Below are 60,837 nucleotides of genomic sequence, written 5' to 3' on the forward strand. Positions count from 1 at the left end.
TTAGGACTTAGTTCCCAGTCCATAAATACTCTCTCACCTTATTATCGTGCCTCAAAGATACCGATTAGATAGTTCTCACAGCCATACCATAGCTTTATCTGTGACGTAAAATACTACAGTATACAGGATATCATGCACTAAATGTCGTAAAATTCCCTCATGCTGCTGTCGGTAAGACCTGAATACCGTATGGTAAATAGCTAAACAATTTCTTTGTTCAATGATGAATGTATTATTACACTCAAGAGAAAACAGGATTTGTAATTAAACAGTGGGAAAACATTTTATTGTTTCCTGCCAACGCCGTCTATGCAGCACTACCTTTCCGAAACAAAACAGAGTGAGTGCTGTGTTACAGGTGCTGCACTTTTTTTTGTGTTCACTTCACACAAAAAAACAAGCTGTGCCTTCAGGACATCTCACCCAGCAGGCATATATATGACTGCCGCAGCAGCCGTACTGTAATCAGAACCCGTTGGGTTTGGAGCAGTTGCCCTCCAATAACCAAGCACAATCCCTCCCCTCTTCACGAGCGTACACACACACACAAACACACACTCTCTCTTTTTTTGGTCTCTCTCTCTCTAAGCAGACCCTTCCTTTAGGAGAGCGGGGGGGAATGGGGCCTCTGGCTGGAAGTGTCTGCCGGACTATTCCTCTCCAAGTTCCAAGCATACGGCACAAGTCAGGGGTCATCGGTGTGTAACGACCTTAAGACAGCAAGGATCTGTGTGTTCTACATGTCTCCCTATAGTTTCCAGGACCAGGAGTGGGACCACGACTATAATGTTACACCCATTCACTTCTCACACTGACTGACCAATCCCTGTTACACATGCCAAGCTTGGCCCTATGACCGACCAGGAAGTCAAGGAGATTAGCTACAGATGTTAGCTACATGCTTGTGATGAACAGAGGGAAGGGACTTGGGTGTGGTGACCATAATAAGCAAAATAGAGGCTCACTCAAATGGTATCACATGACAATTGTCAGCTAATATAACTTACTATCTGATAGTGCCATAAATGTGTTTCAAAATACAAAAAAGGTTGCAATTATCATGTTATCATTTAATGTAAGGCATCGCTATTACAATATATGTCATGTATAACTGCTCTATAAAGGGTTAGCCTGCTGAACATGCCATTTCTCCAGATCACATCTCACAGCAGCCAGTACAGTACTTGTGTTAGGGTATCTATACTTTGATCCAAGTTAAGACATCCCCATGAGTGTGTGTTGTTGTATGTTTACATCCAAGAGGAGCTTTGTCTTACTGGTAATGCGAGAAACTGCAACAGAATCTCAAATAACGCATTACCTACGGAACTGACAGAGAAAGATGGTTAGTTCATGCAATAACCAGCAATTACAGGCTATTGCTGGAAATGCTTGGCTAAATCCTAACCTCTGAACTTTGTCATTTGGCATATAGAGGACCTGATTTTGTGTTATTGATAACCCAGTCAACTATAACACATGCGGAAAGAAAAAACCTGATTAGGATATATTACAGCAACCAGCTAATTAATCAGGTATGCTAGATTAGGGTTGGAACCAGGTGTAGGTGAAATGTTTTAATAAAACACAAAACCCAGAACACGACACTAACATAAGGCTGAAGACAGATACACAAGAATAGTACCAACTTGTGAGTGAACCTGGGAGAGTGACATACAGTGGGGCAAAACAGTATTTAGTCAGCCACCAATTGTGCAAGTTCTCCCACTTAAAAAGATGAGAGAGGCCTGGAATTGTCATAATAGGTACACTTCAACTATGACCGACAAAATGAGAAAAAAAATCCAGAAAATCACATTGTAGGATTTTTAATGAATTTATTTGCAAATTATGGTGGAAAATAAGTATTTGGTCACCTACAAACAAGCAAGATTTCTGGCTCTCACAGACCTGTAACTTCTTTACGAGGCTCCTCTGTCCTCCACTCGTTACCTGTATTAACGGCACCTGTTTGAACTTGTTATCAGTATAAAAGACACCTGTCCACAACCTCAAATAGTCACACTCCAAACTCCACTATGGCCAAGACCAAGGAGCTGTCAAAGGACACCAGAAACAAAATTGTAGACCTACACCAGGCTGGAAAGACTGAATCTGCAATAGGTAAGCAGCTTGGTTTGAAGAAATCAACTGTGGGAGCAATTATTAGGAAATGGAAGACATACAAGACCACTGATAATCTCCCTCAATCTGGGGCTCCATGCAAGATATGGAGCTCCACTCAAAATGATCACAAGAACGGTGAGCAAAAATCCCAGAACCACTCGGGTTCTAGTGAATGACCTGCAGAAAGCTGGGACCAAAGTAACAAAGCCTACCATCAGTAACAAAATACGCCGCCAGGGACTCAAATCCTGTTGTGCCAGACGTGTCCCCCTGCTTAAGCCAGTACATGTCCAGGCCCGTCTGAAGTTTGCTAGAGAGCATTTGGATGATCCAGAAGAGGATTGGGAGAATGTCATATGGTCAGATGAAACCAAAATAGAACCTTTGGTAAAAACTCAACTCGTCATGTTTGGAGGACAATGAATGCTGAGTTGCATCCAAAGAACACCATACCTACTGTGAAGCATGGGGGTGGAAACATCATGCTTTGGGGCTGTTTTTCTGCAAAGGGACCAGGACGACTGATCCGTGTAAAGGAAAGTATGAATGGGGCCATGTATCGTGAGATGTTGAGTGAAAACCTCCTTCCATCAGCAAGGGCATTGAAGATCAAACGTGGCTGGGTCTTTCAGCATGACAATGATCCCAAACACACCACCCGGGCAACAAAGGAGTGGCTTCGTAAGAAGCATTTCAAGGTCCTGGAGTGGCCTAGCCAGTCTCCAGATCTCAACCCCATAGAAAATCTTTGGAGGGAGTTGAAAGTCCGTGTTGCCCAGCAACAGCCCCAAAACATCACTGCTCTAGAGGAGATCTGCATGGAGGAATGGGCCAAAATACCAGCAACAGTGTGTGAAAACCTTGTGAAGACGTACAGAAAACGTTTGACCTCTGTCATTGCCAACAAAGGATGTATAACAAAGTATTGAGATAAACTTTTGTTATTGACCAAATACTTATTTTCCAACATAATTTGCAAATAAATTCATAAAAAATCCTACAATATGATTTTCAGGATTTTTTTCCTCATTTTTTCTGTCATAGTTGAAGTGTACCTATGGTGAAAATTACAGGCCTCTCTCATCTTTTTAAGTGGGAGAACTTGCACAATTGGTGGCTGACTAAATACTTTTTTGCCCCACTGTATGTGTCTTTCCGTCTTTCATTTTGCTGAAATGTTTTTCCATAACGGGGTCAAATTTAGCCAGTAATTCAACCTCTTTTAAGAAGTTTCCATTATCTGGTTGGAAGAGTTTGTCTGATCAACCCCTGAATGCTAGGTTTCTTTCAGCCAGAGACTGAGTGATACTTATTAAACGTGAAAGGACAACCCGCCATCTCTTTCTTTCAGCCTCCAATATTGCCTTTTGTATCTGGTCAAGAGTCTGTCCCCTACTTAGGCACAGATCAAGTTCGCTCCACTTATTCATATTGTTTGTGTGTTCAGGACTACCCTCGTGGTGTTTCAGAATGGCGTTGATATTTGACCAGTCATTCACGCCTTCCTTTATTATTTTGTAGTCTTTTGTAGAAAAGAGCTTACAGCTAAAACAATAAACTGTGTTGTTTTTGACTTGAGTAGGAAAGCCAGGTCCTGGTAATCTTTTCCCCATTTGACAGCTGTCTCTGTAATAAACCTGAATGGAAACCTCTTCTAGACTTGTCTTTAGGCTAAGAAAAATCCAGTCCTGGTTTGAATGGACCTCTGCACACTAACTTAGTCCTCATGAAGTATTTTAAGACTGGGGGCCAATCTGCTGGGTCATTTGGTGGAGCAGCAACTGTTCTATTGGGGTCTGAGATACTTGTATCTGATGCTGGCTGTACACCTCTTGTTGAGCTAGTACGTGCTGAGGCTGCCTGTACTTCAACTGGGTCTGTGTTAGTACTTGCTGAAGCTGCCAGTACTGGGTCTGTGTTAGTATTTGCTGAAGCCGGCTGTACTGGGTCTGTGTTAGTACTGGATGAGGCTGGATGTGGATCAACTGAGTCTGTGCTTGTACTGGCTGATGATCCAGCCTCTCCTCTACTGACAAACTTAAGCATAGCACCTGTAAATTATAGATAACAATACTATTATTAATTTTATCATCTGCATCAGGCCCATTCAAACTGGCTCCCCCAGATTTCCTTTTATACATTTCCAAATATAAAATATGATTTATACTATGGCTTGACTGAACACTTGATGGTTATTATTTACTGAGAGATGTGCATCCATATTGCCCAGTATGCCCAGCTAATCAATGTTTTAAATTCAATATATAAATCAATAGTCAATGTCAATCCATTGCTTTCCATCTTGTATTAGTCCAGAGTTGTAACTAAACCTTGACTGAGAGACTAGATAATCATTGTCTTGTTTTATGTACGCCTATGAGGAGTGCCAAAAACGCCCATATATTGTCTGGACTGGTCCCCACAGAGGTTGTTGCTGGAAAGTGCGAGTTTCATTTCGTGCAAGCGCATATGTTCAAGTGCCAGCGCGTATGTTCACGCGAGACGCGGTTATCTTTTCCGAGCTGCAGTTTATCAAATGTAATAAATAGTTGTATTTCTATCTCACTATCTCAGAACAAAAGTTTATCTGATTGCTGTTCTCGCAATTCACTCTCATGGTGTTTTTCTTTCTGTTTTTGTGACCAGAAGGACAGTTCCGCTTCATCCTCTCATCGAAGTTGAAAACATTGACACTTTGACACAGGCAGGGCCCTTGCGTAATTTGTGGCCCTATGCAACTTGCGTAGTGAGAGTATAGGGCTGCCCGTCTCTGAGTCAACCCCACTCAGCCTCCTCACCCAACAGAATGTGTTCATATAGACTAGCTGTAGCTGAACAACCAGCTCCAGAGGACATGAAGGAAGCTGCCTACCGTTCTCAAACCCTTGCTCACCAGAGATTTTAAGTTCCGTCTGGCCTCTTCAACGATGTTGTACTGTACTGTATTGTATGATCTGGACTGCTCTGTGCTGGCTCAGATATTATATTTTCACATTTGCTTTTCCAGCCTGGTTCCAGCAAATCTAAAGCCTGTAGAAATGTGTAATAACATAAACCTCAAACAGGTATCACAGTCATAAACAGAACATACACATTTCAAAAAGAATAATGAGAATAGCACGTGGTTGAGTATGCAAGGTAACGCCATGATGTTTGTGGAGTGCAGATGATATTGAAGGAAGAGCCATTCATAAACAGGTACACAGTGCAGGAGATGTGAGGTTTAGACCTCGTCTTCAGTTGGTAAAGCAATTCTCAGTTTCCCCTTTTTCTTTGTGGAGCTGACCAGAAGAGAAAACTGATTCCCTAACAAACTCTCACACCCTCTGGGTCTAAGTGAACATGGGGTGTCTGCAACTCTGCATGGTGCCTGCCTGCCTCTCCCATGACCCCCTCTGACCCTCATCCTCCACTCAGGGGACACATCCTGTACCCACTACTGAGCTGAGCCAGACCAAGCCAAACCGAGCTGTACTGCACCAGCCTGGTCACAGATCTACCATAATTGCTGGAACCATGCTGGAAAGGACGATATGAAAGAAAATATGTTACACATGGCCCACGTTCACCAGAGATCAAAATGTCCCCCTTCTAACACTGAGAACATTGTCCATTTCTATTTGTGTGATGGCTCTCCTCGACTCTACAAGTGCCAAATAGTTTTCCCTTACAAATTGACCAAAAACTACATAAATTCACAAAGGATCCTCTTGTCTCCGCCAGTGACCACCATACAACAGCAGCCAAATGACGAAACAACGTGTTTTTGCCAACATCGTCCCCTCGAGGGAAGGCGAACAGGCGGACGGCACAACATGGGAGTCAAGGCCGTAGGACAAGGACCAAGGCCTCTCCACCAGCAATGTGACTTCAACGGAGGGGATAGTGCTGACAGTTAATAACACAGAGAAAAAGTGATCTACATGTCTAATTAGGGCACTCAGGGGAACGGCGCAAGGCCCCCGGAGACATGCCTTTGTCTGTCTTGGATGCCAGCGGTTCCGATTTGCATGGTTTGGTATAGAGGGCTTACGGAGCAGCGGTCCAAGCTTAAACACATGCATGCATCATCTCTTAACCCCCCCCCCCCCCCTTGTGGCTGGAAATGAAGCCATCATCTCTGTAAATAAGACGACTGTGTCTAGAGGGGCAGGTGAGACAGGAGCCAAGCTGGGGGAGACAGGTGCAGGTGTCATCTAGCCCCCCCCCCCCCCCCCCCCCCGCAACACCTCCTCCTCTCCATCGCATGTACCTGTTTGTGGGGGCATCCTGCCAAGCACCAGAGACTTCTTAGAAGATCTTACTCACCCATACCATCTACTGACACTGTCATACTCACTCATACCTCACGCAGACATTTTGTGTATTTTCATCTTTGAATAACTGTCAGACAGACACACACACGCTTGCGCGCACACACACACTCTCACACACACCACACACAGAGACTCTAGCCCCAAACACTTAGCTTTCACCTGTAACTCTTCAAACCTGTTTCACTTGATTGTTGAGTGTACAGTACTGGGCTTTTAGTGCGCTCCTCTACCTTTAAATCTGAGAACACACACAGGCAGACTGACAGACACACAGACAGACGGACAGACACACACACACAGAGGCGGACACGTCTCCTTCTCCTCCGGTCTGAAATTATAACAAATCTGATGGATTTTCTACACAAATAAAGCCCAGCTCGCTGCCTACTGCAATAGGATGAGGCTTTAAAGACTTCAAACGACAGACACTGTGTTTTAATGTTCAGCTTCTGCTTCCGTCTTTTACATTGCAGAAAGAAACGTGCATGTGACAAATTGGGTTTATGTGGTGTCCTTTGACTCCTGACCTGTGAATTTGATAAGCCCTTGATTGTTTTGATAGAGGCTTCCGGCTTGGGAGATGTCATTGAAGTCAAGTAAAGGAGTTTGAAAAGGAAGGAGACATTTTAAATACATTTTAATGATCTATACCAGGGGTATACAAATTTTATCCTATGAGGTCTGGAGCCTGCTATTTTTCCATTCTACCTGATAATTATTTGCACACAGCTGGTGTCCCAGGTCTAAATCAGTCCCTGACTCGAGGGGAGAGAGAATAAAGTAGACGGCAAGGGTCAAATTTTTTGATTTATGGCCCTGTGTCCAGATGACGTGTACATGTCCAAATATGGGCCTCCGGCCAGGACATCCTGTTCCTGTTGTCACGTGTTAGAGGGTGTGTTATTTTATATCTATATTGCATCTATTCCTTTGAAGTTGTCATGCTGATTGATGTCTAGGGACCTGGTTGAACTGGGGGGATGTGTTTGAACTTTTGAAAGAGCATGGCCCCACACCCCCAGTTTTATTGCCGTTATGGTTGCTATCTAATGAAGCAGGAATGTCTGGGGTATTGGCTGTGGCAGACGCATTATAAATAAAAGTCCAGAACAAGGCATGCGACCCCAGAACAGTAAACAAGATTTTTAAAATTAACATGGATTTTGTGATCAGTGGCAAAGCTGTGATGACTGTAACAACGGAAGCAGGACCGCGGCTGAAACATAGAGAAAGGGCTAAGTATAATGCCACAATATACGATGCGGCAAAAAAACAGTTTCTAAGTGTGTATAGAACCCAGATACCGCCCGGAACTGCGCTGAAAGATCAAGTGCTGATGTCTAATGGACAGCAATGGGGGTATCTGTTTGATTACCTGGCCTGTAGAGTGAACTTCTATATGGTAGGCGAAGGAGAAGAATATACCGACCAGACATTAGGAGTAGACTATGGGGTTGAAGACTGGACGGTTTTTCGCAGGTTTTGTGTCCCGAACTGAGACTTATCACCAAGGGGTATAGCTTGTTCACAGGCTACGAGACCCGTTGGGAAGGTACCCCTGACTCCTCAGGAAGAGTATTTCACAGGGTGAAAATACAAAGAAAGAATGGACTTCCATGTGGCTGCGTGGAGTTCTATATCAGCAACGAGGAAACCCGCAACCAAAACATTCGTGATGGAGGCCTGACTGGGGATTTTAGGTTGCGCATGCTTATTCCTTTTAAAAGTTGGGATTTAATGGAATTGAAAATGTTGGAGTTGTTGGACGCTCTGTTTGTACAGAGCCAACAGCGACAGAGCATTGTTCATGTAAGGAAGTGCATAATATATACGAATCCCGAGGATTATGATTCAAAGGAGCCCCAAGAAGGTACATCGTCAGAAGAAAACTAAGTATGCGGCTACGTTAACCACGCCCTGATACCCAGAGGACTGGTTCAACAATAAAAGGAGGGTCCTTAAAACCTACAGTTCTTCACTTACGCATATACCATGGATATTCCTACCACATACCAGGACTCCGAAACGTCATGGGGGCCCGACCCTAAGTATTTTATGCCTCGCAGCCCAACATTCTACTCCCCCAGGCAAGACCCACGACACCCCCTACATGTACACAGCCTGAGGACGTGTTTGATGGGGTGGTCAGTACTATATTTGTGGACACCATCAAGGCCTCTGTAGCCACGCTTTTAGACGTGGTGATTGGAGAGTGTATAGGAGAAAAATGCATCGGTTGTGAGATCAATCACCCCAGCCAGCTCAGGCATCCTTGCCTATACGACCCCCCAAGATACTACTTCTTCAACCATTTTGAGGCGTTGGTGAAAATACTTTGGTCCTGCAGGTTTATACCATCGCTGGTCAGAGCCCTGGTGTCTATGGGTCTTGTGCCGTCTATTTCCAGAGTTTACGGGGTAACCGAGGATATCCTACATGAACTGAAGGAGGCGATCTACATCCACGAGAAACTCAAAGAAATCCGACACACTCTGGTCGACGATAACAAATACAGGGAAGCTGTGGTGGCTGATGTGATGACTTTCTGGCTCAATAAACCCCAAGAGACCGAGTGACAATTTGTTATTTAGATGTAAAGCAATGGGTAACTATGTGTATACGATGTTAGAGAGAATAAATACTTTTTTTCTTTTGAGAGAACTTACAAATGTTATGCATCAAATTATTGAAAATAAAGTGAACAATGTATCGTTCTACACAACCAACAATTCCTGGACTAATGTAGAGCGTGTGCTGAAAATGGAGCAAATCATGAATCATGTACGACATGCGGGCGAGAGTCTACAATGGACACAATTGGTTTCCCATCTTGGGGATGATTCTGAAGAACTAGAAACAACTTTGTCTAAGATTTTACTTTATTGGTTTGAAACACCATTTAATTGTAACATGTATCATATTTCTTGTTTATATACTTATATAGCGGTATTTAATAATTCAGCGACACAAGCCTGTTAATCTAAACCAAATATACAGGAGCGGATGTGACGCTATTTTACAGCTCACAACATGCATAGATATATGGATATAGTTCAAGATAATGGGGTACAACAACAGCTACCATAAGAGTATACGTATGAAACCCTCCGAGGTCTCTTCTGAAAACTATTTTCAAGTCTTTAAGAATCTGTATGGTTTGTTCCCCCTTCGCCGTAAGAAAAAAATACATTTTAAATTCATTGTGGGGGACTTGGTGCGTATATCCAAGTTGAGGGTTTTTTTCGACAAAAAAATATGAGCAAGGCTACAGCGATGAGTTGTTCTATTGTAAAATAGCGTCACATCCGCTCCTTCAGAGTTCTGTTAAAGTGTTCAACAACTGAAGTTTTCAAATCCGAGCCTGTAGCAAAATGTACTATCTTGTGCTTCTTCATGAGTTTCTGGAAAGTATTATTAAAAAATAATTTTCCGCCATCAGTCTGCACTTTCTTGGGGGCTCCTCCATCCTTCAAGATAGAGTCAAAGGCCCGGGTCACCTCTGCCCCGCTCTTATTTTTTAAGACCCTGACAAAAGCTATTTTAGAGAAAATATCTATAACCGTTAGCATGTAGCGATTTCCATCATTTTTATCTGCAAGGGCCTGCATGTCACATAGATCCGCCTGAAATTGGGACAAGGGTTGTGTAGAAAAAACTATATTTCTTGGAAATTGTTTTCTTACGGGTTTATGTAGAGTGTGCGCATCCTTCTCTGATAACCACTCATTCACTTTAGCATCGCTTAACCAGCTAACCGGCTACCTGTTTCTTCGGCTATAGCTCTCTGTAAACGTTCCTTACCCCCATAAGACCCAGGGTTAGAGGGATTATAATAAATGTTTTTCAACATCTGCTCCACCATCCTTCTTGCCTCTCTGAGGTACAATAACGTTAATGAGCCACTTTGACATAACGACAACATTTCATTTTCATTTTTGGGATTTTTATTTTCAAGAAACCATTATGTATTACGTATACAGACAATTCAGAATTCGTTGCAGGATACATGTCCCCGTTTTCTCAATGATCACAGCATGCAACACCCTGTATATTTGGTTTAGATTAACAGGCTTGTGTCGCTGAATTATTAAATACCGCTATATAAGTATATAAACAAGAAATATGATACATGTTACAATTAAATGGTGTTTCAAACCAATAAAGTAAAATCTTAGACAAAGTTGTTTCTAGTTCTTCAGAATCATCCCCAAGATGGGAAACCAATTGTGTCCATTGTAGACTCTCGCCCGCATGTCGTTCCATTTTCAGCACACGCTCTACATTAGTCCAGGAATTGTTGGTTGTGTAGAACGATACATTGTTCACTTTATTTTCAATAATTTGATGCATAACATTTGTAAGTTCTCTCAAAAGAAAAAAAGTATTTATTCTCTCTAACATCGTATACACATAGTTACCCATTGCTTTACATCTAAATAACAAATTGTCACTCGGTCTCTTGGGGTTTATTGAGCCAGAAAGTCATCACTTCAGCCACCACAGCTTCCCTGTATTTGTTATCGTCCACCAGGGTGTGTCGGATTTCTTTGAGTTTCTCGTGGATGTAGATCGCCTCCTTCAGGTCATGTAGGAAAGCCTCGATTACCCTGTAAACTCTGGGAATAGACGGCACAAGACCCATAGACTCCAGGGCTCTGACCAGCGATGGTATAACCCTGCCGGACCAAAGTCTTTTCACCAGCGCCTCAAAATGGTTGAAGAAGTAGTATCTTGGGGGATCGTATAGGCAAATCTGGACACAGGGCCATAAATCTAAATTTTGACCCATGCCGTCTACTTTATTCTCTCTGAGGGGAACAACGAAAAAATGCAGTGGAACTGGCTTCGAGGTCCAGAGTTGAGTTTGTGGGATCTATACTATACTGGAAGTTCCCAAATCATAAAGTGGCATGCACTCATCCATAATCCATGCAGTACTCTGTAAAACAAAAAGTTCAAACCTAATAAAGGGTGCACGCTCACTATGTGCAAGTTAAGACGCACTCTAAATGAAGCACGGCTGGCAAGACAACGTTTCCACCATTGCCTGCTCTACATCACGTTAAAGGGAACGTTCTAGTTATTCACTCACTCCAACTGTTATTCACTCACTCCAACTGTTATTCACTCACTCCAACTGTTATTCACTCACTCCAACTGTTATTCACTCACTCCAACTATTATTCACTCACACCAGCTATTATTCTTTTCACACACACATACTGGTTGTAACTCTTATTCGACACACAGTCGGCTCCTGTGTCACAGCAGTGGCTATTGCATAAAAGCCATGCTATGTCCATGGCATGTTAGAGAAAGCTATTTCAGTGTAACTGTTTTGTTTGTGTAGCCTGTAAGTTTTACCTTCATAGTCACTGAGCTGTGAGGCTTTTCCTTAAGCTCACTTAGGACAAGGTTTAGTTTCAAGATATATTAGTGGTGTGTACAGAATAAAAAGGGCATGTGACATGAATAAGAATTTACAAAAGACAAGAATATGAACATAAAGTAAATGGCTCAGTAGTGTATAATACATGTTTTAGCATGAGTTTAATACAGGAATGCACAATTTAAAGTACAATATTTACACATGTATGAGTGAAAGAAGGGATTGGGGGCAAATGTTTAAATTGGGCAGTATTAAATTAGAGTCTGTGCAATAGAAGAGGGTGGTAGCAGCCATTGTGATGTGTGTGTGAGTGTGTGAGGGATTGCATGTGTGCTAAGGTGTGGAGAGTGAGTACAGGTGGTCAGTCCAGTTCAAGTGTTCAGCAGTCTGATGGCTTGAAGATAAAACTGTCTCTGAGCCTGTTGGTATCAGACCTCATGCTCTGATACCGTCTGCCCGAGGATAAGGGAGTGAACAGCTTGTGGTTGGGGTGTGTGGGTTCCTTGATGATGCTACTGTTTTAAGTAGATATGGATGGGTGGGAACACAGCGATACGCTGAGGTGTAAGTGTATGCATGTGTGTGTGTGTGCTACATGCTTGTGTGTACCTGTATGTGATTGGAGGGAAATAGCATGGCCTTGGAGTGGCGTGGATTTTGCAGAATGTAGTGAGATTCACTGGCAGGGCTTGTCCTGGAGATGAAACCCTTCCAGAAGTGACATTGGATGGCAAAAAAAAGTTTTGTTTGTTGATAGACAACCAACACCAGCCGCCGTTTTCCTCGTTCCAACATCAACCACAAATTGTCATGTTGTGTATTTTTTTAGACATCAGGAGCAGCAGGAGCGGAAGTAGCAGTCTCAAATGTTAATAGGAGAGATACTTGAAAGTTGACTAAAATAGTTATTGGAGTCACATCTAAAAAGGGGCACGAAACAGCCCTCTACATTCACGTTGCACTTTCAGGAGAAGGTGGGCAGATGGGTGGGTGAGGGTGCATGTAATAGAGACATCTGGAATCAGGATCATTCAACCCTCTTCACGCCCCTTTCCTATTCATAGAATGCATTTAGAAAAAAATGCACCCCTTGGCCTGGTGAGGGAAACATAACCATTCATTAACATGGAATGACACTGAACTCCGCCAACTGCTTTGCTGTTCACCCTTTGTCCTTTCCCTTTCCCAATCCCCATTAGCTGCTAAGGAAATGCATGGGTGATTAGTTCGCTAGCTACCTACTCTACCGCGTGACTGACTCACTCCCCGCTCCACTAACAGGGGCGTCACCAGAGTTTCATAACATTCGGGGCGCAGCCCTTGCATGCATATCATTGTATTTGCAGGTTCGAGATAAATGGCATTTTCTAAAATAATTTCATGCAATTCTAAATGATTGTACATAATTCTACATGACTGGAGACATTACAAGATTGTTTTAAACGCCACACAAATGATCAAACTGACAGGCCACTCTGACACTGTCATACTGAGAACAACAAAACGAACGACCATGTCTTAAATGCAACCAATAGCATATAGGCCAATGAAAAGAATAGAGACACAGATCTCACAATTATGGTCCACCAACTTTCCAGTGGCACTCACTCATCCACACAGTTTTTTCCCGGCAATTGTGTTTTGAAATATTGCGGAAGGCCTTTTAACTGCTGCCTTCTGTTCATTGACAGTCACATTTCCAGCCACGACTCAACAATCAGCTGTTTGATATTTCCCGTGGGCTGCCCAGTTGCCGGGCTTCCCGACAATAGGCTTACATGTGCTGATGATGTGACAAAACACAATCAACAGCAATTTTTTATTAAAGAAGCTATTGATTATCTGTGGCTAAATTATGCTCTCTGGTGTGGTATTTTCAATGATTGAATTTATTTCTGTACAGACAGGAGTAATTATATAATTAGGCACATTTATTTAAATGTATCTGCAGCACTTCCAGCACCACTTCCCACTGATATTTTTTTCTTCCATGCTCTGTGCTCTACCCAAGGCAAAATAATCAACACTTAGTATTAATTCACTGGATTGTGGTCAGTAGGCTGTGTGACTAAAATGCATCAGAAAAGTATTGGAAAGTTCAGGAAAACATTAGGGAAGCTCATCGGGTAGGCAATATAGGCCTAATTGTGTGTGTAGAGAAGATCTGCATTGCTTTCAATTCGCTAGATGAATGATCATGAGCACTCAACTAAAACTTAGCTAACATTCACAACTAAACTTAGCTAACAAATGACCATCTAGTTGACCACACACGGCAATTGCTTTACATTTATTATAACGGTTGGATGACTTTGGGAGTTTCATGTAACCATGGTTCTATGAACTAAGCGACTCATTCAGCGTATATATTTGTTTTCAGCAGCAGCAGCGCAAAATATTCAGGGTTGACCCAAAATCATTCAGGGCTAAAGCCCCGCAAGCCCGGTCGTGATGACGTCCCTGTCCATCAACCAACCAATCATAAACAACATGTTGACAGAGTATGGGGACAGGAGACCTCGCTGGGTGTCGCAGCACGTTTTCAGGACCCTGCAGAACACTCTGGAAGAAATTGGACATGTGCCATTAAATACCGAAGCCTGGTAGTCTTCCCACACTTAAATACGCCCCTGAACGGTATCCTCTCTTAAGATGCCGAGGGTGATAGTGAGCACAGAGCAGCGTAAGCACATTCTCTGAATGTCTATATAGATCTTGTCATTTTAAATGACCCACTGCTTGTCTTGCTGCTCCTCAGCTCTGTGTCTGGATGTCGATAGGGGATTCTATAGTATCACATCCTCATATTCTATTCTGCTGAAAGATCTTAATCAAAGTTCAAGATGGACAGTGGTGATAGATGTCCTGGTGGTTGTGAAGAATCAAAATTTGGGTTGGACATTGTCTTTGACATTCACTCTTTAGAGTAGAATGTTCAGTAGGCTCCGTTTGATCAGGATGGAAAACAAATATCATGAGTTAGGCTGATACACTACATGGCCAAAAGTATATGGATACCCCTTCAAATTAGTGGCTTTGGCTAGTACAGCCCCACCCGTTGCAGGTGTATAAAATTGAGCACAAAGCCATACAATCTCCCAGTTCCAAACTGCCTCTGAAAGCAACGTCAGCACAATAACTGTTTGTCGGGAGCTTCATGAAATGGATTTCCATGGCCGGGCAGCCACACACAAGCCTGAAATCACCATGAGCAATGCCAAGTGTTAGCTGGAGTGGTGCAAAGCTAGCCGCCATTGGAACTCTGGAGCGGTGGAAACGCGTTCTATGGAATGATGAATCATGCTTCACCATCTGGCAGTCCAACGGACTAATCTGGGTTTGGAGAATACTACCTGCCCCAATGCATAGTGCCATCTGTAAAGTTTGGTGGAGGAGGAATAATGGTCTGGGGCAGTTTTTCATGGTTATGGGCTAGGCCCCTTAGTTCCAATGAAGGGAAATCAACACTACAATGACATTCTAGATGATTCTGTGCTTCCAACTTAGTGACAACAGTTTGTGGAAGGCCCTTTCCTGTTTCAGCATGACAATGCCCCTGTGCGCAAAGTGAGATCCATACAGAAATGGTTTGTTTAGATCGGGGTGGAAGAGCTTGACTGGCCTGCACAGACAAAAACACTGCGAGACTCCAGGGGCCGGGGACGGTCACTCTTTGCCAGGGCATGGGAGGGTGGGGGAGCGTTGGTGTTTGCTACGGGGGCCATGGACTTTTCCGCTCCAAGTCATTGTCAGGGTTTCAGGTTCAAGTTTTGAATGTGCATATCATCTTCGATTGCGTCAGGGTCTCACAGGCTTGTTTGACACAGAGTGGTGGAGGGTCGTGTACCTCGCCTGGGGAGATGCCATTTGCCATTTCATTGGAATTGAGCAGCTGAGGCTGAACTGAGTGATATAATCACCCACTGGCACCTAGCTGCAGTGTCATTCCTTATAACAGTGTAGAGGTAGCTCACGTCTATCCCCCTGATGTAAATCCAAGCACTTTATCTAGGTAAGTGTAACAAGACAACCCACTGAGCACAGAAGCCAAAACAACGTCTTGTCCACGTTGGTTCAACGTAATTTCATTTCACGGAGAGGTATTATAGTTCGCCATTTCACCTCCTACCTATAAGGTCAGTGTGATGTGGCACAGAGGCCCAGGCAGAGTTGGAGTGAGTTACAGCCACATCACAACGGTTATATGGTGGCAACCCCATAAGCACATGCAGCTGTACGTAGACATACTCCACTCTCTGTAGCTGTTCTTAGTGATCCCTGGGCTCGTTTATTTACATTCTGTCCTATACTCTTACATGTGATGTTCTCTTTCTTCCTCCAGTTACCTCTCCCATAAATCGTGTGAGCTCTTAAAGGGGCACACACTCATTTAACATGAACCTCACACACTCAGTCATGACACACGTGTTCAAAGGATTTGTCAGGTTAAGCCAAGGGAGGCCCGATGCAGCTGTAGAGTGTAATACCCCCATACATGTTGTGTTATAGATTTACATTATTAATGTGTGTATTGCTCAAAACAGTGTCACCCAATACCCATGCAGGAAATGTTCTGTAATGTGGAGGATCTTTCTTCTGTAGCGTGATAATAATGTTCAAGAATAATTTTCAGTTCATTTGTAAATTGGCTAATCCAGTTCAGTTGAAACATGCTAAAATTAAAAATGGTTATGAGGCCATACATTGAGTAAGATAACATACGGAGAGTGTTGGTGAGACTCCCCATACAGAAAGAACACTTGATTTCACATGTGGAAAATAAATAACATGTTTTTGGAACACTTCACATGTGATAACATGTTCTCACATGTGCAGTTTCATGTTATTTTTTTTAAACTAGACAAGTCAGTTAAGAACAAATTCTTGTTTTCAATGACAGCCTAGGAACAGTGGGTTAACTGCCTGTTCAGGGGCAGAACGACAAACCCCCGAGCTGTACCTTGTCAGCTCGGGGGTTTGCACTTGCAACCTTCCGGTTACTAGTCCAACGCTCTAACCACTAGGCTACCCTGCCATTATCACAGGTTGCTTTACATGTTGTCACATTAACTTCACATAAGATCACGTGATCACATGAAAACATGTGTTTTTGAAACACTTCACATGTGAAATTCATGTGGATTTTCCACAAGGGTCAATAAGGGTCAAAAGGAAAGAGAAGTTTAGGAACCACTGATGCAGTATGTGACTAAACGTAAACAACAACTGAACTTTTTAAGTGATTTCTGACATTTTGCTACAGATAATACGTATCCTACAATGGGGCAAGATGATAAGAGGTTGGTTGAGGGAATAAAATCTTTATCGATATATGCTGTACATACAGTATTTTTGATTTGCTGTACTCTCAAAACAAGTCATCCCTACATCCAATCAGATAGTGTGGCCGAAACTAACCATTGTATAGTGCTCTTTTGAAAACCAGCTACCACATACAGTGGGGCAAAAAAGTATTTAGTCAGCCACCAATTTTGCAAGTTCTCCCACTTAAAAAGATGAGAGAGGCCTGTACTTTTCATCATAGGTACACTTCAGCTATGACAGACAAAATAAGAAAACAAATCCAGAAAATCACATTGTAGGATTTTTAATTAATTTATTTGCAAATTATGGTGGAAAATAAGTATTTGGTCACCTACAAACAAGCAAGATTTCTGGCTCTCACAGACCTGTAACTTCTTCTTTAAGAGGCTCCTCTGTCCTCCACTCGTTACCTGTATTAATGGCACCTGTTTGAACTTGTTATCAGTATAAAAGACACCTGTCCACAACCTCAAACAGTCACACTCCAAACTCCACTATGGCCAAGACCAAAGAGCTGTCAAAGGACACCAGAAACAAAATTGTAGACCTGCACCAGGCTGGGAAGACTGAATCTGCAATAGGTAAGCAGCTTGGTTTGAAGAAATCAACTGTGGGAGCAATTATGACCTCTGTCATTGCCAACAAAGGGTATATAACAAAGTATTGAGATAAACTTTTGTTATTGACCAAATACTTATTTTCCACCATAATTTGCAAATAAATTCATAAAAAATCCTACAATGTGATTTTCTGGATTTTTTTTCTAATTTTGTCTGTCATAGTTGAAGTGTACCTATGATGAAAATTACAGGCCTCTCTCATATTTTTAAGTGGGAGAACTTGCACAATTGGTGGCTGACTAAATACTTTCTTGCCCCACTGTATTCAACAAGGTAATGAGGTCAGTAAATGCACTTGCTGCCGCCCTTCCAAAGTGCTGTGGGTAAACAGATCGATTTCTGTTTTCGCCAGGAAAGGATTAGGACAGCGCTGGGCCTGACATTCAGCACGTCTCCGTGTCCTGAACGCTGAATATGGATCTAGGTTGAATATGTTCACACAACTTAGGTTGAACATGTTCACACCGGAACAGTCTACTCCCCCGTATGCCACGCTGACATGATCTCATTACTGTCATGACTATTGACCAGATAACCTTCATAGGTGTCATGACACCTTACACCGACACGTACATGTACAAGACAGTAAGGTGGTGTGGCACAAACAGAGTGTAGGCTTTGGGCTGGTAACATTGTGTAGTCAAGCACACATGCTGCTAGGCTGAAAGCATTCATGTGTTATCCTCTGAGATTTTTTTATCCTCTTTTTTTTAACAGCATATACATTTTTCCCCAAAAATCAATCAGTCAATCAACGGATGAAGTAGGGCCTACACACTTGCTCCAATAGATACCTTTATTAGGCTTTCTTGACAATGCTTAGATTACTGAAAGGATCTTCATCAGGTATAACAAAGGCTCTCACACAAAAATAAAAAGGATCGGGTATTTCACAGACTGGTATTGATCAAGTGACTCTTTATGTTGTGTGTGTTGATGATAACAAGACCCTGTCTGAATTTAAACAAAAAACTATACATTCTAACATGTGCCGTCTCGAGTCCTTCTCTGTGTGTCTACTTGTCTACTTGTCTACTTTCTACTTTGACTAAGTGGTAATGCCATAGGACATTCAGTTTGACATTAAACAATAACATATTGGAGTTAATAAAGAAGCAATATAATAAATGTCTTGTCATACTGCCTGTTATCCACAGTACCACAGCGGAATGGCAGAATAACCTGTGTGTGTGTGTGTGTGTGTGTGTGTGTGTGTGTGTGTGTGTGTGTGTGTGTGTGTGTGTGTGTGTGTGTGTGTGTGTGTGTGTGTGTGTGTGTGTGTGTGACTTGTGTCCATTCATTACATCCTAGACAACAGAGGTTTGCGTTGTATGTGTTTTGACCCTAATTCGTTCAGTCATCAAGTAAGTTGTTTTTTTAGGACACCTCCCCTCTTCCCAAACTCATGGAAAAATGTATGATTGATTTGACGTATTATGGTGATTGTTCCACAATCACATACAAAAACAGGTCCTGTCAATGAAAGGTGGTAAATGGATGAAAATCTCATGTTTCCTCCTATTGATACATTAAATCATGGATTCCCCATCTATAAAAACAGTGGCCCCAAACAAACGACAACATACTCAACCGACCACCGCACTTTCAAGTTAAGTAACCATCCTTGGCAATTAAGAGTAAAAATGGGACAAGGTAAGCCTGCTTTTTCTGTCTATTTATTTTTTCAGTGGGAAGTCAGTGTACCATTTAGTACAATTTAACTACTGCTATGAGGTTATAATCTATTGACACAGAACCACCTGCTTTAACAACCTAACTATGTGATCCATAACATTTACATTTGAGTCATTTAGCAGACACTCTTATCCAGAGCGACTTACATGAGCAATTGGGGTTACGTGCCTTGCTCAAGGGCACATCAGATTTCTCACCTAGTCAGCTCTGGGGTTGAAACCAGTAACGACCCAGCGCTCTTAACCCGCTAGGCTATTGGTGTACGATGGCTGAGAAAATCTTACCAATGTATCTCACCATAATTCGACTTACTCGTTTTCTACATTTCTTATTTGAATCTCTCTTTTAGTGTTTCTGCTGATGCCAGTCTTACTGGTCAGTTGTTTCCTGAGTCAAGGGGCAGCGATAGAAAACCAACGGCTCTTCAACATCGCGGTCAGCCGGGTGCAACATCTCCACCTATTGGCTCAGAAAATGTTCAATGACTTTGTAAGACAGCTTTTGAATCTTCTTTGGACATATCAAATAGTGTATCAATGATTGTTCTTCTTCTTGTAGACAGTGTCCTCAGCACACAACCCTCGTGGCTAAAAAAATCTCTCTCTCCCTTTGTGATTTTGTGCAGGACGGTACCCTGTTGCCTGATGAACGCAGACAGCTGAACAAGATATTCCTGCTGGACTTCTGTAACTCTGACTCCATCGTGAGCCCAGTCGACAAGCACGAGACTCAGAAGAGTTCAGTAAGTAACCTGGCCGAAACACTTACGCATGTTATGCCCTTTAGAACCATATAAAGTGTCAAAACGCTATTCACCTTAAATATGAACTCCTCCATGATGCAAGATTCCAAAAATAAATAATAGGGCATCTCAATTTGAACAATCGATAGAACTTACGGTAGTCATTAGTTATTGGGCAAGCAGACCACCAATTATGTAAACTCCAATTTCTAATTTTACATTTTAATTTGATTTGAACCTTTATTTAACTAGGCAAGTCAGTTAAGAACAAATTCTCATTTATAATGACAAGCAGAGGCAGCCTCATGCATGGCTCTTGAGTGATGCAGCAGTCTAAGGCACTACATCTCAGTGCCAGAGGTGTCACTGCAGACCCTGGTATGATTCCAGACTGTATTTCAAACGGCTGTGATTGTGAGTCCCATAGGGCGGCACACAATTCTCCCAGCGTCGTTAGGGTTTGGCCGGGGTTGCAATACCTCAGTGTCTTCAACTAAAGGTAGATAAAACAACCACATTTCACAATCATTGCAAGTAAAACCATCACTGTCTAATCGGTGGTTTCTCTACGTCTACATTCTCCGTTTTGTGCTTTTCTGTACAGGAAACCCGCCCCAAAAGTATTTTCACTCAATCATGTAAATAGGGCATCTCAAGCTGTACAATACAACTCAACTTCATTTTCCAATAATCTGTGGTTTCTCTACATCTTCACACACAGGTCCTGAAGCTGCTCCATATCTCTTTCCGTCTGATTGAATCCTGGGAGTACCCTAGCCAGACCCTGATCATCTCCAACAGCCTAATGGTCAGAAATGCCAACCAGATCTCTGAGAAGCTCAGCGACCTCAAAGTGGGCATCAACCTGCTCATCACGGTAAAGAAAGGAGGGAGAACAATGACCATTTGTGGTGTCACACTTTGTGCACTGTAAACTCCAAGGCATTTTTAACTCAAATACTTCTAGTAAGTTGAACTCAAAGTCAATGAAAAATCCTTATTGCTTAAAATGTTTATGTGGTACTGGCTCAAAACCAAATGAGAAGTCACATCAATGCAATTTTTTAAAGTTATAACAAATTCACTTTTTCCAAGCATGCTCTACTGCAGGTAGATTTTTTTAAATGTACAGAACATTGAGTGATTGATTCATTTTATGCTACACAAAGATATATAACATACATGTTTCAACATTTTCACAAAGATGAACAAGTTACCAGAATTTTGCAAACTCAACTTGCAGGCCTGATGTGGCCTGTATATCATGAGTTTCAGGCCACTGTATTAGGGTAAAGCTACACCTCAAAATATGGTATTATGAGATAAGTCATGTATTGTTGTAAAGACTTGAATTCTAATGATAATATTTGCCTAGGAATTCACTTGAAGGCCACAGGACTGAAAATGAATGACAACAGCCATGTCTCTGTCACTAACATATACAGTCATGGGTGATAACTACACTTCACTCAAAAAGGCCAGGCACACTGGGAAATTATATTTGAGACGTGGCTTAGTGGGGGCATTACTAAAAAATGTCAAGCTGATACAACTCAAATCTGGACACATCACAGGGTGACTCTATAGGTTTGAGTAATGACTGACTATAACATCACTTTAAGTAACTGCAGTCAGATTCTGTATATTAAGTGCAACAGGTTTCCTAAAAAGTGTTGAGTAATGGCAGCACATTGGGGTTTACAGTGACATGAAAGGGAAATACCTTTATGCTTTCCTAGTTAGAAAGCATAGTGTAGGACCACGTATGCCTCTTCTCAGCAGATCTTTCAGGGCTTTACATTGTGATGTGGTAACTGACCTTATCCATCATCGTGATTATATCAGTGACACCCCATTCAATGACTGAATATCGCCCCATTCAAGGACATTTATGCATGTGTCTTTTGCTACGTGTGCTTTCAGAAAGGCCCAATAAACAAATATTGATATGCACACATCCACCCCACCATGCATCTCTCTCTGTCTCCCACAGGGGAACCAGGATGGCGTACTGAGCCTGGATGACAATGACTCTCAGCAGCTGCCCCCCTACGGGAACTACTACCAGAACCTGGGGGGCGACGGAAACGTCAGGAGGAACTACGAGTTGTTGGCTTGCTTCAAGAAGGACATGCACAAGGTGCGCAACCATGTTGCCTTCAATATCATGTGCCTTCCTGTATTTTCTACAGTGCGTTGTTTTTTTGTGTTCTCTATTGCAAAGTATTGTTAGTAAATAACTCACGGACACTAGAGAAGCTTTAACCAAGTTTAATTCTTCCCAAAGGTTCTGTACCGCTGTAATCAGACAGCAAAACATTTCTCAATCCACAGTCATATACATCTTACTTAAAACACTCCTCCTTCTTCAATCCTTACAGTTTATGGCTCCACAGGAAGCTAATAAAGAGGATAACAGGACAACAAACATTTATTGCTGCCTTCAGAGAATCTGTCCTCACCTCCTGACCTCAACCCCTCATCTAATCCACAGATGTCCATTGTTTTTTTTCGGAGAACCATTAAGTTCTGACATGACCCAGTTTCTTTCATTTACTATCTCAATGATCAACGTTTAGCCGATTCCAACAGTATCTTTGGGTCTTTAACCTATATATTATTACTATTATTGTTCATTGATCAAGACTGTTCTCGAGAAAGGTCTGGTGACCTAGAACACACACATTAAAATGTGTCAACTATAACCCATTCTTCTTTTTTTCAACCCCCGAGGTCGAGACCTACCTGACCGTCGCCAAGTGCAGGAAGTCACTGGAGGCCAACTGCACTCTGTAGACGTGGGCTGGAGAGGCAGCCAGCAAGAGCCTGTCTCCAGGGTTCGGTTTCCCAGATACAGATTAGGCCTTGCCCTGCACTGAGGTGCATTTTCAATTGAGATTCTCCATTAAACATGCTTTTCAGTCTAGAGTAATTTTATTTTGGATCTAGTAGAGCCTGACTCCAGGGGTTTTCAGGCATTTGCCTTTTTTTCTCTGAAATCAACAACAACACTTTCTATATTGACTCTATCACTCTGAGCTACCATTGATTAGTACATTTACAGAAAAGGTTATTAAATGTCTTATTTAGATATATGGTTCATGGCGGTGCTACTGTTTATGCATACGTTAATATTTAGGGGTGAAATGAGAACTTGTAGAGCTCCAAGCTTTTGGATAATATATTTTAGAGTAATTTCCTTTACGTATTTTCATTCCTTAATCTTATTGTTTGAAACTAATAGTGATTCATGTTTCAATAAAGATGTTCTTCTCTGCAGCACATGATCTCTTGGCTTCTATTTAATATCTTTCAAATCAAAATTTTTTACAAGTTCCTAGCCCCAACATTCCTATGGTGTCTCTCGGACAACTTAGGGCTGGATTCAATCCGTATCGCAGATGCTCCATTTGAAATGTAAAGGCAATGTTCCTGCGTTCGCGGAGACTGCATTCACTTCAAACGCTGCATATGTCGGCTCAATCGGAAATTACCTGAAAAATGTTATACGGTTCTTCAGCGATACGGATTGAATCCAGCCCATAGTTACGTACATTTGTATTGGCAAAAACATGAATGTCCACCGTCTGTTGCGAATGTTGAATAAAACTCAATTTCAACTTTGTCTGCCAATTGTCCATAGGGTTGGTTGTTATATACCTCGGAATTTGAGAAAAGATATCCGATGGCACATATTAATAAACAGACTTTCCAAACATGGGTCTGCTGCAGGTGCCTAACACCATGCCCAGACTGGACGAGCGCAAATTGATTTTGTCCCCCCCACACCAAACGCGATCACAACACGCAGGTTGAAATATCAAAACAAACTCTGAACCAATTATATTAATTTGGGGATAGGTCGAAAAGCATTAAACATTTATGGCAATTTAGCTAGCTAGCTTGCAGTTGCTAGCTAATCTGTCCCATTTAGCTAGCTTGCTGTTGCTAGCTAATTTGGGATTTAAATGTTGAGTTGTTATTTTACCTGAAATTCACAAGGTCCTCTACTCTGACAATTAATCCACACATAAAACAGTCACCTGAATTGTTTCCAGTCATCTCTCCTCCTTCCAGGCCTTTTCATCTTTGGACTTTATATGGCGATTGGCATGTAACATTCATAGTATTGCCACGATGACCGACTGACCTCAGTTCATCTTTCAATCACCCACGTGGGTATAACCAATGGGTATCTGCTTCTATTAACCAATGAAGAGATGTGAGAGGCATGACTTGCACCGTGTTCATTGTCACAAATAGAACTGACTTCTATTTTAGGGCTTGGCAACGCCGATGCTCATTGACGAGCGTGAGCAGTGTGGGTGCAATATTTGAATAAAATGTTATTGTACATTTATTTTGCAACGCTCGCGCACGCGACGTGAGCAGTGTGGTCAGCATGTAACATGTCAAACACCTCATGTCAAAACAAAAGTCCTGCAAGTGCGCCATATGTTGGCAAGCAAGCCATAACTTGTGCCAGACTTTTATTTTGACAGAGAGGAAGAGGGTATGCAGCTGACCTGTTTATTGATATGTTCCTTCAGATATTTTGTCTCAAATTCCACGCTATATATAAACCAACCCCATGGACAATCGTCAGAGTAAGTTCAAATGTAATTATATATTCAACATTCGTGACACACAGTGGACGTGAAGCTCGCTTTCAGGTTTTGGCAATGGATTTTTGCGGCGCTGATGATGTCAGAGGGATAGCATCGGTGCATCATGACTAACAAGTTCCATCCATGAAGTATAATGAACATTTTCATTTTAGACGAATGTGAGTTGAGAGACTTAGACATACCAGAATCGTAGATTTACAAAAGCACCACGCCACCCCACATCAACTCCCACCATATCGCAATCTATGGACTTACCTTCAGTACTTGTAGCTGTGTTATAACTTATCATTCATCTGTAAGATCAATGCCATGACCAGTGGTGTGCCACAGATTCGTGAGGCTCCCCTGCAAGGCACGAGCAAGTCCAATTGTAAAGCCAGGGGACGGGAAATAGAATGTGATGGTAATATTCCATTTTTAACCTGAGGAACATCTGACCTTGATTGCCAAAAGACAATTATCCTACCAACCTCTCTGAAAATGGTTCTAGTGAAGGGACTTCAATGGTGAGGTAAAACGATTTGATTATTTTACTTTTCTCAGGTCTTCGATCATGGGCGACTCCAAACCCTTTGGTGGCCTCAACCAACTTTAACCAGATGAAGGTGTGTCCCAGCACTTGCAATTTCATTGGTTACAGAACTGTAAGCACTGCCCCGTGCTCGAGCTCATTGGTTGTGTTGCGTACAGAATATCTACTGTAGGAGTAAAGTCAGAGCTTTCTCAAATTCTTTAATTAGTAAACTGTTGTTTATCATTGACATTTACAGCTACCTCAACTGTTCGGTGGTCAAACTATCTTGTTGGTTTTGCCAAGTGAGGACAATATTTGATGGAATGGAGACGCTAGATAGATACAACGAGATTACGAGAAGGATGATGGTTTCTGGAGAAGAGGAAATGGAAGGTGGATGGACAAACTTGAATCTGGCCCGGTGGTGGCAGGTCGTGCAATGGCGGAAGCTGACACGGTGTTTGATTCTGTTGGCGAGAGTAAAGTTGGTAAGAATGACTGAACCATGGTAATTAAGAAGAATTTAGCTAAAAGAGCTAAAGCTGTTCATTTCCAGCAGTTTCTGGTTGGTGTACCATTCATGAGTAAGGATGTTTATTTGAGAGACCTTTGCGATTGCGAAGATGGTGAAGGACAAATTGAGGAAGGTGGAGTCAGTCAGAGTGACCAGGAGCGGTATGATGGTGATTTCATGGTCATCAAAAGAGCAGAAGGAGAAAGCTCTGTGGCTCTACAAACTGTCAATGTACGAAGTGGAGAGTTGTGATTTTCAGAGTTGTGCACGGAAGAAAGGTGTCATCTCGCTGGATATCGAGGCTTCGTGGTATAGGGACAATATTCCGGGAATGGTTGGGGCACGTCGCTTTACCTTTATTGTGAATGGAAAGAAGGAGGAAAACCTGTCTGTTCGATGAAGAGTCTCTCCTGACCCACGCAAAGCTGTGATATGTGAGATATGCAGTGCGAGTGTACAGTGCCATGCAAAAGTATTCGGCCCCCTTGAACTTTGCGACCTTTTGCCACATTTCAGGCTTCAAACATAAAGTATATATAAATATATATATAATTTTTTTTGTGAAGAATCAACAACAAGTGGGACACAATCATGAAGTGGAACGACATTTATTGGATATTTCAAACTTTTTTAACAAATCAAAAACTGAAAAATTGGGCGTGCAAAATTATTCAGCCCCCTTAAGTTAATACTTTGTAGCGCCACCTTTTGCTGCGATTACAGCTGTAAGTCGCTTGGGGTATGTCTCTATCAGTTTTGCACATCGAGAGACTGAAATTTTTTCCCATTCCTCCTTGCAAAACAGCTCGAGCTCAGTGAGGTTGGATGGAGAGCATTTGTGAACAGCGGTTTTCAGTTCTTTCCACAGATTCTCGATTGGATTCAGGTCTGGACTTTGACTTGGCCATTCTAACACCTGTATATGTTTATTTTTGAACCATTCCATTGTAGATTTTGCTTTATGTTTTGGATCATTGTCTTGTTGGAAGACAAATCTCAGTCCCAGTCTCAGGTCTTTTGCAGACTCCATCAGATTTTCTTCCAGAATGGTCCTGTATTTGGCTCCATCCATCTTCCCATCAATTTTAACCATCTTCCCTGTCCCTGCTGAAGAAAAGCAGGCCCAAACCATGATGCTGCCACCACCATGTTTGACAGTGGGGATGGTGTGTTCAGTGTGATGAGCTGTGTTGCTTTTACGCCAAACATAACGTTTTGCATTGTTGCCAAAAAGTTCAATTTTGGTTTCATCTGACCAGAGCACCTTCTTCCACATGTTTGGTGTGTCTCCCAGGTGGCTTGTGGCAAACTTTAAACAACACTTTTTATGGATATCTTTAAGAAATGGCTTTCTTCTTGCCACTCTTCCATAAAGGCCAGATTTGTGCAATATACGACTGATTGTTGTCCTATGGACAGAGTCTCCCACCTCAGCTGTAGATTTCTGCAGTTCATCCAGAGTGATCATGGGCCTCTTGGCTGCATCTCTGATCAGTCTTCTCCTTGTATGAGCTGAAAGTTTAGAGGGACGGCCAGGTCTTGGAAGATTTGCAGTGGTCTGATACTCCTTCCATTTCAATGTTAGCGCTTGCACAGTGCTCCTTGGGATGTTTAAAGCTTGGGAAATCTTTTTGTATCCAAATCCGGCTTTAAACTTCTTCACAACAGTATCTCGGACCTGCCTGGTGTGTTCCTTGTTCTTCATGATGCTCTCTGCGCTTTTAATGGACCTCTGAGACTATCACAGTGCAGGTGCATTTATACGGAGACTTGATTACACACAGGTGAATTGTATTTATCATCATTAGTCATTTAGGTCAACATTGGATCATTCAGAGATCCTCACTGAACTTCTGGAGAGAGTTTGCTGCACTGAAAGTAAAGGGGCTGAATAATTTTGCACGCCCAATTTTTCAGTTTTTGATTTGTTAAAAAAGTTTGAAATATCCAATAAATGTCGTTCCACTTCATGATTGTGTCCCACTTGTTGTTGATTCTTCACAAAAAAACACAGTTTTATATCTTTATGTTTGAAGCCTGAAATGTGGCAAAAGGTCACAAAGTTCAATATACTTTCGCAAGGCACTGTATGTACAAAAGTCCACTGCAATGTCATGCATGTAAAAAGTTTGGCCACGTGTCAAGTGTTTGCAGATGGAATATAAGTGTTGAAGAGTCGGAGGATGCACAATGCTGCAATTGTGATGGGAAGCATTTTCCAGCGTTCCCTGCGTGCCCTGTTAGGGTGAATGAGGTCAAAGTAGCGATGCACAGGGCTGTCAAGCAGGTCTCCTATGTGGAGACAGTGAAATTGTTGAAGGAGAGAGTAGAGATGATGAAGCTTTGGCAATGGATGACAAGCAAGCAGCCTGTTGATGTCAATCATCAAATAAAAGATGCTGAAATACTAATGGTGAAGAAGGTGGATATTTTTGCATTCATTGTGCAGGTGATTCATTGTACAGGACAAACTAATAAAACAGAAGAAACTGGATATCATTGTGAAAGCGGCAAAAAGGTTATTGGACCTTCAGAACTTCAAGGCAGAAACATTGTAGGGAATACTGTCGGAAGATACTCCTCCCTCTCAGGCCCCAGAGCCTGTTTTTGGGGATCTGAGTAGACATTTAAAACTGACTGAAGTAGTATGTTGATGTTTTTTCGAGTAAAAACGTTTGGGAATGATATGAGTATGTTTTTTTCAGCCTTTCCTTAACTGCATTAAAGTTCCCAAGTTTTCACCCCATACAGTAAGTGGCGGCATGCATCTCTAACGTGTGTTTTGTAGACCTCCATAATAGCATAGAAGAAGAAGAACCTCTTCTGCGTAACGAATGACGTTTTCAGCGCGGGGAAATCAGATGCTCTTGTGCGGAAGTCAACGTAAACGTCATATCAAATTTTCTGCGATAAATTGATTCATACTATCCTCCAGAAAATACTTTACAAGGAGGACAATAATACCAACCTACAACATTGAAACCATTTCGTGCAACACTGTTGGCGGAGCAGAGTAGTAGCCTACAGTAATAATGTTTCTCTAGCCAGAATTCACTACTGCAATGGAGGTCGAGGTGGACGTAATAGAGTTCAGGGTACCCATTGAAAATAACAAAACACTGTTTGTCTGGAATATTCAATCCACATTTTCAGACGCGTTTATTTACGTAAGTCTCGTTGATTAATTATACAGTTGTTAGCTATGTGATTAATACACTAGTTATCTAGTATAGTTAATGACGTTTGAGAATCGCCAGAAAAAATAGTGAGTTTTTATTAAAGCAATCTAATAGCATAGGCCTTTTATAAGACTTTGTTTTGGACACATCTACATTTTACTTGTAGAACACTAATGCAACTTTGATACGAAATATTTGATAGGAGAGCAAGGTAGAAAGGGGAAGGGGTATACCTAGTCAGTTGTACAACTGAAATGTCTTCCGTATTTAACCCAACCCCTCTGAATCAGAGAGGTGCGGGGGTGTCTTAATCGACATCACGTCATCGGCGCCCGGGGATCAGTCGGTTAACTGCCTTGCTCAGGGGCAGAACGACAGATTTTTACCTTGTCAGATCGGGGATTCGATCCAGCAACCTTACGGTTACTTGCCCAGCGCTCCTACCCGCCAGCCTATGTAAAGCTGGCGAATACATGACTTTCACTGCCATGAATTGAAATTATGTACTGTATTATTTTAAAGGAATCCATCTGGAACATATTCTGCAACTTTGGACCGCTGTATCTGGTAAAGGTGTGTCCCAATGCTGCCGGGGTCGAGCCAGGGTTCTATGCCCTAGTCAAGTACTTCTCCGCAGCCCAGGCATCTAAAGCACAGAAAGCCACACATGGAAGATGCTTTTTCCAGAGCTCTCCTTTGAAGGTAAGGGAACATTCAGAGAGAAACTTACTCAAATGTTGTAGACTATAGAGCCCCACGGTGGAGGTGTCATAATATCCATAAAACCTAGCGGTCAAACAGGAAAATTGTTCCAATGGTTTTTCTACCATTAATTTTCCCACAGGGGATTTTAGAAACACTTAAAATAAGGGCTTTGTTTCTTGTAGGCTTACCCTGGTGTGAAGTTTTGATAACCATGTAAATCTCTCTCGGACAAGGTGACTTATCAATATATTAGGCTCTATTTACTCTCAGATTCGAAAATGCTAATTGGCGTCAAAGAAGACTTGCACAACTACAAATCCCTGCAAGCTCCTGCACATCATCTCTAGCTGACACCTATGCTAACAGGAATTGGGTCAATTTAAAACTTGCACAAAAACTTTATTCATTACTACATTTAGCTAACATTAAATAGTTAATTCAGAGATTCTTACCTTTGCCTTGATTCGTCAGTCTCATCCAGATCATTTGTAGTTCTTTATGATAGCCACATTAGCTGCTAATTAGGGTTTCATTTTTTTTTTGGGGGGGGGGGTAAATACAGGCGAATATAATGATAAAAGTCACCTTGTCCTAGAGAGATTTACATGGTTATCAAATCGTCTCGCCAGGGTAAGCCTACATGAAACACAGCCCTTATTTTAAGTGTTTTTAAAATCCCCTGTGGGAAAAATTAATAGTGGAAAAACATTTGGATCCTAGTTGACCGCTAGGTTTTATGGGTATTATGACTCATACGGTGGTACTCTATTGTATAATTTAGTGCTTGAAGTTCTCATCTATTTACAATCGGCAATTCCAAAGAGATCAAAATTCTCTCCAAATTATAATTGTATTATTTCATAAGATCCTTGCTTATGTGACATGTATATATTTTTAATCAATCACTTTTTCCCATTCAACCCTCCAGTTGTGTTCATGTTAATTCATTCTGTGTTCCCGGTCCAAAATGACAGCCCCATTATAGCTGATTATAAATCCATAATAATACAAATATTATCACCTAATGTTGTGTTAGATATTTTTATCAGCTTAAGTTCTTGTGAACATTACACGTTTTGAACTTCTATTTGCTATTTATGGCCTCATTGACCTGAGCTCATATAACTTGTTTTTGAGTAGAAAAAGCTAAATGTATGGATTATTTTGACTATAACAAGTTCTCAGATGAAACATGTTGTGCTATTTATCACAGACTACTTTTTGTCAAAGTTTAACAAGGACTCTCTCCTCCTCACCAGTGTCATGATCAAAGATATGATCAAGAGCCTCACATACAGTATATCGTTTGGTCATTGTGCTGCCACAGAACGAATTGTGAGCAAGGCCTCAAAAAAGCTTTTATATACCAGAACTGCGAGAAAAGTTCTATATATTATTGAAACAATGTTGCGATTGTTTGTGAGAATGCCAACAGCTGTAGTTCTCGTGGGGGAAATATTCTATTGGGGAAAGGTTTGTGTGTGTGTGTGTGTGTGTGTGTGTGTGTGTGCGCACGCGCAAACATGCATACATACATACATGCATACATACATACATGCATGTGGGGTTCTGGGAGATGAAGTGTGTCCATCTGATGAATGGGCATGTCCCTGAACTCCAATTTTATACACTAATTGTAGTCTCACCCATTCATTTCTAATGACCGGTCATTTTTGACCAGAAACACCACAGGTGTACAAGTTAAATGAAACACCCAAAATGTAATGAAAATCATAAAAATGTATTTGGTGTGTTCATATGCCCTGTGTGGACAATGTCCTGGAACCTTATGACAATCAGATTAATTGAACTACATTTTTCGGAGAGAACTTGTAAATCTGTCCTATTCGACCGTAACACAGCAGGAGGGTTAAAACAACTTCAAGGCCCCAAGAGTCGTCTTTTTCTCACAGCTGCTGTTAACCTTCACAGTAACACTTGACCAATAACTAAAACCAGACCTTGACCAGTAGAAGGCAGTGTCTTACCACTCCATGATGACTTGTAGACCAGCCTCTTGCTGGTCTTCTGCTCTGCTTCACTTTCTCCCCTTAAACACTGTTCACCATGAAGTCATAACCATTGTAATGATGGACATTTAGAACTGATTGTACATTCTCTGTCTGTTCTCCAGGTAAAGCTGAGCACAAAGCAGTACCCAAACTTCCTTCACTACTCTAAGCCACTGAGCCGTAGCAAGTGTCAGGACTTGGCCAATCACTACCTGGGTTTTAATGGATGGAGCACCCACATTGTTACAGTAAGGAGTAGCAATGCCCCCAGATGTGTCTTGTTTTATGTTCCAGTGCTATGTTACAGTATGATACAACAGATACAATATTTGTTTGTTTTGGTGGGTGTAGCCATTGTGAAATCGCTAGCTAGTTAGCTTTGTGTGACCAATGACCTAAATGATGTATAAAGACATTAAAACATTGACAACACAAGCAGATGATAGGTTGTTAGACTTTAAAGTAACACATCTTCTTCAGTCCCAACTTTGTATGTCAATCCCTTTCTGCTGTATAGAATATGGACCATGTCGTTTACAGTCATTGTATGATGAAAAGCTCATATATCCAAAACAGAACATTTTAAAGAAATTAACATATTTTCCTATTAAAGAACATACAATTATGAAACTTCAGAAACCTATATTTTCTTGGTCCTTGAGTCAAAAGTACATTGAGGGGAGTTACTGCTTTCAATAAATGTAATAAAAAACATTTTTTAAAAGTTTAATAATAACAATTGCCAAAAATGTAGTTACAAGGTTTTCGTCAGACAACGACAATATGTAATGAAGCCTTCCTTTCTCTGGACAGCTGAAGGACATCTCCAACTGTGACGATGCCGGCAGGTTGTCCACCACAACTGGTGACCCTCAGGAGATTACCCTAAAGTACGGCTGCATCATGGATGTCACCTTCCCACAGCATGGCCTTAGCTGCCGAGGCGTCGGAGTGGCTGAAGAGACCGTAGAGGGCACCGGTGAGATTCCGCAGAACAGCCACAGTTTCTATGAGAAAGTTGTTTCAGAATGAGAATCACCTTTTTTATTTGCGAAGTACAGGACTTTGACCAGGTGAAATGGTGGTGACGGGGCCTTAAAATAAACAGAAAATATTGACAGAATATAGACAAGAATCTACACATACTTTTGCCCAACTCTGGGCTTGTTCACGTAAAGGTGTTGATCTCTAATTGCCTTTCCAAAATGTCTGTGTTATTCTCAGAACATTCCTGATCCACATTGAGGGCAAAATATACGATTTGTGTCTTTGTAATGAAATAACTCATTCTTCTTGTGCAGCGAAAGTGAAAGCTCTAGTCTGTCAACACATGCTAGAAAACGGTCTGCATTTCTTTCACTAAAACTCCTCTCTACGGTTTTGGGCCATAGGTCCAGACGTTGTCCTGCCAAAAAGAGGAAAGCTCCAGAGATGGGCCAGGGACAAAGCAGTGGTTGACGCTTTCGAGAAGGTGTTGCTGCTGGTTCTGGGTGAGTAAAGCTTCACTTAAATTTGGGAGACGTGGAAACGACAGTCCAAGCTCCCGCCACCACTTGAGTGTATTCCCATACGGCTGATTGGGCACATCATTGCGCACATCTTGTCATTCATGATGCATATTGAGGCAACATTTTCAATACGTAGCCTAGTGGCAAAATAAAACTCTATGATTTCAATATATAGGCCCATGAAGTCTATTTATCTTTTAATGCAGTGATCTCGGTTTTCATTTCAAGCGTTGTTTTTTTCTTTTACTTGTTTGTAACAATTGCAAATATTTTGCCGGCTTTGTATTTGTAGTTAACTTCATTCTGAAGTTATTGGTGGTCACAGTCACACAGATATCTAGCCTTACCATCTTGATTCTATGTTTAGCAGAGATCTTCTGTGAATAAAGTGACACGCGGAAGGGCAAAAAAAACATCTAACGATGCACTTTGTCTATTCTTCTACGAGTGGTCTGGATCACTCGTAGATGTGCAAAGGTTGTTATAGATCTTTACTAATAAAGGCTCTGGGAAACAGATTGGCCACTAAATATACATCGTAAGATGGTTCTAACAATGATCTAAACGCTACGAAGGCTCTGGGAAACGAGGCCCTGAACTCTTAAGTGAACTAATCATTGGAATCATTTTGAAGATATCAGCTCTGCGTATTTTAATGTCTTCCAGGTGTAGAGGCATGGGCAGGGATATCCTCTGACATAAGGGAATAAAAATGTAATCACAAAAAAAAATATTTCTTCCAGGTAATGGGAAAGTTGTAGTTGAATGCAGGGTGGAGCGAGATGATGTCCTACAAGATGAGGATCTGAAAGGACTCATAAAGGTACCACACTGTTCTCTTACCCACATGGGATGCTTAATTTGTATGTATTTTGGGCAATGTAGTATTTATAAAAATTGCCAGTGCAGTTTAAATTATTGGCAACTTTACTGGACAGTCACTCGTGTTAACTTTATGTAATAATAATTTTAGTAGTATACTTTATGACTTAATGTAACTGATTATATGTAATTGTGTATTCTGCATAACTCAGTGTTGTTGACCACAAGCATTTAATGAAATCTAAATCAAATCTGATCTCTGCAATCAATGTCCTTTTTTAAACATTTCTTTGTCAGGTGAATGACATTCCCTGGAGCCAATTTGACCCTGATGGCCAGGAGGAAAATGAGGATATACCGTGGGACCTCAGTGTCAACATGTGACATGTACCTGGAGACAGTTTACCTGTGTTCACCTGCACTCACTGTGTTTAAGTCTGTGCCATAGAACAACTTGGCATTTCCCGTTAAAAAATTTTCAGGTACATTCTTTTAAAAAGTATGTCATGTTTTGTGGAAAATACCTTATTTTTTTGTACAATTCAATATTTCATTAAAAGCACAAGTTGTTCGTTCCTAATTATGTTTAGGTGTTTGTGTCTCTTAGAGAGAAAACGAGGGCAGCCATATTACATTTGTTACATGCGCTGAATACAACAGGTGTAGTAGACCTTAAAGTGAAATGCTTGCCTACAAGCCCTAACCAACAATGCAGTGTAAAAAATACCTAATAAACAAACAAATTTAAGAGCAGCAGTAAAATAACAATAGCGAGGCGACATACAGGGGGTATCGGTACCGAATCAATGTCCGGGGGCACCGGTTAGTCGAGGTAATTGAGGTAATATGTACATGTGGGTAGAGTTGTTAAAGTGACTATGCATGGATAGTAACAGTTGCTGCAGTGTAAAAGAGGAGAGGGGGGGGGGGCATGCAAGTAGTCTGGGTAACCATTTGATTAGATGTTCAGGAGTCTTATAGCTTGGGGTTGGAAGCTGTTTAGAAGCCTCTTGGACCTAGACTTGGCGCTCCGTTACCGCTTGCCATGTGTAGCAGAGAGAACAGTCTATGACTAGGGTGGCTGGAGACTTTTACAGTTTTTTAAGGGCCATCCTCTGACACCACCTGGTATAGAGTTCCTGGATGGCAGGAAGCTTGGCCCCAGTGATGTACTGGGCCCCAGTGATGTACTGGGCCGTATGCACTACCCTCTGTAGTGCCTTGCGGTCGGAGGCCAAGCAGTTTCCATACAGGCAGTGATGCAACCTGTCAGGATGCTCTCGATGGTACAGCTGTAGAACCTTTTGAGGATCTGAGGACCCATGCCAAATATTTTCAGTCTCATGAGGGGGAATTGGATTTGTTGTGCCCTCATCACGACTGTCTTGGTGTGCTTGGACCATGTTAGTTTGTTGGTGATGTGGACACCAAGGAACTTGATGCTCTCAACCTGCTCCACTACACCCCCGTTGACGTGAATAGGGGCGTGCTTGGTCCTCCTTTTCCTGTAGTCCACAATCATCTCCTTTGTCTTGATCACGTTGAGGGAGAGGTTGTTGTCATGGCACCACACGGCCAGGTATCTGACGACCACCCTGTAGGCTGTCTCGCCGTTGTCTGTGATCAGGCCTACTATTGTTGTGTCATCGGCAAACTTAATGATGGTGTTGGAGTTATGCCTGGCCATGCAGTCATGAGTGAACAGGGAGTACAGGAGCGGACTGAGCATGCACCCCTGAGGGGCCCACGTGTTGAGGATCATCATGGCGGATGTGTTGTTACCTTCCCTTACCACCTGAGAGTGGTCCATCAGGAAGTCCAGGATCCAGTTGCAGAGTGAGGTGTTTAGTCTCAGGGTCCATAGCTTATTGATGAGCTTTGAGGGCACTATGGTGTTGAATGCTGAGCTGTAGTCAATGAATAGCATTCTCACATAGGTGTTCCTTTTGTCCAGGTGAGAAAGGGCAGTGTGGAGTGAAATAGAGATTGCATCATCTGTGAATCTGTTAGGGCGGTATGCAAATTATGATGTTGGTGTGAGCCATGACCAGCCTTTCAAAGCACTTCATGTCTACAGACAGGTTACCTTAGTGTTCTTGGGCACAGGGAATATGGTGGTTTCCTTGAAACATGTTGGTATTATAGACTCTGACAGAGAGAGGTTGAAAATGTCAGTGAAGACATTTGCCAGTTGGTCAGAGCATGCTCGGAGTGCACATCCTGGTAATCCATCTGGCCTTGTGAATGTTGACCTGTTTAAAGGTCTTACTCACATCGGCTGCGTGATCACACAGTCGTCCAGAACAGCTGATGCTCTCATGCATGTTTCAGTGTTACTTACTTTGAAGCGAGCGTAGAAGTAATTTAGCTTGTCTGTTATGCTCGTGTCACTGGGCAGCTCTTGGCTGTGCTTCCCTTTGTAGTCTGTAATAGTCCGCATGCTCTGCCACATCCGACTGACATCTGAGCCGGTGAAGTACGATTCGATCTTAGTCCTGTATTGACGCATTGCCTGTTTGATGGTTCGTCGGAGGGCATAGCGGGATTTCTTCAGGGTTTGAGTCCCCCTCTTCGAATAGCGGCATTTCTTCCCTTTAGCTCAGCGCGGGTGTTGCCTGTAATCCATGGCTTCTGGTTGGGGTATGTACGTACAGTCACTGTGGGGACGACGTCATCGATGCACTTATTTTTGAAGCCAGTGACTGATGTGGTGTACTCCTCAATACCATCAGAAGAATCCTGGAACATATTCCAGTCTGTGCTAACAAAACAGTCCTGTAGCTTACTATCTGCTTCATCTGACCACTTTTTTTATTGACTGAATCACTGGTGCTTCCTGCTTTAATTTTTGCTTGTAAGCAGGAATCAGGAGGATAGAATTATGGTCAGATTTGCCAAATGGAGGGCAAAGGAGAGCTTTGTACATGTCTCTGTGTGTGGAGTAAAGGTGGTCTAGATTTTTTCCCCCCCTCTGGTTGCACATTTAACATGCTGGTGGAAATTTGGTAAAATTGATTTAAGGTTTCCTGAGTTACAGTCCCCGGCCACTAGGAGTACCACATCTGGATGAGCGTTTTTCCCGTTTGCTTATGGCGGTATACAGCTCATTGAGTGCGGTCTTAGTGCCAGCATCGCTCTGTGGGGGTATGTAGACAGCCACGAAAAATACAAATGAAAACTCTTAGTAGACAGTGGTACTGAAAGCCAGTCAGTGTGTTTATGTTTTGTGGTAAAGTGTATCATACATCGTCCAATTAGATGATTAAGCAATGAGGCAGTAAATGATTCACAATCCGCCAACAGGCACTGCGAGTTGTGTGTGTGTCCAGGGCACATAGCTTCCTCAAACCGCTGCCAGTCTCACCCGCACTATTTCTGTCATGCCAAGAGATCGTGTCACGTCTCAAAGGGAGTTTCTTCTCTCGCTTAGTTTTTTTTCCTTTCTTTGTTTTCGTTTTCTAATCTAAACATCTGCAGCCATGGATACCGAACTCCCTATTCTAGTCTGCCTCTGCGTAATTAGAAGTGTATGAGTGCATGGTAGACTATTTTAATGTGAGTCACTGTGGTGGGTCAGTCATTTTATGATATTGTATGATGATTTATTTTAAGTTGTAATGATATTTCTTGAATTTCAACTAAGTGCAGTCAGTGCCACCTTCAATAGTAGTGCGTTTTCCCTCCAGATTAGCAAGATTTAGTGATTGGCAGCCAAACACATTAAAGTATAGAACATTTCAATTTGTTGTTATTTAATGTACAGTAATGTACAGTCGATGTCTGAAGTTTACATACACCTTAGCCAAATACATTTCAACTCAGTTTTTCACAATTCCTGACATTTAATCATAGTAAAAAGATCACCACTTTATTTTAAGAATGTGAAATGTCAGAATAATAGTAGAGATAATTATTTATTTCAGGTTTAATTTCTTTCATCACGTTCCCAGTGGGTCAGAAGTTTACATACACTCAATTAGTATTAGGTAGCATTGCCTTTAAATTGTTTAACTTGGGTCAAACGTTTCAGGTAGCCTTCCACAAGCTTTCCACAATAAGTTGGGTGAATTTAAGCCCATTGCTCCTGACAGAGCTCGTGTAACTGAGTCAGGTTTGTAGGCCTCCTCGCTCTCACACACCTTTTCAGTTCTGCCCACACATTTTCTATAGGATTGAGGTCAGGGCTTTGTGATGGCCACTCCAATACCTTGAATTTTTTGTCCTTAAGCCATTTTGCCACAACTTTGGAAGTATGCTTGGAGTCATTGTCCATTTGGAAGACCCATTTGCAAACAAGCTTTATCTTCATGACTGATGTCTTGAGATGTTGCTTCAATATATCAACATAATTTTTCCGCCTCATGATGCCGTCTATTTTGTGAAGTGCTGCCACCTCCGTGTTTCACGGTTGGGATGGTGTTCTTGTGCTTGCAAGCCTCACCCTTTTTCCTCCAAACATAACAATGGTCATTTTGGCCTAACAGTTCTATTTCTGTTTCATCAGACCAGAGGACATTTCTCCAAAAAGTACGATCTTTGTCCCCATGTGCAGTTGCAAACCATAGTCTGGCTTTTTTATGGCGGTTTTGGAGCAGTGGCTTCTTCCTTGCTGAGCGGCCTTTCAGGTTCTGTCAATATAGGACTTGTTTTACTGTGGATATAGATACTTTGGTACCCGTTTCCTCCAGCATCTTCACAAGGTCGTTTGCTGTTGTTCTGGGATTGATTTGCACTTTTTGCACCAAAGTATGTTAATCTCTAGGAGACCGAACGCGTCTCCTTCCTGAGCGGTATGACGGCTGCGTGGTCTCATGGTGTTTATACTTGCATACTATTGTTTGTACAGATGAACGTGGTACCTTCAGGCGTTTGGAGGATGAACCAGACTTGTGAACGTCAACAAAAAAAATTCTGAGGTCTTGGATGATTTCTTTTAATTTTCCTATGATGTCAAGCAAAAAGGCACTGAGTTTGAAGGTAGGCCTTGAAATACATCCACAGGTATACCTCTAATTGACTCAAATTAAGTAAATCAGAAGCTTCTAAAGCCATGACATAATTTTCTGGAATTTTCCGAGCTGTTTAAAGGCACAGTCAACTTAGTGTATGTGAACTTCTGACCCACTGGAATTGTGATACAGTGAATTAGAAGTGAAATAATCTGTTTGTAAACAATTGTTGGAAAAATGACTTGTCATGGACAAAGTAGATGTCGTAACCGACTTGCCAAAACTATAGTTTGTTAACAAGAAATGTGTGAAGTGGTTGAAAAACGAGTTTTAATGACTCCAACCTAAGTGTATGTAAACTTCCGACTTCAACTGTATATTAGTCAGCATTAGACTCGTCTACTAGCTTATCCACACTCCAGTATGATGAGCAGTATGCCTTGTCCTGGAATCCGAATGAGGAGACGTAACCAGGCAACCATCCGCCAAGTTTGGCAGCCCAATATGGGAGTTATGTGTTAAAAGTTGGAGTTTTAAATCGGTTGTCCAATTAAAGTTTACAGGAATCTATATTAGTTAGCATCAGATTTCAAACTTATCCACACACTGGTATGATGAATAATCCCAATGAAGAGAGAGAGAACCAGTCAACCATGGATGGGTTGGGAGGAGACGTACAATTATGTTCATAAATATTGAATCCCTTGATAGAGATGAGCAAAATTAATGTGTAGAAATACTGAACAATGTGTGCTCAGAAAAATTTGTAAATTCTATAATTGTATACTAATACAATTGTTCAGAGAAACAGATTTTGTTTACCAAGTATCAACATTGTTTTTTTGTTGAGGATGTTCAAAATGATTGGCCCCCCTGTTTTCAATACTTTAGGATAACAACAGTGAGCCTTTTTTGAACACTTTTTATGAGATTGCATGTTGGGAGGGAGCTTAGACCCTTTCTCCACACAGAATCTTTCCAGATCGTTGATATGCTTCTGCTCGTATGGACTGCCTTCTTCAAATCAAACCACGGGTTTTCAATTGGGTCAAGTCCAGAGACGGAGATGGACTTTGCAAAGTGTTTGTGGTCAATTAACAAGGGCCCCAGGAACCAGTGGAAGAAAAATATCCCCATAACATCAAAGATCCACCACGTTATTTTCCTGTAGGTATAAGGTCATTTTCTGCATAAGCTTCTTTTTTTCACGGCCAAATAGCTTTCATTTTCATGTAGTGTGACCAGCACCGGGTTCCAATTAATGTGTCAATGCCATGTATGAAACTCCAGATGGTCAGATGACATAAAAATAGAGTTCTTTGGTGCCCAAAAATGGAAGCACATTCTGAAAGGTACCTCATACCTACGCTACACCTCAAACCTGTGTTTTGAATTGAAGAGTGCAGTCCATAAGAGCAGACAAAGGAGATCAAGGGTCTGGGAAGATTCTGGATGGAGGAATGATCTAACATCCCTCCCAACGTGTTCTCAAATCTCTTTCTCTGAGCAATTGTGAGTATAAAATAACAATTTCCCTTTTTGTTTTAGCATAATGTAGCTCAGTATTTAGATTATTTACTGTTTTTTATATACAGTCTTTTTTGCTCATCTTTATCAAGGGTGACAATAGTTATGGACTGTATTGGCCAACACATTTTTGATTTGAGGATTAGAAGAGAAGTGGTGTTTGATCAGTGGCCTAAAGCCACAGGTCTGTGGTGTCTTCCAGGGTTACCTTGGTTTCTCAGGTGTGGGCTGAAGTCGTGACTCACTTCACAGCTCACACCTCCCTTTGTAGCACTAGTTCTGGTAAATACCGACTAATAACACATTCGGTGGAAGTGGCAGACTGGCGGGATTTTAAAGACCATTATTGGGCCAAGGATAATGAATAGTACTTGACCTCAGAAGATGAATAAATCCCCTATAGGTGACTGAGGTTTACAAAACCAGATGCTATTTCCTGACCTTGTGAAAGTTTTTAACCTCAATCATAACCCAAACTTTTAGCATGGGAATTAATGAGTCAAATGTGCTGCGCTAACTTAGACTTAAAAAATGAGTTTAAATGTTACTCCTGCAATAGCGTCAGACTATTTCCTTAAATGTAATAGTTAATTGTTAATAAAAACTGACATTTTAATACCATGACTTTTCTTTAGTGATTATCAATATTCTGCCAAATGTTGACATTCTGCCCTAATTCAGAGTGTCAGACCTGTCCAACTTGTCATATTCTAGGATGTAGTTCTCAGACAGATCTACCACAGCATTTATGGCCCCTTCATGAACTTCCACAGTATTAGTAATCCCCTCTAAATCAGATGATATATTTCTGTTTTAGCCAGCGGTGCTTAAAAATCAGACCTATGATAATGTAGGTGTATATGGTGAATCATAACACTTACAATCTTGACACCTGTTCATTAACCGTGATGTTTTGATATAGGTCTGTTTCAATCTCAAGTCAGTGAATCATATACTATAAAATATGATTCACCTCCATGTTTCTATTTCAGGTGCAGGGTGTGTCATTCTGTTTACCCGTCTGGCTCCATTATACATAAATCCTCTGATTCTCACTGAGCTCAACTGGCCCTCAGTCAACTCTCACCATTTAGACATGATCAGACTACACCTGGCTGTAACCTGACATGAACCCTACAACAATAGGCTACATGCATGTACAGTGCCTTCAGAAAGTATTTCCACATTTTGCTGTGTTACAGCCCAAATGGATAAAATGTAGATGTTTTGTCACTGGCCTACACACAATACCCCATAATGTCAAAGTGGAATTATGTTTTTCTATTTTTTTTGTAAAAAAAAATTACAAATTAATAAAAAATGAAAAGCTAGAATGTCTGACACTGGTAAAATAGCGCCAACGAATAGGGCTGCCGTGCTTTTAGCTCTTAGGAAACTTTGCAGTATTAATTTTTTTTATGTGTTATTTCTTACGTTATTAGCCCAGGAAATGTTGGGAGTTATTACATACCGCCGGGAAGAAGTTTTGCATATCAGGGCGATGGTAACTCACCAGCATTATGACCAGGAATACGACTTTCTGATCCTTTGTTTGTACCCCCCCCCCCCCCCCCTGGCAACTGAACGCTGTTTCAAAACACCACCGGAGGTGAGCACACCACCCACTGCTTCAGAGTATATTACTCGCTAATGTTCAGTCTCTGGATAATAAATTTGACTAGCTCAGGCCGAGGATTTCCTTCCAGAGAGACACCGGGGATTGTAAAATACTCTTTCACAGGACTGGGATATGTTCCGGGTAGCCTCCGAGAACAATATAGACGAATGCACTGATACGGTGGCTGAGTTCATCAGGAAGTGTATAAAAGATGTTGTACCACTGTGACTAATTAAACCTACTCTAACCAGAAACCGTGGCTAGATGGCAGCATTCACGCAAAACTGAAAGCGCGAACCATCGCATTTAACCATGGCAAAGTGACTGGGAATATGGCCGAATACAAACAGTGTAGTTATTCCCTCCATAAGCCATTCAAACAGGCAAAATGTCAGAAGAGAGACAAAGTGGAGTTGCAATTCAACGGCTCAGACACTAGATGTATGTGGCAGGGTCTACAGGCAATCACAGACTACAAAGGGGAAATCAGCCACGTCGCGGACACTGACTTCTTGCTTCTGGACAAGCTAAACACCTTTGCCCACTTTGAGGATATCACAGTGCCACCGACACGGCCACTACCAATGACTGTGGGCTCTCTTTCTCCGTGGCCGACGTGAGTAAGACATGTAAGCATGTTAACCCTTGCAAGGCTGCCGTCCAGGACGACATCCCTAGCCGCGTCCACAGAGCATGCGCAGACCAGCGGGCTGGAGTGTTTACAGACATATTCAATCTCTCCCTATCCCAGTTTGTTGTCCCCACATGCTTCAAGATACCCACCATTGTTCCTGTACTCAAGAAAGCAAAGGTAACTGAACTAAATGACTATTGCCCGGTAGCACTCACTTCTGTCATCATGAAGTGCTTTGATGACAACAAAGTATTCAACCTCTTTGTTGTGGCAAGAGTAAATAAGTTCAGGAGTAAAAATATGCTTAACATAATAAGTTGCATGACTATGTATTTCATTTTTAAATAAATTTGCACAAAAATCTAAAAACAAGTTTTTACTTTGTCATTATGGGGTATTGTGTAGATAGGTGAGGGAAACTATGTAATCCATTTTGAAGTCAGGTTGTAACACAACAAAAGTGGAATAAGTCAAGGGGTGTGAACACTTCTTGAAGGCACTAAGGAAATAAATTAAAAGTGGAAAAGGAAACAGTAGGGAGAACTGTTTTACCTCACCGCTTGTGAATTCACTATGCGTCTATTCGGCAAATATTGTTCTGATTGTGTTATTGTGGAATGCAATTACATGGCGTGGGTTGATACAGAGTTCGTAAGAGCTCAAAGTACTGTGTTCAAACAGGCGAGCCCTGCTGAAACCCGTTTACTTATCCTCATTGTAGACAGTAATTTAATATAGCTTAACTACAGATTGACTTGTTTTTAGGGCTTTCCTTTAGCGATTATTAGGCTATAGGCCAGCCGTCCACTCCCGAATAGCGCAGCGGTCTAGGGAACTGCATCTCAGTGCTAGAGGTGTCAATACAGACCCTGGTTCGATTCCAGGCTCTATTACTACTGGCCATTGATTGGGAGTCCCATAGGGTGGCGCACAATTGGCCTAGTGTCGTCCGGGTTAGAGTTTGGCCGGGGTCAGCCGTCATTGTAAATAAGAATTTGTTCTTAACTGACTTGCCTAGTTAAATAAAGGTTAAATAAAAATAATACATGTAAACAAATGTCCTGAGCATGTTTAACCCAAATCTGAACTTTCACACACCGACAGACAGTGCATCACGATGCTACAGAATGAGCACACAGAATAGCAATATTTAAAAGTATAAAACGTGTATTTACGTGACAGCAACAGTATGCACAATTTTCAAATAAATACATAACTTTGATAGATAACATCATTAATGCCTTAAATTGCAGTTTGACATTGCACATAGCCTACCATTCTACAATTATGTTATCAAAATCAGGTACAGTATGTAAATCAGTTCAACAAGTTCAAATGCATGTTCTGTTGGCCCACAGAAGGCTATCAGAGTTGTGTTCCAGAATGAACTGGAGGCTGTACAGGAGCTCTTTTCGAACCACTTCCCAGGCGCAGTAACTGAAATTCTGTGAAAATAAAAATGAACTGTTAGGGCAATGTAGGCTAATATTCATAGAGATATTATCAAAACAGGGATTTCCATTATACTGTATTTGCTTGTACCCTACTTTTTCTTTCAGGATGGCTGTGATGTTCCTGAAATATGTCTTCAGCACCTTTGCCCTGACTAGATAATCACATGTATTCACCCTCCCCATCATCTGACACAAGAAGAAAATAATAAGTGTCACAATCCAACTTTTAAATAGTTAAGTAATGTGTGTTGGCATAGTAACTCACACATTTGCTCTCTTCAATCTGACGGTATACAATATTCAGAAAATTCTCCAACTTCTGTTGGTCCCACTTAGTAGGCAGGTCGTCAGCTCCAAACAATGTGTCGATGTTCTTCAATGTCTCATAAATAGCCATAGCACCACTGCTGCTCAACTGAAACGGACAACAACAATCATTTAAAAAAACATGAATGGCAGTTTAAAGTTTTGTACTTTCTTATCCTAACGGTTGCAAATAGTATTTCATGCTGTGAAGAACACTTGGATATGCGCCCATGCACTTACCTGTGGCGCGCCGGAGGTTGTGAAAGCAGTGGCTGGGAATGCTATGAAGACATTATTATCCTGCATGCACTCCAGAGGAAAATGACCCCCCTGAAGGAATGAGAGAACACTGAAGTCAGGTTGAGCTATTCAGTGAATAAACATAGTTGGAGAATTCATCTCAATTCAAAAGTAATTTAAATAATGTACCATGTCTCTCAGTAGATTGTGGGTTATTCGCACCAGCTGTCCTTGTAGCTGGCAAGGCATGGGCATGGAGCAAACTTGTGCGAGGCAGAGGAAGGCGCTCATCCAAGTGACAGTCTGAAGTGTCATTCTTGGGGTAGCTAGATGACCTGTAACAGAGTATCATTGTTAGTCGAATATAATCCTGAAAGTGATTCATTCGTTGAAACCTGAAGCAATGATCAAATGATATATTGACTCACCTGTTGCCAGTACAGTACAGATTTCCTCCAGTCAGAATTTGTTTTCTGATCCCATATCTGCGGCTTAACTTAAATTGTGAGAATTTAAAGGATGTACAGAAAGTGAAAGGTGGTCTCACTAGGTGTAAAAACTGAATGAATTTGAGAAAGTTTGACCTCGTGAAAAACGCACTTGGACTACCGGATGTCCCTTTTCGTATCCTCCACTTCTCTCTCATCATGTGCCTAATGTGTCCTCAGTAGGCTAGGTCTAAACAATCTAAGTCATCTGGCCTTGCGAAGGCACAAACATTGCTAAAACATAGAGAGAGAGAGAATATCGACCCTTAACTATACAATCTAAAAAGAAAAGGTTCCTTGAGTATCCTTTAGGGGTACTTCAGATTGAAACTGTGGTGGAACCCCCCATAAAATGGTTCTTCAAAGAAACCCTTATAATGGATCCTCAAAGAACCTTTTGAACAACCTTTTGGGGTTAATTTTTTAACTACCCCCCTCCCCCCACCCTTATTATTATTAATAAAAATAATAATATGCATAACAATAACAACAATTACACAATATTTTAGTTCTCTTTGTTTATTATGATTTTAGAGGCAAAGACGAATAAAAAAAATCTAAATATGAGGTAAACTCCCAGCAGGACCCCGAGTCCAATGGGTATATCCTCTGGCGTGTTGATGTTAATGTGTTGATGTTCTCCGTGTCCATAGCCAGAATGATTTTGCAGAGCATGGTGATCGAACAGGTTTCCTGTTTTATTCATCAGAGGTATAGGGAGGGTGAAGTCTATGAATCCACAAATAGTAGATATACAGATGATTAACAGAACGTGCACACGACAGAATTCATACCTTGGTTATTGTGATGATTATGAATGGGGAAAAAAACTTTGATAAGGGCTTTCATAAACATACCTTTGGGATATTAGTTGAAGAGGTAAGGGAGGAGGATGGTCAACGTGATCACCTTGTATGCCTCGTTTGTATACCGGAAAACATAAACACAAAAGTGAGCAGTTCAGTCATCGGAACCCAATACAGCTAGCTTTCAACATATTCTTATAGCCTACATAGTTACTTCTTTGTTGATTGATATCCATTGAATTGTGTCCATTTTGCACAAAAGATTTGCACAAAAATTGAAAGATAGATGGTGTCATCATTGTAACATTCATATGTGTAAACATACTGAATTGTAATTGGATGCATTTTACCGCCATATCATACTGTGCTATGATTGGTTAAGACCACCCAAATGGTTAGTCAATGGTCAGTTTTGATCCTGGTAAGCGATACGTGAACATGCCAGTTATAGCTAGCTAATAAAGAGCTACGTTAAGAAATATCCTGTAGTACTGCATTTTATTATTTTGTACAAAGTGTACAAAACAAGACAATCATAAAACAAAATCAAGTTCGATCATACAAGGGACAAACTTTACCTTAAATTGAGGAGATCTTGTTTAATGTTTCAGTTAAGTGCCTGCACCTGCTGTCCTTTCAAATTCAAATCTAAATGCTTCCGCTGGGCAGTTAGGTTCCTCGATGAACCCCACCTTCTATAGGGTACTTGGAAGAACTTTTTGGGGGTAATTTTCAGTGCCAAGAAACACAAGGTTATTCTAAGAACTTTGAGGTTCTGACAAAGAACCCTTGTTGAACCCTTCATTTTTAGAGTGTACAATGACTGCTGTAGACCTCTATATGTCTTTTATCATCTGAATAATCCGTTAGCATAAAATTGTGAATATCTTGTCATTACTTATCTGATTAAACCAGTTTGCCAATACGTTGTGATAACCTTATCGTAGGTTTATCAGAAAATGATGTCAAATATTTAAAACGACCTAATAGGCATACTACAGCATGCGATCCTCCTGGACATGCTACGTTAAAGGGCCAGTCTGCGGTTGGTACTTACAATTTGAGACTTTTTAATTAATTATATATAGCTATTGATTCTTGAAGAATAGACATATAAAACTTTTAAATGCCTCGTAGTTCAACTGTCGCACCACATCAGAACCCAAATTCTAAGCTTTATTTACTCTGTTGTTTGTAAATAATTTAGCGAATTGTAAGCAAATACTTTACATCCTCAAAATGTGGTTAAAACTGTAGTCTCACTTTGATTTCATTGATGGTCCGACACTTGCATCCTGATCTTGCTATGAATTTGACAGTTGCTACTTTTCTCCAACCCCATCCCTTTGCTGTTTACCAAAACAGTGGCGGGGTGGGCTTTGTGGTTGTTTGTTTTGCAGGTTGCCCCTTTTCAAAAAGTATGCCTATAAACAAATGAATCCATGAAAGTATGACTCAATGAATACAGTTGAAGTTTACATACACTTAGGTTGGAATCATTAAAACTATTTTTTCAACCACTCCACAAATTTCTTGTTAACAAACTATAGTTTTGGCAAGTCGGTTAGGACATCTACTGTGTGCCTGACACAAGTAGTTGTTCCAACAATTGTTTACAGACAGATTATTGAACTTATAAGTCACTGTATCACAATTCCAGTGGGTCAGAAGTTTACATACACTATGTTGACTGTGCCTTTAAACAGCTTGGAAAAATCCAGAAAATGATGTCATGGCTTTAGAAGCTTCTGATAGGCTAATTGACATAATTTGAGTCAATTGGAGGTGTACCTGTGGATGTATTTCAAGGACTACCTTCAAACTCAGTGCCTCTTTGCTTAACATCATGGGGAAATCAAAAGAAATCAGCCAAGACCTCAGAAAAAAATGGTATACCTCCACAAGTCTGGTTCATCCTTGGGAGCAATTTCCAAATGCCTGAAGGTACCACGCTCATCTGTACAAACAATAGCACGCAAGTATGATCACCATGGGATCACGCAGCCATCATACCGCTCAGGAAGGAGACGCGTTCTGTCTCCTAGAGATGAACGTACTTTGGTGCGAAAAGTGCAAATCAATCCCAGAACAACAGCAAAGGACCTTGCTGGAGGAAACAGGTACAAAAGTATCTATATCCAAAGTAAAACGAGTCCTATACTGACAGAACCTGAAAAGCCGCTCTGCAAGGAAGAAGCCACTGCTCCAAAACCGCCATAAAAAATACAGATTACGGTTTGCAACTGCACATGGGGACAAAGATCGTACTTTTTGGAGAAATGTCCTCTGGTCTGATGAAACAGAAATAGAACTGTTTGGCAATAATGACCATCGTTATGTTTGGAGGAAAAAGGGGGAGGCTTGCAAGCCAAAGAAAACCATCCCAACCATGAAGCACGGAGGTGGCAGCATCATGTTGTGGGAGTGCATTATTGCAGGAGGGACTGGTGTACTTCACAAAATAGATGGGATCATGAGGCAGGAAAATTATGTGGGTATATTGAAGAAACATCTCAAGACACCAGTCAGGAAGATAAAGCTTGGTCGTAAATGGATCTTCCAAATAGACAATGACCCCAAGCCTACTTCCAAAGTTGTGGCAAAATGGATAAAGGACAACAAAGTCAAGGTATTGGAGTGGCCATCACAAAGCCCTGACCTCAATCATATAGAAAATTTGTAGTCAGAACCGAAAAAGCGTGTGCGAGCAAGGAGGCCTACAAACCTGACTCAGGTACACCAGCTCCACCAGCTGTCAAGAGGAATGGTCCAAATTTACCCAACTTATTGTGGGATACTTATGAAGGCTACCCGAAACGTTTGACCCAAGTTAAACAATTTAAAGGCAATGCTACCAAATACTAATTGAATGTATGTAAAATTCTGACCCACTTGGAATGTGTTGAAAGAAATAAAAGCTGAAATAAATCATTCTCTCTACTATTATTCTGACATTTCACATTCTTAAAATAAAGTGGTGATCCTAACTGACCTAAAACAGGGAATTTTTACTCTGATTAAATGTCAGGAATTGTGAAAAACTGAGTTTAAATGTATTTGGATAAGGTGTATGTACACTTCCGACTTCAACTGTATATGCATATGAAAACAAGATGAGAATAGATTCATGTATTTTTTATTCAATGTTACGAATTTATAAAATATTATCAGTCAACCAGTATCTCTCTCTCTGTGAGATTATGATTGACATTTTTGTCATTTAGCAGACGCTCTTATCCAGAGCGACTTACAGTGGTGAGTGCATACAGTTTTACTATGTTTTTTACTGGTCCCCTATGGAAGTTGAACCCACAGGATTGGCATTGGAAGTACCACGCTCTACCAAGCTGAGCCACACAAAACTTAATATGATCGCTTTATGTTTCCATCTTCTGCGTCCAATTCATGCCTGTACAGTTGAATTAAACTGTTGGTAATAACTGATGATTAAATAGAAATGAACCATCATGTTATGACATTTGTGTCTGAATAATCCTGCTAACATTAACATTTGAATAGTTCGTCGTTGGGAGAGGCAAGCAGGGCTATATGAATGAACCAATTTGCCGATGTGTTGTGATCGTAGGTAATCGTAGGTTTATTAGAAAATTACCTAAATCATAATTCCTAATACTATAACGTTTCATCATCCCCGACATACTACGCTGAAGGGGACATTTCTGCGATTACCACATCCATTTTAAAACAATTGATACACAAGCTACCCATTGATTCCTGAAGAATATATATACATTTTACAATCCTCGTGAGTTTAGTTCAACTACTGTCTTACCTCATCAGAACCCCAAATAAAAAAATGTTGACATTGTTTGAAACCATGTAAATGTAGAAAAACACAGGATATAGCTTCCAACTGTACATAAAACTAGACTACAACTTTAATCTCATAGGTGGACCTTCCTTTCATCCATAGCTCTGTGACAGTGGTTACTTTTCTCCAACCCCATTTCTCAGCTATTATGAAAAAATAGTGGTTCAGTGACCGCTTTCGTGTTGTTTGAACTGCAGATTACTCCTTTACAAAAGTCAGTCTATAAACAAATGAATGCAAGAAAGAATGGCAGGATGAAAGCATGAATGACTAAATATATAAATTAATTAATAAAAAAAGATATGAGAATAATTATTACATTTTATTATAAAGGAATAAATACATAGCCTTCACATATAAATATCAGTCAACCAATGTTTATAAACAAATAATTCACTCGGTAAATGCATCAGCTGTCAATCTATTAGCCAGTCTCAGAAACATGTCACATGTCTCCAATGATGATTATGTGGTTCTCCAAAAGACCGCTTCTTCTTCACGGCTTGACTCTGCTGTCGAGATATTTCTTGGACTGCACCAGGTTTTCGGGAACCTCCACTCGCGTGATCTCCCATACGCATGCGCTGTGTTCCTGGATAGCAAACAATGTAGAAGTAATTATATATTTTTTCTTCCAGTCATCTCAACCACAGCAGGTGCTGTGCCAACGCATCCTACGACACCACAACGGCGCTTGGAAGTTCCCAGTTTCATATGTGATTTGTGGCAGCGAAATGCATCCCATATGTGGTGATGTAGAACTTTTGCTCAGTCTAATTTAGCCTCTATTCGAGAGCATTTGATATTGGACCCACCCAGTGGCGACCGGTTTTCAGGTCAGGTGGGGCAGAACTCCATCTGTTTTGACTACAACAACAACAAAACGTTTTTAAAAATGTAACGTTTTTATGTTGTTGCCTCTTTTGCATGTTATTTTGGCATTAATACGTGTCACATATAAGTTTGTAAACAATATATAAAAATAAGTAATTATTGAGTAAATAAAGCTGCATACATACATGGTCTCTTTTTTTGCTTTCTTGAGTAAGGCAGTTCCAAAATGCAGGTGTTTCAGCCTAGCTCAGTGATTTCTGTGGTGGTGGGGCAGTCAGCGAAAAATACAGAGCTGTAAATAAGAATTTGTTATAAATTGACTTGCCTAGTTAAACAAAGGTGAAATATATTTTTATTTTATATATATTATTATTATTATATATTATTATATTATATATATTTATATATATGGGGCAAAAAAAGTATTTAGTCAGCCACCAATTGTGCAAGTTCTCCCACTTAAAAAGATGAGAGAGGCCTGTAATCATAGGTACACTTCAACTATGACAGACAAAAAATTTTTTTTTAAATCCAGAAAATCACATTGTAGGATTTTTAAATGAATTTATTTGCAAATTATGGTGGAAAATAGGTATTTGGTCAATAACAAAAGTTTATCTCAATACTTTGTTATATACCCTTTGTTGGCAATGACAGAGGTCAAAGTTTTCTGTAAGTCTTCACAAGGTTTTCACACACTGTTGCTGGTATTTTGGCCCATTCCTCCATGCAGATCTCCTCTAGAGCAGTGATGTTTTGGGGCTGTTGCTGGGCAACACGGACTTTCAACTCCCTCCAAAGATTTTCTATGGGGTTGAGATCTGGAGACTGGCTAGGTCACTCCAGGACCTTGAAATGCTTCTTACGAAGCCACTCCTTCGTTGCCTGGGCGGTGTGTTTGGGATCATTGTCATGCTGAAAGACCCAGCCACGTTTCATCTTCAATGCCCTTGCTGATGGAAGGAGGTTTTCACTCAAAATCTCATGATCCATGGCCCCATTCATTCTTTCCTTTACACGGATCAGTCGTCCTGGTCCCTTTGCAGAAAAACAGCCCCAAATTCATTAAACAGCCCCAAATTCATTAAAAATCCTACAATGTGATTTTTTTGATTTTTTTTCTTTTTTTGTCTGTCATAGTTGAAGTGTACCTATGATGAAAATGACAGGCCTCTCTCATCTTTTTAAGTGCGAGAACTTGCACAATTGGTGGCTGACTAAATACTTTTTTTGCCCCACTGTATATATAAAAGACAATAGCTGTAGGATCAACAGAGGCATCCGGGGCAGTAAGAGGGACAGAAATTCGGTTACTTACATTTTGTCTTTCAACGCCACTGGGATAATGTACATTTGGTGAACAATTATGACAACTAAGCGAAACGGTGGGGATTAATTGAGCTGGGCTAGCTTTGGTGAATTCACAGTGCACCTGTTCAGTCTATTGGGCTAGTATTGTTCCGATTACGTTATTTACTGTGGAAAGCAAATTCATAGAGGGAGTTGGAACCACAGAATTGGGAATTATAAAATGTAATAGGATCTCCATGGTCGGAACGGAAATCGCATGGAGCTCAGAGTTCAACGCTCAAAACAGGCCCGCATTGTCCAGTGTTAAAACACACCTCACTGAAAAAAAGAATTTGGAATATAACTACATTTTGAGAAGATACATTTGACTTGTTTTTAGGGCTTTCCTTAATGGATTCGTATGCTATAGGACTAATAGTTCTAACATCCATATGACCAGAGCATGTTTAATACAAATCTGAATGTTCACACATCGACAGACTGGGCTACAGAATGAGCACTCAGATTAATAATATTTAAAAGTATACAAATGTTTATTAACTTAACATTTGATGATTTTCAAATAGATACATCAATAAATTAATATGTAGGCATACATAAATAATTAACCATGATAAATAAATAAATACATTAATAATATTGCTTTTTGACGTTGCACATTACATGATTGTAGAATAATAGGCTTTTAAAATCAAACACAACTGTAAAAAAGTTCTCCAAGTTCATGTTCATGTTCTGTTGGCCCACAGCAGGCTATCAGAGTTGTGTTCCAGAATGAACTGTAGGCTGTACAGGAGCTCTTTTCGAACCACTTCCCAGGCGCAGTAACTGAAATTCTGTGAAAATACAAATAAACTGTTAGGGCAATGTAGGGTAATATTGTCCAATGTAGAGATATTATCAAAACAATGTGTATATTTGTGTTAAACCTATAGTCTACCTTTTCTTTTAGGACTGCTGCAATGTTCCCAAAGTACGTCTTCAGTCCTTCTGCCCTGTTGAGATAATCACTGGTATCCACACTGCCCATCATCTGCCAGAACGAAAAAGGCAGGCGATGAATAATAATAAAAAATGTCACAATACCACAATTAAACAGTTAACCTATCTGTGTTGGCATAGTAACTCACACATTTGCTCTCTTCAATCTGGCGGTATACAATATTCTGAAAATTCTCCAACTTCCGTTGGTCCCACTTAGTAGGCAGGTCGTCAGCTCCAAACAATGTGTCGATGTTCTTCAATGTCTCATAAATAGCTTTAGCACCACTGCTGCTCAACTGAAACGGACAACAACAATAATTGTAAAAACATAAATTGTAGTATAAAGGGTTCTACTTTCTAATCCTAACAGTTTCAAATACTCTTTCATGCTGTAAAGAACACTTGGATGTACTCGCTTGCCCTTACCTGTGGCGCGCCGGAGGTTGAAAATGCGGTGGCTGGGAATGCCACGAAGACATTCTCCTGCAGGCACTCCAGAGGAAAATTGCCCCCCTGAAAGAAATAGAAAATACAGCATTCACGTTGAGGAATTTAGTTAAACATAGTTGGAGAATACATCTCAAAACAAAAGTAATTAAAAAAAAGTACCATGTCTCTCAGTAGGTTGTGGGTTATTCGCACCAGCTGTCCTTGTAGCTGGCAAGGCATGGGCATGGAGCAAACTTGCGCGACGCAGAGGAAGGCGCTCATCCAAGTGACAGTCTGAAGTACCATTCTTATTGTAGTTAGATGATCTGCAGCAGAAGATCATTGTTATTTGAAAAGAATCGTGAAAATAATGAATTCATTGAATCCTGAATCAATAATCAAATGATAGCATATTGTTGACTCACCTGTTGCCAGTAAATTGCAAATTTCCTCCAGTGAGAATGTGGTTTGTGTTCTGATCCCATTTCTGCGGGTGAATTTAAATAGCGAGGGTTGAAAGGATGTACAAAAAGTGAAAGGGTTTCTCGCTAAATTAGGAGTTAAAATGAATGAATTTGGGAAAGTTTTGCCTAGTGAACCGCAAGACCGGATCTCTCTTTTCGTTTGCTCCACTTCCCTCTCATCATGTTTCGAGTGGTCCTTCACAGGAGGCACTTGGTCTAGGTAGGTTTAGAAAATGTAACTCATAACTGGCCTTGTAAACGCTCAAATGTTTCTAAGTCAGGGAGAAGGAGAGAGAGAGAGTGACAGAGAGAGAATATCGACCCCTTAACTTTACAATGAATGCTGTTGACCTCTTTATTTGCTTGTTTGTTTGTTTGTCTCTCTCTCTCTCTGTGTCTGTCTGGGTGCCTGCGTGCGCGTGTCTGTGAGAGAGAGGGAGTGAGAGATGATGATTTAATATGATCTCGTTCTGTTTGGATCTTCTGTCTTTAATCCCATTCATGTCTATACATTTGAATTAAACTCTTGATAATAACTGATGATTAAATAGAAATTAACCAGCATTTTATGACGTCTGCATCTGAATAATCAGGCTAACATTATCGCTTGACTATTTATTCCTTACGAGAGACTAGCAAGGATATTCCTATTAAATAAACCAATGTGCCAATGTGTTGTGATGACGTTATCGCAGGCTTATTGGAAATATTCCTAATTCCTAATAATAATACTTTTCATCGTCTTGGATATGCTTAGCAAAAGGGGACATTTCTGCGATTGCTACATCCCATATAGACTTTTAAATTAATGATACACAGGCTTATTGACTCTTGAAGAATATATACCTTTTAAATGCCTCATGAGCTTCGTTCACCTGTCTTACCTCAACAGAACCCAAAATGTGCTTTTTTATGACATTGTTTGAAACAACGTACATCTAAACAAACATGGTATAGCTTCAAAATGTAGTTAAAATTAAATGTTGAACTCTTGGATGGTCATTACTTGAATCAATATCTCTGACAGTGGTGACTTTTATCGAACCCTATCACTCAGCTATTTACCAAAATAGGGGTTGAGTGACCACTATGCTGTTGTTTTGAACTGCATATTGCCTGTAAACAAATGAATGCATGATTGACTGAATGGATGAATGCATGGATGGCTGAATATGAAAATGAATTCAAACAACATGATAATAGATGCATGTAATTTCATTTTGTCATAGGTAAGTAAAGGAATAAATAAATACATAGCCTTCACATATAAATAAATCAGTCAGTCAGTAAATATATCATCCATCAATCTATTAGCCAGCCTCAGGTACATGTCACATGTCTCCAATGATGTTATGTGGTTGTCCAACAGACCGCTTCTTCCTCACTGCTTGACTCTGCAGTCGACATTGTCACTGCTTGACTCTGCTGACGAGGAATTCTTAAAACTGCATCAGTTTGTAGTGAACTTCCGCTGTGCGCTGTGTTCCTGGAGGGCAAACAAGATGTGCATTTTCAGTCAACTCAACCACAGCAGGTGCTGGGCCAACGCATCCGACGACAAAAACGGCGCTTGGAAGTTCCAAGTTTCAAATGTGAGTTGTTGCAGCAAAATTCATCCGATTTGTGGTGATCGAAATATGTTTTCAGAGACGCGTTGCCTGAAGAAACCGACCCTCCATCTCCAGAGGATGCCCCAATACCTTACCCGACCTGGAGACAATATAACATGGTGGTCAGTGAAATAGTTCTGTTTTAAGAAAGGTTCTGAAAATGTTATTCAAATATCATTTAGATTAAATCACAAATTAAAGACCTGTGCCAATTATTGTCTACTCCCCAATATAGCTTAGGCTACACCATGAGGGATCATACTGACGCATCGCTCTAATTTATTAACTTAACTAGGTCATCTGTTTTTGAACAGTTTCACATTTTCCTTGTTTCACCTGACAGGAGTCCGGCCGTTAAATAATTGGACTATATATCCCAAAGCCTCTAATGCAATTACAGGGACGTCCTCACCTCTGTAAAAGAAAACAGCAGTTTAGGCATTAGGGTGTAAATTCCATGGATAAACTTCCAATGTATCATTTTGAAGTTGTAAAAAATCATATACTATAGTTTAGCCTATTAAAATCTTGCTATATGATACTGAAGTGTGTTCCTCCTTTATACCCTGCCTGCTTGGCCCTGTCCGGGGGTATCATCGGATGGGGCCACTGTCACGCCCTGACCTTAGAGAGACGTTTTATTTCTCTATTTGGTTAGGTTAGGGTGTGATGTTGGGTGGGCATTCTATGTTTTGTTTTCTATGTTTCTTTATTTCTATGTTTTGGCCGGGTATGGTTCTCAATCAGGGACAGCTGTCTATCGTTGTCTCTAATTGGGACTCATACTTAGGTAGCCCTTTTCCCCTCCTTTCAGTGTGGGTAGTTATCTTTTGTTCGTGGCACTTAGCCCTGTAAGCTTCCCGGTTGTTTCTTGTTTTGTTGGCGACATTTTAAATAAAAAGAGAAATGTACGCTCACCACACTGCACTTTGGTCCTCTTCTTTCGATGGCTGTGACAGCCACAGTGTCTCCTGACCCCTCCTGTCTCAGCCTCCAGTATTTATGCTGCAGTAGTTTGTGTCGGGCGGCTAGGGTCAGTCTGTTATATCTGGAGTATTTCTCCTGTCTTATCTGGTGTCCTGTGTGAATTTAAGCATGCTCTCTCTAAATCTCTTTCTCTCCTTCCTTTCTTTCTCTCTCCTTTCTTTCTTTCTTTCTTTCTTTCTTTCTTTCTTTCTCGGAGGACCTGAGCCCTAGGACCATGCCTCAGGACTACCTGGCATGATGACTCCTTCTGTCCCCAGTCCACCTGGCTGCGCTGCTGCTCCAGTTTCAACTGTTCTGCCTGCGGCTATGAAACCCTGACCTGTCCCAGACCTGCTGTTTTCAACTCTCTAGAGACAGCAGGAGCGGTAGAGATACTTTCAATGATCGGCTATGAAAAGCCAACTGACATTTAATCCTGAGGTGCTGAACTGTTGTACCCTCGACAACTACTGTGATTATTATTATTTGACCATGCTGGTCATTTATGAACTTTTGAACATCTTGGCCATGTTCTGTTATAATCTCCACCCGGCACAGCCAGAAGAGGACTGGCCACCCCTCATAGCCTGGTTCCTCTCTAGGTTTCTTCCTAGGTTTTGGCCTTTCAAGGGAGTTTTTCCTAGCCACCGTGCTTCTGCAACTGCATTGCTTGCTGTTTGGGATTTTAGGCTGGGTATCTGTACAGCACTTTGAGATATCAGCTGATGTAAGGAGGGCTATATAAATAAACTTGATTTGATTTGATCCTGTGTGTTCTTGTAAACATGCGCTCTACTTTTCTTTTAGACACAGAACTGGAAATTGTCCACCCTGAAATAAAGTCATATCAATATAATAAGTGAACTGTATTGGAATAGTAACCTTTTACTAAAAGATTGTGGTACAGAGAGTGAGAGCATTGGTTACATAAAATGTGCTGTAATTAAATAAATGTAGGCCTAATAATGAGATATACTGAGCATCAAATTTCAAAACTATTAACAACCGAGTATCTTAATTTTGATTCGATATGATACCTACATTGCTGAAGTTGTCCATCTTCTATAATAATGATGAAGTTGCCCATCTTATATAATAAACCGAAGTATCGTTTTCCGATGCTGGAACTAAGACCGCACTCAGTCAGCTGTAAAAGGAGATAATCAATCAGGAAACCGCTCACCCAGAGGCGGCACTCCTAGTGGCCAGGGACTTTAATGCAGGCAAACTGAAATCAGATTTACCTCATTTCTATCAACTTGTTAAATGCGCAACCAGAGGGAAAACATTTCTAGATCACATTTACTCCACACACAGAGATGCATACAAGCTCTCCCTCGCCCTCCATTTGGTAAATCTGACCACAATTCTATCCTGATTCCTGCTTCCAAGCACAAACTAAAGCAGGAAGTACCACTGACTCTGTCTATAAAAAAGTGGTCAGATGAAGCAGATGCTAAACTACAGGACTGTTTTGCTAGCGCAGACTGGAACATTTTTCCGATTGCATTGTGGAGTACACCAAATTTGTCACTGGCTTTATCAAAAAGTGCATTGATGATGTAGTCCCCACAGTGACCGTACGTACATACCCCAACCAGAAGCCATGGATTACAGGCAACATTCGCACTGAGCTAAAGGGTAGAGCTGCCACTTTGCCGCTCCGACACTCGTCTTATGTGGCAGGGCTTGCAAACTATTACAGACTATGAAGGGAAGCACAGCTGCGAGCTGCCCAGTGACACGAGCCTACCAGATGAGCTAAATCACTTCTATGCTCGCTTCGAGGCAAGCAACATCGAGGCATGCGTGAGAGTATCAGCTGTTCCGGACGACTGTGTGATCACGCTCTCCGCAGCCGACGTGGGAAAGACCTTTAAACAGGTCAACATTCACAAGGCCGCTGGGCCAGACGGATTACCAGGACGTGTGCTCCGGGCATGTGCTGACCAACTGGCATGTGTCTTCAACTGACATTTTCAACATGTCCCTGATTGAGTCTGTAATACTAACATGTTTCAAGCAGACCACCATAGTCCTTGTGCCCAAGAACACTAAGGCAACCTGACTAAATGACTACAGACTCGTGGCGCTCACGTCCGTAGCCATGAATTGCTTTGAACGGCTGGTAATGGCTCACATTAACACAGTCATCCCAGAAACCCTAGACCCACTCCAATTTGCATACCGCCCAAACAGATCCACAGATTATGCAATCTCTATTGCGCTCCACACCGCTCTTTCCCACCTGGACAAAAGGAACACCTATGTGAGAATGCTATTCATTGACTATAGCTCAGCTTTCAACACCATTGTACCCTCAAAGCTCATCACTAAGCTAAGGATCCTGGGACTTAACACTTCCTCTGCAACTGGATCCTGGACTTCCTGACGGGCTGCCCCCAGGTGGTGAGGGTAGGTAGCAACACATCCACCACCCTGATCCTCAACACTGTACTCAGTCCCCTTCTGTACTCCCTGTTCACCCACGACTACGTGGCCAGGCACGATTCCAACACCATCATTAAGTTTACAGACGACACAGTGGAAGGCCTGATCACCGACAATGATGAGAAAGCCAATAGGGAAGAGGTCAGAGACCTGGCCGGGTGGTGCCAGAATAACAACCTATCTCTCAACGTAATCAAGACAAAGGAGATGATTGTGGACTACAGGAATAGGAGGACCGAGCACGCCCCCATTCTCATCGACGGGGCTGTAGTGGAGCATGTTGAGCACCTCAAGTTCCTTGGTGTCCACATCACCAACAAACTAGAATGGTCCAAACACACCAAGACAGTCCTGAAGAGGGCACGACAAAGCCTATTCCCCTCAGGAAGCTAAAAAGATTTGGCATGGGTCCTCAGATCCTTAAAAGGTTTTTCAGCTGCAACATCGAGAGCATCCTGACTGGTTGCATCACTGCCTGGTATGGTAACTGCTTGGCCTGCGACCACAAGGCACTACAGAGGGTAGTGCGTAAGGCCCAGTTCATCACTGGTGCTAACTAAACTGCTTGCTAACCAGGACCTACATTTTTTTAAAGACCCCAGCCACCCCAGTCATAGACTGTTCTCTCTACTACCGCATGGCAAGCGGGACCGGAGCGCCAAGTCTAGGACCAAACAGCTTTTACCCCCAAGCCTTAAGACTCCTGAACAGGTAATAAAATGGCTACCCGGACTATTTGCATTGTCCCGCCCCGCCAACCACTCTTTTACACTACTGCTACTCTCTGTTTATCATATATGCATAGTCACTTTAACCATACCTACATGTACATACTACCTCTATTAGCCCGACTAACCAGTACCTGTATTTAGCCTCGCTACTGTATATAGCCTCGCTACTGTTATTTTTCAACATCTCTTTACTGTTGTATTGGACTTCTTTACGTATCTATTGTTCACCTAATACCTATTTTTTTGCTTAAAAATTACACTTTTGGTTAGGGCTTGTAAGTAAGCATTTCACTATAAGGTCTACAAAGGTTGTATTCGGCGCACATGACAAATGCACTTTGATTGATTTGATACGTGAAGGTATAAAACATTCCTTTGTGGTGAAGAAGGCTGCATGGTTCAGGCTTTAGCTTCCCTTTATAAGTCCAACTTGTCAGTGGGTGATTCTTAATTATGCTATTGTGAAATTTAAAAAAAAAAATTTGTCCAGCAGATTAACAGTTTTCATACATGTCTTTGCAGAGAATTGCATTGGAGCAATGCATTTCATGAGGTCAGAAAGTAGTAATTCAGCAGGCAATATTGAATATGACAAACTAATATAACAGTAGCCTATTTCTACAGTGTTACAGGGCTCTATATTAGCAAATGAGGGCCATGGTCAATATTTTGGACATTGCACACTACATTTTTTAGATTCTGTGTAGGGTTAACCAGACAGTTGTTTCAATAGGCGTAGCACAGCGATCACGTTTTGCTCACAAGTTAAGTCTGTTGTGACTTTCTTTGAATCAGGTAGTTCAATCTAAAGCATGACTGTTCAGTGTTAATATTGCACATCTTTAAAATAAGCATTTTATTAACAGAGTGACTGGTAGTGTTGTGAATGAAGGCTAAAGCCGACACGCCCTTAAAATCGAGAGTAAAGTTCGGTGATTTGGCTTTAATTTGCGGTTCATTCTTATTAAATTGATTCGGTAAATTCCAAAGGGATCTTTATACAGTTTGTTAATTTCTAGTTAATAAAAGAGTATGTGCCCTAGATTAGCCGTTATTAGGCGCTTACCAAGACGACGAAAATGTTGACGATGATGTGTGAGTTTGGCC

The 60,837-nt window shown here is 41.2% G+C and overlaps 4 protein-coding genes across 4 annotated transcripts; 2 read left to right on the forward strand and 2 right to left on the reverse strand.

The window, feature by feature from the left end:
* The first annotated feature begins 19,357 nt into the window (after window positions 1-19,357).
* On the forward strand, window positions 19,358-23,492 carry gh1 (growth hormone 1). Its single transcript, NM_001124689.1, is given in 6 exon segments — window positions 19,358-19,430; window positions 19,822-19,961; window positions 20,098-20,214; window positions 20,936-21,091; window positions 22,208-22,354; window positions 22,948-23,492. Coding segments are annotated over 6 exon segments (633 nt in total). The 5' UTR covers window positions 19,358-19,420; the 3' UTR covers window positions 23,011-23,492.
* A 5,165-nt stretch (window positions 23,493-28,657) lies between these two features.
* Window positions 28,658-34,676, forward strand: rdm1 (RAD52 motif containing 1). Its single transcript, XM_021624593.3, has 7 exons — window positions 28,658-29,037; window positions 29,572-29,751; window positions 31,889-32,014; window positions 32,580-32,745; window positions 33,158-33,256; window positions 34,018-34,097; window positions 34,394-34,676. The coding sequence occupies exons 1-7, from the start codon at window positions 28,933-28,935 to the stop codon at window positions 34,478-34,480; spliced, it is 843 nt and encodes a 280-aa protein (XP_021480268.2). The 5' UTR covers window positions 28,658-28,932; the 3' UTR covers window positions 34,481-34,676.
* Window positions 34,677-44,155: 9,479 nt separating this feature from the next.
* LOC149979347 (interferon alpha-7-like) lies at window positions 44,156-45,139 on the reverse strand. Its single transcript, XM_090191392.1, has 4 exons — window positions 45,014-45,139; window positions 44,825-44,914; window positions 44,544-44,693; window positions 44,156-44,269 (listed from the first exon to the last, which is right to left on the reverse strand). The coding sequence occupies exons 1-4, from the start codon at window positions 45,137-45,139 to the stop codon at window positions 44,156-44,158; spliced, it is 480 nt and encodes a 159-aa protein (XP_090047518.1).
* Window positions 45,140-52,823: 7,684 nt separating this feature from the next.
* Window positions 52,824-53,814, reverse strand: LOC110538053 (interferon alpha-7). The gene is made up of 5 exons (XM_090191393.1): window positions 53,689-53,814; window positions 53,506-53,592; window positions 53,200-53,375; window positions 53,036-53,105; window positions 52,824-52,931 (listed from the first exon to the last, which is right to left on the reverse strand). The coding sequence occupies exons 1-5, from the start codon at window positions 53,812-53,814 to the stop codon at window positions 52,824-52,826; spliced, it is 567 nt and encodes a 188-aa protein (XP_090047519.1).
* Between the last annotated feature and the right edge of the window lie 7,023 nt (window positions 53,815-60,837).

The sequence above is a fragment of the Oncorhynchus mykiss genome, chromosome 12 (genome assembly GCF_057628025.1).
Source record: "Oncorhynchus mykiss isolate SJ-2025 chromosome 12, ASM5762802v1, whole genome shotgun sequence".
Taxonomy (NCBI): domain Eukaryota; kingdom Metazoa; phylum Chordata; class Actinopteri; order Salmoniformes; family Salmonidae; genus Oncorhynchus; species Oncorhynchus mykiss.

What these genes read in the sequence shown, in the direction of transcription:
- rdm1 (XM_021624593.3), top strand. Translation starts at nt 28,933, where the DNA reads ATGGAGGTCGAGGTGGACGTAATAGAGTTCAGGGTACCCATTGAAAAT. An exon ending in TCCAGAGCTCTCCTTTGAAG is followed by an intron (nt 29,752 to 31,888) that starts GTAAGGGAACAT and finishes TCTGTTCTCCAG; the next exon opens with GTAAAGCTGAGCACAAAGCA. An exon ending in ATCTGAAAGGACTCATAAAG is followed by an intron (nt 34,098 to 34,393) that starts GTACCACACTGT and finishes TTTCTTTGTCAG; the next exon opens with GTGAATGACATTCCCTGGAG.
- LOC149979347 (XM_090191392.1), bottom strand. Translation starts at nt 45,139, where the DNA reads ATGACACTTCAGACTGTCACTTGGATGAGCGCCTTCCTCTGCCTCGCA. An exon ending in ACAATCTACTGAGAGACATG is followed by an intron (nt 44,915 to 45,013) that starts GTACATTATTTA and finishes TCATTCCTTCAG; the next exon opens with GGGGGTCATTTTCCTCTGGA. An exon ending in AGATTGAAGAGAGCAAATGT is followed by an intron (nt 44,270 to 44,543) that starts GTGAGTTACTAT and finishes TTATTTTCACAG; the next exon opens with AATTTCAGTTACTGCGCCTG.
- LOC110538053 (XM_090191393.1), bottom strand. Translation starts at nt 53,814, where the DNA reads ATGGTACTTCAGACTGTCACTTGGATGAGCGCCTTCCTCTGCGTCGCG. An exon ending in ACAACCTACTGAGAGACATG is followed by an intron (nt 53,593 to 53,688) that starts GTACTTTTTTTT and finishes TATTTCTTTCAG; the next exon opens with GGGGGCAATTTTCCTCTGGA. An exon ending in CAGCAGTCCTAAAAGAAAAG is followed by an intron (nt 52,932 to 53,035) that starts GTAGACTATAGG and finishes GTATTTTCACAG; the next exon opens with AATTTCAGTTACTGCGCCTG.